The sequence below is a fragment of the Rana temporaria genome, chromosome 3 (assembly GCF_905171775.1).
Source record: "Rana temporaria chromosome 3, aRanTem1.1, whole genome shotgun sequence".
Classification (NCBI taxonomy): Eukaryota; Metazoa; Chordata; class Amphibia; order Anura; family Ranidae; genus Rana; species Rana temporaria.
Window position 1 is genome coordinate 413,533,478 of NC_053491.1, and position 60,948 is coordinate 413,594,425.

The window sequence follows — 60,948 nt, forward strand, 5'->3', positions numbered from 1 at the left end:
CATTTATACTGCGATCAGTGCTATAAATATGTACTAATTACAGTATAAATGTGACTGGCATTGAAGGGGTTAACACTAGGGGGTGAGGAAGGGGTTAAATGTATCCCTGCATTGTGTTCTAACTGTGGGGGAAGGGGGGTGACTGGGGGGGTGACCGATCTGTGTCCCTATGTACAAGGGACACAGATCGGTCTCCTCTCCAGAGACAGCACCGCTGTCTCTGTGTGAAAAGGCAATGAGAGATGATCTCATATGTTTACATATGAGATCATCTCTCATTGGCCGCACAGATCGTATCGCAAACGGCCACTCTGATTGGCCGTTCGCGGCGATCTGTAATTGGCTGTGTCCAAGGGACACAGCCAACACAGAGTTTCCCCGCTGCGCGCTCTGGAGCGCGCGCGGGGAACGCCCAAAGGGGCGGACGTCAATTGACGTCCTGTTGGATTTTGGGATCCGCGCTGTAGCCGTCATTTGACTATAGCGCGGGTCCAAGGAGGTTAAAGGGACAATGTAAAAAAAAAAAAAAATAAGAAAAAAAAAATGTTAAGTGCCCCCGTCCTCGCGCAGCAAAGAAAACGCATACGTAAGTCACGCCAGCATTTCTAAACGGTGTTCATATCACACATGTGAGGTATCGCCGTGATCGTCAGAGTGAGAGCAATAATTCTAACTTCCTCCGGAACTCTAACCGTTAATTTGTTTTAAAGCGTCGCCTATGGAGATTTTTATGTACTGTTGTTTGTCACCATTCCACAAGTGTGCTCAATTTCAAAGCATGACATGTTAGGTATCTATTTACTCAGTGTAAAATCATCTTTCACATTATATACAAAAAATTGGGCTTACTTTACTGTTTAGTTTTTTTTGCAAATCTTTTATTTAGTCAAAGGGCACACAACACTGGGGGTTATTTATTATAGGCAAATCCACTTTGCACAACAAGTGCAAACTACCAGTACAAAGTGCAGTCGCTGTAAATCTGAGGGGAAGATCTGAAATGAGGGGAAGTTCTGCTGATTTTATTATCCAAGCATGTGCAAGCTAAAATGCTGTTTTTTATTTTCCTTGCATGTCCCCCTCGGTTCTACAGCGACTGCACTTTCAAGTGCAATTTCAAGTGCACTTTGCACTTGTAGTTCAAAGTGTATTTTCCTTTAGTAAATAACCCCCAGTGTATTAAAACTGCTATACAATACATCACTACATATAGTCATGTCAAAAGAACGTACAAGGACATAATGGGGGTTATTTACTAAAGGCATATCCACTTTGCACTACAAGTGCAAACTATAAGTTAAAATAGGTAGATTCACAAAGAGTTAGGCCAGCTTATCAGTAGATAAGCCGACTTAACTCTGAATCTACGCCGGCGTTTGTTTAAGCGTATGCTCAAACAGAGATACGCTAAAACAAAGCTAAGATAGGCCGGCTTGCGCCGTTCTATCTTAGCTGGCAATGTTTCAGATGGCCGCTAGATGGCGCTTCCATTGCGGCCGGCGTAGATTATGTAAATGAGGGGATACGCTGATTCACGAACGTACGCCAGGCCTACGCCGTCGAATTACGTTGTTTCCGTAAGGCCTTAGGCGGCCTAAAGTTATTCCACCTATGAGGTGGAATAACAATGTTAAAGTATGGCCGCCGTTCCCGCTTCGAGGTTTGAAATTTTTGCGTCGTTTGCGCAAGTCGTCCGCGAATCGGAAGTTTTACGTCGTTTACGTCCACGTCGAAATCAATAGGCCCATACGGAGTACTTAGCCGCAATGCGCACTGGGAAATGTAGTCGCCCGGCGCATGCGCAGTGTCAAAAAACGTAAAAAAACGTGAGGTCAAGCCTCATTTCCATACAACACGCCCCCCTCCAAGCAATTTGAATTAGGCGCCCTTACGCCCGCTCGTTTTAGGCTACGCCGCCGTAGATTAGCAGGTAAGTAGATTGTGAATCACTACTAGCCTAACTAATTTACGGCGGTGTAGCCTAAACAGGCTAGGCTAGGCCGCCCTAAAGTTAGGCCAATGTGTGTGAATCTACCTAAAAGTGCGCTTGAAATTGCACCAAAAGTGCACTTGGAAGTAAAGTCACTGTAGATCCGAGGGGGACATGCAAGGAAAATAAAAAACAGCATTTTAGATTGCACATGATTGGATAATAAAATCAGCAGAGCTTCCCCTCATTTCAGATCTACCCCTCAGATTTACAGCGACTTCACTTCCAAGTGCAATTTCAAGTGCACTTTGCACTTGTAATGAAAAGTGGATTTGTCGTTAGTAAATAACCCCCAATGTCTATTAATCGGTAATACTCTTGGCTAAACGTAGGAAAGAGATAACCACGAAACTGATCAGGGTTAGAGTACAGCATAGCCAAGAAGTAAATTATGTAGGTAAGGTGGGTCCATGGAACCAGCCCAAATTATTTTCCAATTTTGTATAAAAGAAAAAGCATATTTTTTTTAAAATTCATGAAAGTGTCATTTTTTTCCCAAAAAATTGCGTTTGAAAGACCGCTGCGCAAATACAGTGTGACATAAAATATTGCAACGATCGCCATTTTGCTAATATATAAATATATATAGGGCCAGATTCTCGTACAGCGGCGCAATTTTGTGCGGGGGTAACGTATCCGATTTACGTTACGCCTCCGCAACTTAGACGGGCAAGTGCTGTATTCTCAAAGCACTTGCTCCGTAAGTTGCGGCGGCGTAGCGTAAATCGGCCGGCGTAAGCCTGCCTCATTCAAATTTGGAACAGGGGGGCGTGTTTTATGTAAATGTTGTGTGACCCGATGTGATTGACGTTTTTCACGAACGGCGCATGCGCCGTCCGTGGAAATCTCCCAGTGTGCATTGCTCCTAATACCCTGCAAGGACGTATTGGTTTTGACGTGTACGTAAATGACGTCCAGCCCCATTCACGGACGACTTACGCAAACAACGTAAACATTTCAAATTTCTACTCGGGAACGACGACCATACTTAACATTGGTACGCCGCAGTTATGCCTTATATAGCAGGGGCAACCTTACGCCGGGAAAAGCCTAACGTAAACGGCGTATCTGTACTGCGTCGGCCGCGCGTACGTTCGTGAATTCGCGTATCTAGCTAATTTACATATTTAGACGCGTAAATCAGCTTACACGTCCCTATCGGCCAGCGTAAAAATGCAGTTAGGCTCCGACGAAATCTATGCGTAACTGATTCTAAGAATCAGGCGCATAGATACGACGGCTCGGATTCGGACTTACGACAGCGTACATGGCGCTACGCCGTCGTAAGTCCTCTGAGAATCTGGCCCATAATGTTTGGGGGTTCTATGTAATTTTCTAGCAAAAAATATGGATTTTAACTTAAAGGCAAAAAAAAAAATCAGAAATAGGCTTTAGGCATGAAAGGGTTAAACCAGAGTATAGTGTCATTTTACGCTGGGATGTAACCCTACTCCACACTGTCCCCCAAAAGACGTTTTATCTACAGTTCCACTTAAAATAATAAAGTGCAAATAACATCTATAACCAAATCCAGCATGACCAAAATAAAAAAGAAAAGTGAAAAGCTGGGAGCAGAAGTCTGAACTAGTCCCTGGTCAATGTGAAGGTCTAGCATTCATGGACAGAGCTGCTGCATCCCAGATCCTAATCCTAGTATAGTGTAGGAAGCATGCTGAGACTTGTAGTCTCACGGAAGCAGCTGAGTGAGAATGTTGTATGTCAGGAAGTGCTGAGTGTCTCCATAGACAGACAGTCCCCTCCTCTGTACACACAGGTACTCCCTGAGCCACTCCTGTATACATGGCCCTCCTCTCCCATACACACGTCTGTTCCTCTCCCAGCTTCTCCTCCTCCTCCCAGTACACACAAGTCCTCCCATCCTCCCCATTCTCCTGTCCCTGGCATGGAGCTGGCACTGCCCCTTTCCTGTTATTTGCTGTGCTTTTCCTGTTTTGGTGAGTTTGTTTTCCTTTAAGTTTTGTATCTCTTCCCTGGATCCTGCTGTAGTCTCTTCCCGTCCTAATCTCTCTTCACCTCTGCTTTCCTGAAGCTTCAACTGCTACAAATCTCTAACTTCAGCAGTCTCTTTCCTGGAGACATCCATGATCTCTTAGTGGCCATACACGCTTTGATTGTTATCCGATCGATGTGCGATTCGATCAAAGCCATTGAATCAACAAACTATTCAATAGCTGCAATTTCCCTCCCAATCCATATAGATGGGATTCAATAAAAAGAACGATCGGACAGAGCGCAGAATTATCAATCGCGTTGCATCAATCGGCAGCACATGCTTTTGTTTATGAATTTGGATCAGGTTGTGAGATCGCCTGATGAAAACAGAGATGCGATTGATAACTTATCTTTAAACTATTGACCGACATCCGCTTTTCTGTGTGTGTCATAACGATTGAATCGGTTGTCATCTATAGAGTGATCATTTCTTTTTGGAGAGATTGATTGGAAAGTAAATTGAGTGTGTATGGCCACCGTAGGGGCTCGTTTACGCTGCAAAATCTGTGTTCAGTGTGCAGTTCTGAATCCGTGTTTACATGCATTTGTAATGCGTTTGCAGCATATTTGCAGTGCATTTGGGGTGAATTTGCATTTTATTGGCACTATTATGAACTTTTTTACAGAGTTGCATGCGTTTGCGGTGCGCGTTTTTATACTTTTCCTTGTGAAAAAATGCACATGAAAGCACCTAAATATGGTAAACTAGGATCGTTAAAATACATTCATTTTTCTTGCATATGCGTCCATAGTGCGTTTAAATGTGCGTTTGACTGCACCTAGTACAAGCCCCAGGTTTCTTGCACATGGTTCTGATGCCAGATCTTCCTGGCATAAAGTTCCTGTAAAAAAATTCAAATATGGCCCTTAGCCCAAGTTCTCACTGAGCTGCGGGAATGAAGCCTGAACTCGCACGATTTCACTTCCGCTTGTCAGTCCCGACTTTGGCCGTGATTTCAGAGACATCTGTGAGGGTTTCTGCACAGATGTCAATGTAAATCGCAGCCTGAAATCGCACAAAGTAGAACAGAAAATACTTTTTAAAAATCGGTGCAGTGCCGCAAATGCAGCGTCGCACTGATTAGGACGGAGCCATTGCCGGTGACTTGTCCTCTATGTTCTCCTAACGGGGAAGTTCCTTGGAAGTCTGCGCAGGCGCAAACTTCCCGACAGAAATCTCCGAACCTCGCCCGGCATCCAGGCTCATTCTTTAACATCCCCGTGGATTGGAGGATGTTAAAAAAAAGAGCCAGGAGGCCGAGCGAGCGGAGAGAGCCGTCCGAGCGAAGCAAGGACGTGAGGCCGACTGGCCACTTACCTCGAAATCCACGTCGCCCTGGATGCCGGCCGAGGTTCGGAGATTTCCGTCAGCAAGTTTGCGCCTGCGCAGACTTCCAAGGAACTTCCCCGTTAGCTGGAACCGTCTCAGCACATCAGATTGCGCATGCGCTGGAACTTCCAAGATAGCTGGAACCAGCACGGCAGATCCCCGGCAATTGCTGACCATTTGACATGTGATTTGACATGTCAAGTCGCATGTCAAATGGTACCAATGTGAACCAGGGCTTATAGTGCATACATTTACATGCATATAGACACATCTGTAAACATCCGTAGCGTAAACAAGCATATAAGCATGTAATTTTCTTCTAGCTCTCAAAATGCTCTTTCGCGTAAAGATATTCAACTAATATTATACTCTAATAATCAAATAGATAATCCTGGTGCCTTTTCTTGCACATTGCTGCTTTTTTATTTAAAGGGGAATTCCAGCCTTTTTATGTTTATTAAAAGTCAGCAGCTACAAAAAGTGTAGCTGCTGACTTTTATTAAACAGACACTTACCTGCTCCGTGGTCCAGCGATGCGGCCGCCCGGAGCGTCGCTCCTCTCTGCCGGCGCCTCCATTCAGACTGTGGGCACCCGGCCGTGACAGCTTTCGGTTTCACGGCCGGGCACGCACTGCACATGCCAGAGTTGCGCTGCGCTCTAGCAGTGGACAGGCGATCTCCTGAGACCTGTCATGTGTCCCAGGAGATTGCCTAGAGGGAGGGGCCGTCTGAGGCGAGAGGAGGAGTCGCCTAGGTGGTCCCTGGGCAGAAGGAGGAAGTGGGACAGGAAGTCCCACTCCTACCGAATCCCCCCCCCCAGAAAAATTACATGCCAAACGTGGCATGTAAGGGGGTGAGGAGTGCTTAAAGTGGAAGTTCCACTTTTGGGTGGAACTCAGTCCGCTTTATAGGGTGTGTGATACATACACACACACACACACGTACATGCGTATATATGCGTACGCACATAAAATACTAACCAGTAATTCAGATTTATGTTTTTTTTTTTTTTTATGGATCTGAACCTGGCTCTAGTTTATAAACTATTACGTGACTGTGAGCATGAGCTCATAAAAAACAATGGGCTGCATGCAGATCCATAAAAAGAAATGCCTGAATGCTGAAAAACATTGCGTGGACTCCATTGATCAGTTCGGGGCTCTGAATACACGTTTCACCTACCATATTGACATTTGGGTGTTTATTACAGGGATCAGTACAACTTATGTGATGCTTTGCTGCCTGGTATTAGGCCTTTTTCACACTTGCTAAAAATACTGACGCTGAACAAACGCAACTATCGAGTTGTTAGGTTTAGCGCATGTTAAAGGCGCATTAAAAAAACGCTCCCCAAATGCCGTATGCGCGTTTGATGTGCACCCCAGATACTTATTTGTTTGGCTGTTGTGAACAAGGTGCGTTCCGGTGCGTTTATGGTGCATTATAATAGACTTGAATGGAAGGAATTTGAGATGATTCAACTCCTCCACATGAAGCTTCATTTTTGAAGCACAACAATGAGTACAGCACTGTGTGATGACCATATTATCACCTGTAGACTGCTTTACTAGGACTTTGAGGAGCAATAATAATGTGCCTCAAACTCCTGATTTTAATGCCAGTGTGAACAGGGCCTTAAGGGAAAAACAAGATTTTTTCCGATCAGTACAGGCTATTTTTATTATTATAGAATACTACTACTGTATAGTATAGCCTAGTCACTTATTGTCATTTAGGTACATAATACACATCAGCATCCAGCAGGAAAAAAAAAAAAAAAACAGCCTGTATTCGAGTTGAGTATTTTTACGCAATTTACACCTAAGTATGTAATGTGTACACGTTTTTGGGCTCTTGCAACATCCTATATGCTATAGCAGACAGAAGTTTGTTTATATGCCAGCTCCCCTGTCATAACAGCTATGGCCGTGGCAGCGAAAGTGTTCAAAGGTTACTATACCTGTAGATAAGTTAACAGATTGCCTTCTTATGGGAACTCTACCCCCTTGACATTTATCGTATCGTTTAACAGTGAGAGAGCCAGACAAGGAGCTGTAAACTATGCCAGTTGGCAACCAGATTTTCTTCTCAGTTGGCAGGGTGGCATGGTACTGTGTACTGGTGGCCTTCTACATAGGCCACAGTGAAAAAGCCATCCACCTGCAGGCTTTCTTTACCCCTTAACCTATACCTTCATTTCTAGCACCTAACCCACCGTACACTATAAAGGCCACTTTGACACCAAGGGCCAGATTCACAGTCAGCGGCGTAAATATAGGCGGGCGTAGCGTATTGTAGTTACGCTACGCCGCCGCAACTTAGAGAGGCAAGTGCTGTATTCACAAAGCACTTGCGTCTAAAGTTACGGCGGCGTAGCGTAATTTTGCCGGCGTAAGCGCGCCTAAATCAAATGAGGAACAGGGGGCGTGTTTTATGTAAACTAATCATGACCCCACGTAAATGCCGCTTTTTTCGAACGCGCATGCGCGCGCATGCTCAGTATCACGTCGAATTTTCAAATTAAATTACGCCCGCTCAATGCCTAGTCGACGTGAACGTAACTTACGTCCAGCCCCATTCACGGACAACTTACGCAAACAACGTAAAACACAACGCTGTTCCGACGTCCATACCTAACATGACTCACCCCTGCTTTATGAGGGGTAACTTTACGCCGGCGTATGTCTTACGTAAACAACGTATCTTGCTACGCCGGGCGCACGTACGTTCGTGAATCGGCGTATCTAGCTCATTAGCATATTCGACGCGGAAATCTACGGAAGCGCCACCTAGCGGCCAGCGTAAATATGCACCCCAAGATACGAAGGTGTAAGAGACTTACGCCGCTCGTATCTTAGCCTAATTTATGCGTAACTGATTCTAAGAATCGGCCGCATAGATACGACGGCTCTCATTCGGACTTACGACGGCGTACATGGCGATACGCTGTCGTAAGTCCTTTGAGAATGTGGGCCCTAGTGTATTGGGGTGCATTTCAAAAAGCATGTAATTGTGCGTTATTTTACCAATTAACATGTTGAGGTAAGGTAGACCAGTCATTTTGAATTGGTTTCCAGTGCACAAAAATTTGATATACACCACAACGCACAGATACGCATAATACTTGCTGCCCAAAAAATATTAGGAGCAATAACCAAGTGATCACACCCTGCCTATGAATGACAACATCCCTATATCTTTAAGTGTGAACTTCCATATTTGAGTAATGCCGCGTACACACGATCGTTTTTCGGCATGACATTTTTTTTCCGTTTTTCAGCATGTCCAAAAAACAAAGTTTTCCAACTTCATCATTAAAAACAATGTTGCCCACACACCATCGTTTTTGAAAAATGATGAACAAAGCACGGTGACGTACAACACGTACAACAGCACTCTAAAGGGGAAGTTCTTTTCGCCTTTGGGCTGCTTTTAGCTGATTCCTTGTTAGTAAAAGACGATTCGCGCTTTTTTGTCTGTTACAGCGTGATGAATGTGCTTACTCCATTATGAACGGTAGTTTTACCTGAACGAGCGCTCCCGTCTCATAACTTGCTTCTGGGAATGCGCGGGTTTAAAACGATGTTTTTGCCCACACACAATCATTTTTAACAACACGAAAAACTACATTTTCAGAAGCCGGAAAACGACGTGAAGCCCACACACGATCATTTTAAATGACGTTTTTAAAAACGTCGTTTTTTTCATGACGAAAAACGATCGTGTGTACGCGGCATTAGACTTTAGGCATTCTACACATTCATGTGTATAAGTCTATGAAATATGTTTTATTATTATTATTATTATATAGGATTTATATAGCGCCAACAGTTTGCACAGCACTTTACAACATCAGGGAAGACAGTACAGTTACAATACAATTCAATACAGGAGGGATCAGAGGGCCCTGCTTGTTAGAGCTTACAATCTACAAGGGAGGGTCACGTGGGACAAAGGGTAGTAGCTGTGGGGGATTACACATATAAAAAATATGAAATAAAAATAAAGACAATACACAATAGTGATCAAGGCATATTGGGTATAACTCCTTTCATGCCCAATGTGTTTTTACCAAACGTAGTGTCTTTCTTAGGGGAACGAGCATCTGCAAGCTAAACAATAATGAGAAATCATCCAATAATATTTATCAGAAAACCTGATTATAATCAACAAAATGTACACTTACAGAACCAAGAGATCACAATACAGTACATATGTGGCCAAGATCATTGCGGTGTTAAAAATACCCCCAATAAGCCCAAAGAGGGTGCCTCTCTCAGCAGTGAGTTATGAATAAGCGCACCTGTTAGTGTGTAAAACTAGTCTACCTGCCTGTCTGTTTGTAACACTTGGGATGTTCGGAAATTAAAGAGTTTTGATTGATCTTGGAGTGCAGACATCTCTTTCATTGTTGGTTGTATGCGGAGGTGAGCCAGGGTGGGCACCCGTGAAATCAACATGCCTGTCTCACCAGGAGCAGCAAGTTATTTTCCTTTGGATGTTGCTATGATGTTGCCGGCAGAGAGGAGGGGAAGAGGAGCGAGGCTCCGGGTGGCCGCCCGCATCGCTGGACCGTGGGACAGGTGAGTCTCCGTTTATTAAAAGGCAGCAGCTACACTTTTTGTAGCTGCTGACTTTTAATCCAGTAAACCAGAGCTTTTTTTTCTCAGAAAATAGGTGCAGGAACTCAACCATGACTCCGTTCAGATTTCACAAACAGTAGAAGGGTCTTGAGGGGCATTAAATACCAGGATTGCATTACATACAGAGTTCAGGGGGGTTACACACAGAGTGCAGAGCTGTCACTTGTAAAAACAGAAACCAGACTTCTGTGTTTACAAGTGCTTGTGGTGAGCAGGCACCAAAGGGTCTGAGCCAGAGGTGGTGGAACTGAGTTCCCCCAAGTTCCCCCTGAAAAAAAGCCCTGCAGTAAACTAAAAAAACATGTGGAACTCTGCTTTAACTTTGTTCCCAGATTTTTTCATGGTGGGCGTCTTGGGTCTGACCCACTGGTCCTGAGTCATTATAAAAAGGACAAAGGTGCATATCCTAGTGTTCGTTCCCATTATAATCTTCACGAGTGATGCTGTTGCTGAAGTCTGTCCATTTATTGACATGCAAAGAGTTAATTAAGTTCAGTCATCTGTTCAAGTAAGAGGTCAACCCTAAGGTTGAGTTTTCTCTACAAGTGACCTCCAGCCTGTCAAAGGCATTGGTGAGCATGGCACAAATAAAGGTGCCCCATGTGCAAGACAGTGACCCATTCTAGGTGTCTAGCATAGCTCAGAAGAACCCACCCCAGGGTAGGCCTCCTATGTGACTCACACTTGGTGCCTAATAAGTAGGGGAACATGAAGGAGGTACCACCCGCTTACCCTATATGTTTAGCAACTGTGGAGGTCTCCTTGTTTATGATCACAGACTGTATGATCGCTTCTTGGCCTTTTGGCTAAGATTAAGTGTAGTATCTGTTCTTATCAGTTGCCAGAGGAAGGGCTGTGCTGCTCTCAATGGGGAGGGCTATGCAAATCCTTTGGCGTAATGGTACCTGGATGGTCTGTTTCATCAGGGGCCCTGCCGCTCCTAGGTCATGGAGGCTAGTGAATGGTCGAGTCTGAGCATGCCAGAAGGGTGCCCCTGGTGAGGATGGGTGCTGCACTGGTCTGGCTGAAGGGCTGGGTCATTCCGGCCTTCTGGCTACGATTGGTGTGGTCGCTGTTTCTGTCAGTGTCCGGTGGAGGAGCTGTCACTAGATTAGGGTGTTGCCATGCAAATCCACTGGACCATGATGGGGGCCTGGAAAGGTTAGTACCGGTGGAGGCTAGGGCTGTCGAATATAATCGATGCAGCGATGCATCGCGATTCGACCCCCGGCGATTCTGCATCGATGCGGTTGCTTTAAATAATCGATGCATGTTGATGACGTCATCGTCGCGTCCTGCCGCGCGGAGCCGAAGTTTTGCCGCCTTCCCCTGTATCACACTCGGAGTCCTGAGGAGAGGAGATGGACACGTGCAGCGCCAGCACAGCGTAGCCCTCCCCCCGAAGCCCCCCCCCCCAGAGCGCTCAGACACTTAGCTTTCCTCCGAGTCCCCAGCCGAAGTAAGCGCCGTCTTTTTCCACCTTCCGCCGACGTCATCCACAGCCGCCCTGTGTCACTTGCTTCACTGGCAGACACGTGAGAGGAGACAGAGTGACACCTGTTGTGAGTTCCGGTCCCAGTTCCCAGAGCTGTCCTCCTTGGCTTACTATTACTATGCAGCGTGCACTGCAGGCTGCCTGGTACAGGGGGAGAACGTTGCCGACTCACAACTGGCTGCTGTGGGCAGCAGCTGCAGGACTGTGGGAGAGAGACCCCGAGCGAGACAGGCTGCACTTGTCCTCTGTCCTCCTCACAGGCAACAGGAGAGGAGACCTCCAGCAGTGAGTAGCTGAGTGCAGAACTGACTCGTCGTCATCATCATCATCAGGTACACAACAGAGACACTGACTGTCACAGTAGTACTACTAGTACACTTATAACTGTAACCAAGGTATATAATATAATATATTATCATATCTTTGATGCACCATGTGGAGTGGACTGCAAAATTCAAATATGCCAAATGTATGACTGTAATAATAATTGTAAATAATAAATATTAATGATGGTGATTGGGTAAACTGAATTATTCTGTATTTCTAAACATTAAACTGAGTTTGTGACCATACCATTGCCATTTAATTAATTATGGTTTATGTAGGTCTAGCTCTAATCTATTGTCCAATGTCTTACTGATTGATCAAAACTTCATTACTTACCTTGTTTGTATGATTTAGCTCATCACTGCCCCACACATGCAATGCAGTGCATGTGTGGGGCAGTGATGAGCAAAACCATAAATCATACAAACAAGCTAAGTAATGAAGTTATGTGAATCAATCACTAAGAGAATGAATACATAAAACCATAATTAATTAAATGGCATATGTTGTTGTAGCTGTTTGTTCAATGCCAGTGTGCCACGAAGATTGGAGAAGGAGAGATAGAGATCACTTTACCAACCGTTTCACTTTCACTGAGTGACCACGGTGGCTAGCAGTACCACAGATCACAGATAAGATGAGGGTGCATTGTTTTAACACGTAGTGACGGTGCATGGGGTAGAATAATCATCTCCTGAATCATGTCTGCAGTCTCTGACCATCTCCTGTAGCAGGTCTGCAGTCTCTGACCATCTCCTGTAGCAGGTCTGCAGTCTCTGACCATCTCTTGTACCATGTCTGCAGTCTCTGACCATCTCCTGTAGCATGTCTGCAGTCTCTGACCATCTCCTGTAGCATGTCTGCAGTCTCTGACCATCTCCTGTAGCATGTCTGCAGTCTCTGACCATCTCTTGTACCATGTCTGCAGTCTCTGACCATCTCCTGTAGCATGTCTGCAGTCTCTGACCATCTCCTGTAGCATGTCTGCAGTCTCTGACCATCTCCTGTAGCATGTCTGCAGTCTCTGACCATCTCCTGTAGCATGTCTGCAGTCTCTGACCATCTCCTGTAGCATGTCTGCAGTCTCTGACCATCTCTTGTACCATGTCTGCAGTCTCTGACCATCTCCTGTAGCATGTCTGCAGTCTCTGACCATCTCCTGTAGCATGTCTGCAGTCTCTGACCATCTCCTGTAGCATGTCTGCAGTCTCTGACCATCTCCTGTAGCATGTCTGCAGTCTCTGACCATCTCCTGTAGCATGTCTGCTGTGTTTAGACTTTGCTACATGCAGGAAGTGTTATTGTGTGTTTTTTTTTTTTTTTTTAAGAACAGATAGAAAAAAAAATGGAGTACTTAATTTTTTTTTGATGAAAGCCATGCGCACTTGCGCTGCAATCGTGATGCATCGTGATGCATCGCGGAATCGAATCGAATCGAATCGTGGACTTGATAATCGTAATCGCATCGAATCGTGAGATCGGTGAAGATGCGCAGCCCTAGTGGAGGCTGTGTTTGGTGTCCACGGCTCTCCCCGAGAAAACCTAGACGGCTCACTATCTGGCAGGGATGGAGGGCTGCACTGGTCCGGCTGAGGGTCGGGCCTGAAAAGAAGCCCATGGTGTATGTGCCCCTGGAGTGGCAGTCCAGGGTGCCATAAAATCACTGTGAGTGTAAAGATTGTGGTACTCCTGCGCTGTCAAATGGACAAACGAAAAAAAAAAAACGAATGCTGCAACTTTAAATGTGAGACACACAAAATAGCCAATTAAATCAAAGTATTTTTATTGAAAAAAAAAAAGATGGTACATATAAAAATAATCATACATTGGTACATGCAAATGACAAAATTGCTACTAGTATCATTCAGCTACATTTCGCCATGGTACATACACATATAGAAAAAAAAGAATTACCGGCATCATTAGCAGACGTGAGATGTGCCATCATAGTACCTTGTGCCGCCGGGGGGCCCCCACCCCATCCCACCCCCCAAACCTCCCCACCTGAACATCAGTAAAACCCTCAGGCCCTGTACACACGACCAGTTTCCTGTGTACATTTTCATCGAGGAAACTGTCGAGGAATTCGTCGAGCCAAAAAGAGAGCAAGTTCTCTTTTTCCTCGAAGGGAGTTAAATTGGCTCGTCGAGTTCCTCGTCGGGCTGATTTCCGACGAGAAACTCAATCGTGTGTATGCTAAGGAACCCGCGCTTGCTCATAATAAAGTATGAGACGGGAGTAAAAGTAGCATTTGTAATGGAGAGAACACATTTTTAAAGACTGAAAAGACTGAAAAGTGCAAATAGTCTCTTACCAAACTTTTACTTAAAGCGGGGGTTCACCCGAAAACATTTTTTAACATTAGATTGAGGCTAATTACGGAAAGCACAATCGGGTGTTTTTTTTAAATCAATGCAGTACTTACCGTTTTAGAGATAGATGTTCTCCGCCGCTTCCGGGTATGGTCTTCGGGACTGGGCGTTCCTATTTGATTGAGAGCCTTCCGACGGTTGCATACAGCGCGTCACGAGTTGCCGAACGTCGGTGCGGCTCTATACGGCGCCTGCGCACCGACGTTCGACTACTTTCGGAAACTCGTGACGCGCTGTATGCGACGGTCAGAAGCATGTCAATCAAATAGGAACGCCCAGTCCCGCAGCACATACCCGAAAGCCGCGAAGAACATCCATCTCTAAAATGGAAAGTACTGCATTGAATAAAAAAAAAAACACCCGATTGTGCTTCCCGTAATTAGCCTCAATCTAATGTTAAAAATTGATCTTTTGGGTGAACCTCCACTTTAACACGCAAACACATGAGATTAGCAAAAGCAGCCCCAAGAGTTGTGCAAGTGGAATCAAACTTCCCCTGCCGTCTTATGTGTTGTAGTCACTGCGTTTGAGAACGAGGAGATTTTGTCTTGACTGTGTGTACGCAATGCAAGCTTGTCGAGTTCTTCGACAAGCCTAAAAAGGAACTCGACGAGGAAAATGATGTGTTTCGCCCGACGAGTAACTCGGTCGTGTGTACGAAGCCTCATATAAAAGAAGAAACCATAAGAAGAAGAAGAATAAGGAAACAGCGTTTTTTAAACATCTGGACACATTATACACATGTATCAGGGGCTTTAAGCCATTTGTACCAAACCTTCTCATACTACAAAATAGACAATTATAGAAAAACAAGCTGCGCAACTAACGTGATGACTCAAACAAAAAACCAGCAAGTATATATATATTGCAAAACTTAGTGCTGTAAATGTGTTGAAGTCACTAAAACAAATAGGTGACCCTATTTGTGTCACATATTGATAGGTCCCAGTGAAAAAGGGGTGAGCAAATCAATGTCCTATTTCCAAGGAAAGGACGCATCAGATGGTAGTTTAATAGCTGGAAATGTGCTGCTCTCCTACAGGTAAAATGGTGACATCAAACCAAAAGAAACCACAGAACAGTGATGGGATAGAAAGGAAATCCTCCACCTTCCAAATAAACTTCCTCTTACAGAAAGGGAAGATCCCATCCAGAGATCTTCTGTTGGCGTGTGGCTTTCAAACCCAGCCTAGAGATCTATGTAGCAGGATATCGTTAACCCGATGTCAAATGGATCTCCTACCGCTCACAGATGGTCAGGTATGAATGCAGCCAAGTGAGGAAGGAAAGAAGCCTGACATAGCGTAATCCAGTAAAACGTTTTAATGTATAAAATAAATAAAATCGCACTTACAATAAGAAGATATAAAATCGCATGTGAAAGTTTGTAGCCGGCCGGCTAACACAGCCCATTCTCTCCGGGAATCTGTATCTAGTGATGACGTCAGCACACCGCTTCACCCTACGTCGTTTTGTCGCAATTGACTTCGTCCTGGGGTATGCCTCCTTGGCCAGGCCTTTTGGCTGGGACCGGAGGAATTTTTGATTCCTGGCCGGAGAGCCTGGTCATTGTATTACACAATGACCACTTTTCACTCTCCTCTCAACTTCCTTCTCCCCCACTTTCTTTTATTTAAAGCGGGGGTTCACCCTTAGAGGGCACTTTTTCCCCTTAGATTCCTGCTCGTTTTCTCTAGGGGAATCGGCAATTTGTTTTAAAATATGTGCAGTACTTACCCGTTTACGAGATGCATCCTCTCCGTCGCTTCCGGGTATGGGCTGCGGGAATGGGCGTTCCTTCTTGATTGACAGTCTTCCGAGAGGCTTCCGACGGTCGCATCCATCGCGTCACGATTTTCCGAAAGAAGCCGAACGTCGGTGCGCAGGCGCAGTATAGAGCCGCACTGACGTTCGGCTTCTTTCGGCTACGAGTAACGCGATGGATGCGACCGTCTGAAGCCTGTCAATCAAGAAGGAACGCCCGCTCCCGAAGACCCATACCCGGAAGCGACGGAAGAAGATGCAGCTCGAAAACGGGTAAGTACTGCTCATATTTTAATACAAATAGCCGATTCCCCTAGACCGAACGAGCAGGAATCTAAGGGGAGAATTTTTTTTTTTTTTATAAATGGGTGAACTCCCGCTTTAAGCCTATGTTTGTCACTTTTTGTATTTTTATGTTTGTATATGATTTTGCATGTGTGACTGGTAGGGTGTAGGTCCTCGGCCTTCCCTGAAAGTCTTGGGAGGGGGTGGACATGGCCTGGCTTGGTTCGCCCTCTCTCATGGGGGTCTCCCTTCAGGGAAGCCCCACCTAGTACTTGGGTGGGTCTGTTTCGGCAGACCCTCCAGAGAAAGGGGTCCGTCTGGTTTCGGCCAGATGAACCAAGTGTAAGTACCCCAGTCCCCATCTGGAGCCTAATGCCCCGGGGGATCAGGGCAAGGTCCTCTGATTTTAGAAGATGTGTGAAGACCCGTTGCATGTTTTTGTGTTTCACTCTTTATGTGTGTGCAGTTTTTGGAGTGTGTTCACGCACCGTGGGCTTTAAAAAAAAAAATATAATTTAAAATTGACATACATATTTATATCAAGTTTCCAATCCAACGTGATCTTCAAAGATATGTTCACATTGTGTATTTTTTAAATTACATGGTTTAAACTCGCCATGGTCAAAGAGGGTATTTTTAGGCAAATGGCTCAGTTGACACTTTGTAGATGGGTGTTTGGGTATTGGGGTGTAGTGCCCTAAAAGGGGCCTTTTTTGTGCAAGGCTCCCAAATTAAGAGTGGTGGAACCTCGGGCTGAACTCCATCAATAAGAACATGGTTGATCTTATACATGCAGTGCTGTGTGAATGATGCCTAATGCACTTGAATAAAAAATATACCGTGTAAGTACATAAATGTGGTTCTCCTGCTACAGAATGTTATATATTTGATACCTTGGTTCTTTATTGTTAATTTCTAAAATCAGGGACAGCCCATATCCAATCTAATTATCATCAGATTCGATCTAAAAGGGTACATGCACAAAATCCAGAAAGCTGATAACATTTTATATTATCAGAATATCCCAATGGGAGCACCCATAGTTGTGTTTTCTATCAAATTTTTCAGCCCATATTATTTATTTTAATGGCATGCTGTTAGTGACATATTCATTATTTGTGTGACTGATCTGTTTTCCTGTTCTCTCCAATATTTATTTACAAGGCTTAAGTGGTACCACGGACATAAGCAGCTCACTGGTGACTTTGCAGAATGAATCCATGGTGGAGAGTGGAGAAACATGTCAAGGGATCATCTTCGTGTTCAGCAATGATACTGGCAGACTGGTATGGTTTCCAATGTTTTTTCGTTTTGCTGTTTTGCCATCTGTGTCCCATTAAGGAAGATTTCCCTTCATTTCCTGTCCCATGTCCAAAACAGGAAGTGATAGGAAATCCCTCCAAAATGGGTCACCAGAACTAGTGTTCCTATTGGAGGATGCCCCCTCTATTACTGTTTCGGGGACAATCCCAAGTTTAGGATTTTCTTTCACTTTTGATGACAGCGGTAAACATGATAAATTGAGAGAGTGAATCTCCCTAACAAGGGCATAGACAGCAATAAAGCCCTGACAGATGTTTAATGCCTCTCCAATACTTACAAAACTAAGAAAAAAAAGTTTTGTGTTTAGTTATATTTTAAAGTGGTTGTAAACCCACAAAAAAAACCTGCAAGACAAAGGCATAATGAGCTAGTATGCATAGCATACCCCATTCACCTTACCTTAGATTGAAGCCCCCGCAGCGGTCCTCGTACCCCCACTCCGGCCCGGCGACATCATTCCCGGAGTTACTTCTGGGTATCGTGTGTTTCGGCGCTGTAAATAGCCGGAGCCACGATGATGTCACTCCCGTACTTGCCATTGCTTCAGTGCGCATGTGCCGATGACGTCGGCACATGCAGATCTCCTAAACTGTTAAGAGATATCTGGGGTAGCTACAGGTCAGCCTTATAATAGACTGACCTGTAGCAAAAAGTGGTTGTAAAGGGTTTACAACCACTTTAAATATTAGGTAATAAACATATTCATATAGTTGACCTAAGACTGCAGTAGACACATCTGGACGATGGTCCTCTTTCAGGAGAAAAGTGTAAAAAAAGCTGAATTCTGATTGGTTGATAAGGTTAAAGCGGAGCTCCACCCTAAAGTGGAACTCCCGCTGATTGGAACCCTCCCCCCTCTGGTGTCACATTTGACACCTTTCAGGGCGGAGGGGGGTGCACCCACTTCTGGCCACAGTCTGGGACGTCACCTCCCCCCCCCCCCAGAGCACAGCGGGAGCCAATCAGCAGGCGCAGCGCAACTCGCGCATGCGCCGTAGGGAACCGCGCAGTGAAGCCAGAGTGCTTCACTTCCTGGTTCCCTCACTGAAGATGGCGGGGGGGGGGGCAGCAGAGTGATGAGCGATCGCTCGTCCTTTGCTGCAGACGGCGCTGGACTCCAGGACGGGTAAGTGTGCTAATATTAAGTCAGCAGTGCTGAAAAACACGGCTTATACTCGAGTATATACGGTACTTACATTATATGATTTGTTCCCAAACTTATCATAAAAACTGTAAAAGACCTATGGCAGTGAGCACGATATGTTACACTTTTTCACCAAAAATAATAGGCTTTTCCATCCAAATCTAGAAGGCAGATCCTATGTGTGGCCATTTATTAGAAGCCTATCCAGCTTATTTATACTGTTTTGATCTATAATTAGGAAATCCCTCTAATGAAAGATCTAATCATGGATGGATTTAGGGCAGAGGCTTGTCTTGTTTACTGTCTTAAGTGGTGAGAAGGGGAACATTCCACAGACAATTTTAGAGATTTTGTGGCCTGCTAATAAATAAAGAATGTAAACTCAAAATGATTTTCTTTAGTACCAAGTAGATGTAAAATCCTAGGACTAACCTACTAAAGCCCAAACTGCTTCTCATCAAGAATCCTGTTTGTCAGCTGCTTTAATTATTACATGTATTTCCTTTTATGTACTTTAGCGGTAAAAACTTCATTCCCAGTCATAACTTATTTTTTGTTCTGGACAAAGTGGAGAAGAGTTTCTATTTTGTTGCTGTCCTGGATTAGAATACAACAGAATAGAAAGGGATGGGAAAATACAGACAGGCAAAACACCCCCAAATAAACAAATAAAGGTTCTAATACTTGGCAACTCTGATAAAAAAAGAAAAGAAAAATAGGTTGTAGCTGTTTTTGTTCTCATTTGGTACCTTTTCCATCACTTTCTGTCTGGGTAATATCCTCTATTGCAGGGATCTTCAAACTACGGCCCTCCAGTTGTTCAGGAACTACAATTCCCATCATGCCTAGTCATGTCTGTGAATGTCAGTGCGTTACAATGCCTCATGGCAGGGCTCAACATTTCTGAGCTACTAGCCAGGCCTCAAGGCGTACTCGCCACCAGTTGCCCTGCCCAACCCCTACCATGTCCCGCCCCTAGACACGCCCTCATAAATTCTCTCATGAAATGACACTTAAATGTTTTATGCAGAATTAAGTTATAAAAATAAATATTAACAACAACTTTATCCATGCTCAAAAATGCAGCCTGCCCATGTCTACCAATGCAGCACTTGTCCCCAGTGCAGCCACGTGTCCCCAGTGCAGCCAGTGTCCCCATAGCAGCCAGTGTCCCCATAGCAGCCTACCTGTGCTGAGTGAGAGGAGAGGAGCCGCCGCTGATGCCTGGTTGTTCAAAGCGCGGGAACATAACAGCTTTCAATTCAATAGCTGTGTTCCCCACCGTGCGCCACCATATATACATATACATGGGATGGGTGATCTGTCCATCAAAGTGCCCGGACAAGGGGGAGGGGCTGTATATGGCGGCGCGTGGTGGGGAACACAGCTATTGAATTGAAAGCTGTTATGTTCCCTGCGCTTTGAAAAACCAGACGGCAGCGGCGGCTCCTCTCCTTGCTTGCCCCCCCGGCTCCCAGGCAGCTCACACTCGCCAGCCCTCAAAATGTCCCAGTGTGCATTGCTCCTAATACGCCGCAAGGATGTATTGGTTTTGACGTGAACGTAAATTACGTCCAGCCCCATTCACGGACGAGTTACGCAAACGACGTTAAAAATTCAAAATTCGACGCGGGAATGACGGCCATACTTAACATTGGTACGCCGCACTTACGCCACCATATAGCAGAGGTAACTTTACGCCGGGAAAAGCCTAACGTAAACGGTGTATCTGTACTGCGTCGGCCGGGCGTATGTTCGTGAATTTGCGTATCTAGCTGATTTACATATTTAGACGCGTAAATCAGCGTACACGCCCCTAGCGGCCAGCGTAAATATGCAGTTAAGATCCGACGGCGTCGGATCTAATGGAAATCTATGCGTAACTGATTCTATGAATCAGGCGCATAGATACGACCGGCTGGACTCGCCGTCGTATCTCCTCTGAGAATCTGGCCCATAGGCTTTTAGGACCGTTTAGAAGCTGCTGCAGTTAGGTGAGGTTCAACCTCCCCTACAACCTTTTTCTCCTGAATGCGTTCAGTAGAGGAACGATTTGACCGCTGGCAGCAAAATGTGCAAAATGTATTTTGTTTTGCGTTTTCCCATGGCCAGTGGTCAAAGTAGTTCAAGTGTACATGAAGCCTTACACATATATAAGTGACATCCTCATTGGGATCTAAGGTCAGCAATACTTACTCCCGTTTTTTGCTTATGGCACTGTGTGATTCTGTTTACATAGGAGAAACCAACTGCTATTCCTAAGGCCAATTCTTAAAGTGGAAGTTTAGTCAGAAAATTAAAACCTGCTACATCACTTCAAGCTGGCCCCTTTTGCATGTATAGTGTGAGGGGGTTAGCTTGACAGTGGGTGTGTGTGACCCCCTGGATGGGGATGCTGATGTAAACAAGCATCTCTCCCCTCTGCCTAGTGACAATGATCACCGCTTCCTGTAATCAGAAGCGGTGATCACTGTCTTGTCACACACAGCCCATCCCCCCTACAGTAAGAATCACTCACTAGGGCACACTTAACCCCATACAGCGCCAACCAGTGGTTAACCCCTTCACTGCCCGTGTAATTTTCACAGTAATCTGTGCATTTGTATAGCACTGTTCAAAATGCCAATGGTCCCAAAAATGTGTCATAAGTGTCCGATGTGTCCCTGTTTTAGAAGTTTGCCATACAAGCTTTGTCTCACCGCACAGGACAGATAGTACACTCCCCAGTCTATACACACACAGAACTGGTTCCAGGTTGGAGCACCTCCCTTAGTATGCTGGGAGTTTTTATAGAGGGTTAATGAGCCCACTTACTTCAGCTGGGCTCATTACCTCTTCCCCTGCAGGACTCCCAGCACTTCCCCCTAGTGGTATAAGTTGGCATAAAGCCTGAATCTGGGACATATATATTTCCATCCTGGATGCAACCAGGCGATTTTACCTGCCTGCTGTCACAATAGCTATGTAAACCATTAAAAATAGGTGCCTATTCTGTTTAAAAGCCAGTAATACACTGTCTCATCCAGTTCTGCACATGCTCAGTTGCTCTCTATTTTTAGGCACTGTGCTGAATTTGTAGAGGTTGATCTGCTGGCAGCCTTAAAGCATAATTAAACCCTCCTATACTTAAAGCGGAAGTAAACCCATCAATGTAACATTTTTGAAAACACAGTTAACATTCCCGACATGCTGGGAATGCTAACTTCACATTGGTTGTGCTTTCAACCAAACTGTCAAACCATCCAATGGCTGAGGTCATAACTGATCACATGTGCAGCTTCATGGCAGTTGAAGATTGAACCGAGGCCAAGATGGCAGCTTCCTTGGCTGAAAACGGTATAAGGGTTTACTTCCACTTTAAGTTTACAACCAATGAAGCTGCTTCTGTTTGATCTACAACTGCCATGGTGCTGACCAGTTACGAAACCAGCCATTTGATGGTTTGACATTTTGGTTGAGGACACAAGCAAATGTGACAGTTAGGCCCCGTACACACGACCGGATCTGTCTGCTGATATTTGTCCGCGGACCAGTTTCAGCAGACAAGTTCGGTCGTGTGTACGGCCTATCAGACCGTTTTCCGGCGGACATTTGTCCAGCCGACCGTTTTCCAGCGGACAAAAATTTCTTAGCATGCTAAGAAACCTGTCTGCTGGAAACCTGTCCGTCGGACATGTCCGGTCGTCTGTACAAACTCACTGGATATGTCCGATCGACCGCCATCCCTCGCATGCGTCAAAGTGATTCGACGCATGCGTGGAAGTATTTACCTTCCAGGGCCGCGCACGCGGCCACGTCACCGCGTATCCTGTCCGCGGGGATTTTGGTTTAATGGTGTGTACAGCCATCAGACCAAAATCCGGCAGCGGACATGTCCGATGAAAACGGTCCGGCAGACTGTTTTCATCGGACAGTCCGTCCGTGTGTACGAGGCCTAAGCAATCTTGGCATTCCAAGAATGTAACCGTTTTTTGAAACCGTTAAATCAATAGATTTAGTTCCAGTTTATGATTTACTGCAGCTTAGGGGTTCTGGGCTTCAGCAAAATGGCAACCTCCGGCAAGAAGAAACAGGGGCAATGCTTGAGGAAATTTACAGCACACACTAATTTTGGTAATATAATTAATAGAGTGGAATAGAAGTTATTTTGTGTAAGAACATTATTTTTTATCAAGTAGCTGTGGGTAAAGTTACACTTTAAGAAACTCCTGTGGATTTTATTGCAATAATGAAAACCTATAAAATAATAAAAATGTAATCTGAATCTTGATAATGCCACTCTAAGGCCCCGTACACACCATAGAATCCATCCGCAGAAAAATCCCAGCAAATGGGTTTCAGAGGATAGATCCTATGGTGTGTACACGCCAGCAAGTCTTTTTCCGCGGATATATCTCCCCTGAGATGGATTCCAGCAGATCGGATATTTGCTGACATGCACAACAAATCCATCTGCTGGAGTCCATCCCAACGGATGGATCCGCTGTCTGTACAGACTCACCGGATCCATCCGTCCGAAGGGATCCCCCGCATGCGTCGTAATGATTCGACGCATGCGTGGAATTCCTTATATGACAGCGTCGCGCACGTCGCCGCGTCATAATGGCGGCGACGGCGCGACGCGTCATCGCCAGAGGATTTAGGCGCGGATTTCAATGCGATGATGAGTACACTCCATCGCATTAAAATCTGCTGAAATCCTCGAGAGGATTTATCCGCGGAAACGGTCCGCTGGACCGTATCCGCGGATAAATCCTCCCGTGTGTATGGGGCCTGAGTTGCTTGCAGTTGCAGGACATGTGTTTTCTTGCTAGTTTCCCATGCCTTATGTAATTGGAAAGCACAGGAGTTAAGAATAGAGTTTTCACTACTCATATATGCGCACACACGCTGTTTGGATGTAAATAGAACTTTCCACCCTCTCGTTCACATTTGACAATTTCCTCTTTTACTTCAGTTTCCTCCAGATCTTATCAGTAAAATCGTTTTAACTGCCTGCTATTTTTGGTGTCTATTATGGCTATTCTTAGCTGCAACTGGTACGTGATACAAAGAAAGACCCCCTCAAACTGGGTCTGTCCTCTCCACTGTTCGGACACATAACGTGTATTACAGCTGAGCTTGGCCTTCTTCCACATGCCTGCTCCATGCACCCCTCCGCCATGTTTTGTCCAAATACAGACTCCTATATTTACTGTCAACAATGCGTCATAGAAAAACATAGTCCCTGGAGTTCTATAGTTTAGCTGAGGTTGTCGTATATTGATCTAGTTTGCTTGACTATGCTAAAATTATACGGCCACATCTATCTTCCTCAGTGCAGATGGGCTAGGGTGGATAAAAATCAATGACTTAAAAAAAAAAAAAAAAAAAAATGTTTTTTTTTATTTACATTTTTTTTTAATTGATTTTTATTACATTTATTTTAAGAAAATGCACTTTGAGTAAAAAGCTAACTAAAGATAGTTTTCTATTTAAAATACAAAAATTATTTAGTTTATTCAGCATGAAGTGGAGCTTAGTTATGTAGCATGAGGCTGTATATTCTGCAAGATTTACATTTTTGGTAAACTCATTCAATGAATCCAAGTTCTGCTAGCTGAGATAACATGGACTACATTAATGCATTTACACAATTTCACAGTAACCATGAGATAAACCAAAGTTCAGGAATATTCCTTTATCCCAGGGGTTGACAAATTTGCTGTGCAAATACGGCGTGACAGAAAGTATTGCAACGATCGCCATTTTATTCTCTAGGGTGTTAGGATAAAAAATATATATAATGTTTGGGGATTCTAATTAGAGGGAAGAATATGGCATTGAAAAATAGTGAAAAATGACATTAGAATTGCTGTTTAACTTGTAATGTTTAACTTGTAATACCAACGGCCACCAACAGATGGCGCCAGCTCACACAAAAAAAAACACTATTTCTAGTCGCCATGCGGACCGGGATTTGTCGAACCCTGCTTTATCCCATTGTTTTGCAAATCCATGTACACTACAAACTGTATGATTGAATCGGTTCTGATATCGCTGTTTTACTAACCTGACAGCTTATTATTCTAAATAGGAAACATTAATTTTGTTTACAAATATTAAAGATTCTAACTACCAGCAAGAATGAGTCCTTACATTTAAAGAGCACCTGTCATTTCAGATCCATCATGGCAGCGTTGGTTAGCGGGCATCCACTCACCTGCTGCCGCCACGTTCCTCACCTTGTTGTATCACTGCTGCATCACCAGCCGTCCCATTAAAGTGAATGGGACTGTCGGTGAGTCAACAGCGGGTCAGAGGAGGAACCGCTGCGGGACAGAGATGACAGTTGCTCTTTAAAAATTATGATTTCAATCGAGTCTTTTTACTAGTGATTTAAATCGTGAACTTGGTTGGATTTTGCTATGCAGGTATTGGCCAAACCTGTTAAAGATAGTTTGACTTAAAAAAGTCTGGTCTACATCTAATTGGCTTAGTCTTTAACCACTTCAAAACCACACGCCGTCATATGACGTCCAAAAAGGGGATCTGTTTTCCCGGGTGGACGTCATATGACGTCCTGTATTTTGTGCGTGGATATCTGAATGATGCCTGCACCATTCAGATATACTTTTCCTTCCGGCGGCGATCCTGCGCACCTTAAGAACGATTATAGCGGCGGTTCCGCCGCTTGATCGTTCTTATAGGCGGCGGGAGGGGACATCCTCCCCCTACCGCCACCATTCGGTGCTTCTCTGGGCTCTCCCGTGCCATCGGGGGCACAGAGAGATGATCGCCGTCCGCTGTATGTGAAGCATAGAGATGACTGGTGACCAGATGGTCACCAGTCATCTCTATGACCGTCGGAGGCCCGTGCGCGATGGGATGACGTCACGCCCGGGTACCCGTAAGTCAACAAACCGCAATTGCGGCTAGTAAGAATGAGATCTGTGAATTTTTTTTCACTATCTCATTCTTTCCAGCCTGGAGGAGAGATGTGGGGTCTTATTGACCCCGCATCTCTCCTTAAAGAGGACCTGTCACACACTATTCCTATTACAAGGGATGTTTACATTCCTTGTAATAGGAATAAAAGCAATCGGAAAAAAAGTGTAAAAAATAAATAAATGAATAAGTAAAAAAAAAAAAAAAAGAAAACGCCCCTGTCCCCGCCAGCTCGCGCTCAGGACCGAACGCACATGTAAGTCCCGCCCATGTATGTAAACGCCGTTCAAACCACACATGTGAGGTGTCGCTGCGTGCATTAGAGCGTGTGCAACAATTCTAGCACTAGACCTCCTCTTTAAAAATGTTAAAGCGTCACCTATGGAGATTTTTAAGTAACGAAGTTCGGCGCCATTCCATGAGTGTGTGCAATTTTAAAGCATGACATGTTAGGTATCTATTTATCGGTGTAACATCATCTTTCATATTTTACAAAAAAATTGGGCTAAATTTACTGTTTTGTTATTTTTTAATTCATGGAACCATTTTTTTTTACAAAAAAAAGGCGTTTGAAAAATTATTGCGCAAATACCGTGCAAGATAAAATGACCGCCATTTTATTCCCTAGGGTGTCTGCTAAAAAAACATATATAATGTTTGGGGGTTCTGAGTAATTTTCTAGCAAAAGAATGATGATTTGTACATGTAGGAGAGAAGTGCCAGAATAGGCCCGGTATGGAGGTGGGTTTTAAAGCCCTGTATTGAAGTGGTTAACCATGACACCTGGTATTTCAGGAATATACTTTTTTGGCCTTGTGAGGAATTACACTAATTCTTCGTACACACGGCCGAATTTTCCAAAAGTCTGATAGGCTTTTTTTCCCTCGGAAAGTCCGGCTGTGTGGAGCCTCCATCTGACTTTTTTTGTTGGAAGTCCGACGGACCTTAGATAGAGAACTTGTTCTCTTTCTTTCCATCGGACTTACAGCGGACTTTTGCACGATCAAAAGTCCAACCGTGGGCAGGGCTGGACTGGGACAAAAATTTGGCCCTGGACTTCATCCAGACTGGCCCACTTTGACAGGTCTCTCCCACGGTGGCCGGACAACTCCCGCACCCCCCCCGGCCACCCAAGCCCCCTCTCCCCCCCTTCACTAGCCATTCTACTTAGAGTAGAACGACTTCCCCACTGGTACTGGTACTCTTATAGGCAGTACCAGTGGGGAAGCTAGACATTATTTCACCCAAGGCAAAGAATCAGTTTGGTGCCCCCCCTTATGGGACCAGATTAGGCAGAAGTGAGAAACTCCCAGGCCATAGCTGTTGAGTCAGCTGTCTGTCCCCACCCCCATGCTCCTCTGTCGTCGTCCCTGCTCGTCTGGTCCTCCCCCTGCTTCTTTGTTCCCCCCAGGTGAGCGCTGTGGGCAGGGAGAGGAGGTGAGCGCTGCGGGAAGGGAGAGACAGAGGAGCGGAGGGGGGCAGCAGTCCGCTGTCACTGAAGCTGGCCCACTGAGTGATCGGCCCACCGGGAAACTCCCTGTAGTCCCAATGGCCAGTCCATCCCTGACCGTGGGTACAAGGCATTAGAGAAAGAGCGTTGTATCATTATGTGTTACTAAAAACAACTAATATGCATCTCTTAACCTATTGTGTACCTCGAGGCACATATAAATGACTATAATATTAAAGCGAACCTTCACCCCCCCTACCAACTTTATGATTTCACTTCTGCCCCCCTCTTTCAAACAATCCAGGATTCTCACTTAGGATGGCCATACATTATACAATTTTCTTGTATAATTTTCCAAAACCATATAATATGAGGTCAAACCTAAATACATTCAATTTGTATGCACTCAGGCAGGCCCTTACACTACAAAGTTGAAAATAAATCTAAAGGAAATTGAACAAGAAAAGTGTATATAGTATGGCCAGCTTTAGGCAAGAATGTTGTTCCAGTTGCCCGCCACCTCCAGAAATAAGAGGGTACTCTACAGTGCACACACCACTAGACATCCTCAGGGGCCAACTACAAGAACCCCCGACGAGACAACCGGATCCCGACTACATAAGTTAAGCAGATGATGGCGTGGGACCCAGCATGCAGATTGTAGCTAAACAACACTGAATTTGTTGGATGTGTAAGTATGTGTTTTGATGATAACACAGTGAGCAAGGTAATAGGGGATTTAAAAAACAAAATCCTCTTTAAGGTGTATTCTAATATGTTTTCTGACTGAGAAAGTAGGTTGATCAGTACCTTTTACCAGGGACTGTCTCTACAGCAGTGCCCCCAAAACTAGGGCCTGGACCCAGTTACAGTCCACAGTATGATGTAAACAGGCCCTTGTGTGTGTAAACACACAGATCCACGTCCTGTCAGAGGAGAGGAGACCGATGTGTGTTCCCAGTACAGAGGAACACACATCGGTCACCCCTTGTGTGTCCCACCCCCCTACAGTTAGAATCACTCCCTAATGAACATATGTAACCCCTTCCTCGCCCCCTAGTGATTAACCCCTTCCCTGCCAGTCACATTTACACAGTAATTAGTGCAGTTTTATAGCACTAATCGCTGTATAAATGTGACTGGTCCCAAAATTATGTCCGTCGCAATGTCACGGTCCCAATAAAAATCGCAGATCGCCTCCATTACTAGTAAAAAAAAAAAAAATGCCGTAAATCTATCCCCAATTTTATTAACGCTATAACTTTTGCGCAAACCAATCAATATATGCTTATTGCGATTTCTTTTTTACCAAAAATATGTAGAAGAATATGTATCGGCCTAAACTGAGGAAAAAAATTGTTTAAAAAAAAAAATTGTGATATTTATTAAATCAAAAAGTAAAACATATTGTATTATTTTCAAAATGTACGCTTTTCTTTTGTTTAGAGCAAAACATAAAAACCGCAGAGGTAATCAAATACCACAAAATGAAAGCTCTATTTGTGGGGAAAAAAACATAAAGATTTCATTTAGGTACAGTGTTGCATGACCGCGCAATTGTTATTCAAAGTGCGACAGCGCTGAAAACTAAAAATTGGTCTGGGCAGGAAGGAGGTGAAAATGCCCGGTATTGAAGTGGTTAAAAAGAAGCCTTAGTTTCTTTAATTTACTTACACAAAGCAAGTACATTTCCCTCATCTTTTCCTTTTGTCTTTTGCCCTTTTAGAATTTTTTTTCTTCCATTTCCGATTTTCTTCCGTTTTTTCTTACAATGTAACCTGTGGACAATGGGCTCTCTGGATCTAATACAAACTGATCTGAAAGATGCAAGCTCTTAAAAAGAGTTCTAAAAGGATAATACCCCAGATCTTTCTTACACCCCGGGTACAGATTAGAACACTTAACACTGGTGATCCAGACTTGGTCACCTTTTCATTGATGACATGCACTGTGTAGTGTATCACCAATGCACACTGCTAATTGCATTTTCCTAGAATAGCCCATAATTGACTGGACACAGCAGAACACATATCTGGTGCCTAATGTTGGAGGTGGACATTATCCAGACAGCTAGGAACTGCTATGTATGGACCCAGGGGGCAGTTGGTCTCACACATACACTGCTATTGATCGCCCAGCCATCTGCTGTGTTTGGCGCAGGAATTGCAGATAAAAGAAATCATTTCTAATCTCGTGCAGAATTACTGCCTGTGAGATAATGGTGTCCGGCTGATTACATTTATATATCGGGCTGCCATTTAGATACAGGAACTAATTGCTAAGGTATTGCCAGAGAACACGGACAGGATATTAAATAATGATAGAGAACAGAGGAAGGTGTGGATTGAAAAGAAATCAATCACTGCAAATCCTGAAATTGAATTTATGCATTTACGCCATGTGCACCTATTGTTGCTCATAATAGTAGTTTTACATCCTTGAGGAAATTAAAGAATGGGCCCACTTAAAATTAATAAATGAGTTTCAGTTAGATGTGTTACCAGATAACTGTGTTAACCATTCAAGGATCCCAGCTAGAAGATCTCTCTAGAACCCCGGAGAGCTAATTAGTCTTTCTAGAAGGAGAAATTGGGGCAGGCTCAAACTTTAAGATGCTTGTAAGTACATCTACCTGCCTTGTGATAGGCTTCTCTTTCACAGATAGTGCTTCTTTGTACTATGTGGCTTCTTTCTTCTACAACTCTGGGGGGGAAAAAACATTCCTTGCAGTGGAGCTGTGCCCACACTGCAAGAGTTAGTTGCTTGTTTATGTCTAGGTGAACAATAAAAGTTTTACTTACCCAGCAGCTAGCTTGGTCCCCACAACGCCTGCACCCCCACGCTGTACCGTTCTAGGGTCCCGATGTCACCAAGTCCAGAGCAGGCTCCGTAGACCTGCACTGGACATAAGGACTCCCAGGGAGAGCTCACTGGTGGGCCACTGCCTGCTAGGGGAACAAATGATCAGGTAAGTACTGAGTAAACTGTTTCTCCTCTTCCGTAGGCAAAACTATCTATTAACTCTTGCAGAGTGGGTGCAACCCTGCTGCCAGGCATAATTCTCTATTTGCCCAAAGTTGGGCTTTAAGGCAAACACAGGAACAAATGGGGTGCTGGATTCAGGTTTTCTTAGGGTCACTGAAATTATCACTGGTCACATTGGTTCCAGTGTGGCAATATGCCACAAAACAGTGACTCCCCGCAGGGAAAGGACCCAGAGTTGAAAATCCACACACATACAATCCCATGAGAGCGCCAAGCAAATGTCCAAGAGTCCAAGGTTTTAAATAAAAAAAAAATTTGATTGATAGCAGAAAAAAAACAACACTTTTCAGGGGCCAAACTCCCCCCCCCCCCATTCATCAGGGATATGAATTTTTAATTTGCATAAGTGGACTCAGGTAAACAAATACTAAATATGTCTGCACTGTAGTTAAAGAGGAAGTAAACCCACTTTTACAAATAAAATAAAAAACACCACCTGCAAGACAAAGGCATAATGAGCTAGTATGCATAGCATACTAGCTCATTATGTAATACTCACCTCAGATGAAAGCCCCTGCAGCTGTCCTCGTACACCGCTCGGGCAGCCGACATCTCTCCCGGGGGTTACTTCCGGGGATCGTGGCTCCGGTGCTGTGAATGGCCGGAGCCGTGATGACATCATGCTCGCGGGAGCCGGCAGTCATGGCACGGCCTCCTTAGGAACGGCACGATTGCCGTTGCTAAAGTTTGCCTGCGCCATTATCTACGGCACATGCGCCGTAGACATCGGCGCCCATGATTTTTGTAAATATCTCCTAAACCGTGGAGGTTTAGGAGATATTTCAAGCACCTACATGTAAGCCTTAATCTAGGCTTACCTGTAGGTAAAAGTGGTTGTAAAGGGTTTACTACCATACAAGTATCGGTACTCATGCAAATGCTCCGATACCTGAAAACTATACTTTCAGGCTCAGAAACTGTAGCTTTTGAATGTATTTGCAAATGTGTGCAAACTAAACCCCTGTTTTTAATGCTTACTGTTAGACAGGTCAATTTGGTTGGTTGCAGGCTGGTCGATAAGTTGAGCTTGGAAATTTCTCTGGTTTTGTTTGATATGCATTTGCCTTTAAACGCTCCTTGCTGCATAGGCCAGTTAGAGGTGGGGGCAGTGGCCATTTTTGTATTGTCAGTGGGGTTCCTCTGTTGACAGCTGAAGTATAAACAATATCATGGTAATTGGAGCTGCCAAAAAAAAGCAGCAACATTTATCAACAACATTGCTCAGCTTCTGAAATAGAGAGATAAATAGAAACATTGTTTCTTTTTATCTACAGTATCTTTCTGTTTATTAGTTTAGGGCCCTTCCATATGGACTGTCTGATCAGGCCCGCCTGTCAGTTTTTCAGGCAGACCTGATTGGACTCTCCATTCACCCCTATGGAGCGGCGGATGTCAGCGGTAACATGTTCGCTGACACCCGATGCGATACGATCCTGTCCGCCAAATCCAGACGGATAGTAGTCCTATTTTCCATCCGTCTGGCGGATCGAATCTCATTTCCCCATAGAGGAGAGCGGGACTCTGTCTGTCTCCACTCTGCACAGTGAGCGGAGACGGACCTGTCACCTGCCTGCTCAGCGGGGATCAGCATAGCGAACCCCTGCTGAGCAAGTGGAGTCCGCCAAATACAGTATATAAATTGTTCCTTTGTTTAACCCCTTACTAACCCTTACCGTATTTATCGCGGTATAACGCGCTCCCGTGTATACCGCGCACCCCTAAAGTTGGCCAGAATCCTGTGGAAAAAAAGATTTTTTCGGACTTACGGTTTGGTGTCTTGCGCGGCGTCCATCGTCGGGTCCGGCGTTCTTCTGCGGCTTCGGGTGTCCTCTTCGGCGGGTCCGGCGTCCTTCTGCGGCTTCGGGTGTCCTTCTGCGGCTTCGGGTGTCCTTCTGCGGCGGGTCCGGTGTCCTCTTCGGCGGGTCCGGTGTCCTCTTCGGCGGCGTCCTAGCGGCGTCCTCGCGTCCTCCCCGCTCGTTTCCCGCGCCAAGTTTTGAATACTGCGCCAACATATACAGAGCGCAGTACACTCGTGTATTGTCGGCAATGCTCGGCTACCCGCGCTGACGTCCTGTACGTCCAGGACGTGAGCGCGGAAGGTGCCGAGACTGCCCGACTATACCCGAGTGTACTGCGCTCGGTATATGTCCGCGCAGTATTTAAAACTCGGTGCGGGAAAGCGGGTATCGGCGTATACCGCGCACCCACGATTTTGCCCTGATTTTCAGGGCAAAAAAGTGCGCGGTATACGCCGATAAATACGGTAATTTATTCCAATCAGCCTTAATAACTCCTTATTCTCCTTCTCCATTTAATTATTATTTTCCTGCTCATTTTTTTTTTGTACACTTCTATTTTAAAAAACTATTAATAATTAAAACTTTTTTTTGTTTGATTTGTTGCATTAGGTATCGGTAATTGGTATTGACTAAAAAAAAGTATCGGCACTCATACTCGTAAAAAAAAATTGTATCAGGACAGGTTAGGTCAGTCTTAGTGAATGCAACAAAGACTTTGTAAGCACTGTTGAAATCCCTGATCAAAGAGGGCATGTGTTTGGCTTCTGAAACGCGTTGATTTTTATGCTATACTTTTATCATTAAAAGCCTTGGACTCTTAGATGTTGCTCTCTCATTGGATTGTATGTATGTGAATTCTTCATTTAAGGGACATCAGTAAGATGTTTATCCAGCAAGAGTGCGCAAAGACTTCAATGCAGAAGTTTACATGACTGCATGACTTGGGGCACAATTCTGTTTTACTTTTAAATGCTTTGCAGTGAAAGTCAGTGAATCTGCAGCATATGAAGTATAAGGAGGTTAATGCATCACAGACCACTGCTATGTACTGATTCAACGGTCAACGTATCCCTTTTTGCCAGCAGGAAATTGACACTTGTTCTAGTCTGTTGAAATTAAAGAGCAGTTATAGGCAAAGTTTTGTTTTTTGTTTCAGGGTGTTTTGCCATTTTCCTACCATTGGAAAGATTTCCCTTCACTTCCTGTCCTGTAGACACTACAGGAAGTGAGAGGATATCTATCCAAGTGGAGGAAGATTCCTTTTGAACAGATATCCCATTGAAAAATGTCCCCTTACCTGCAGTTCCAGTGAATAGATTGTAAGCTCTAACGAGCAGGGCCCTCTGATCCCTCCTGTATTAAATTGTATTGTAACTGTACTGTCTTCCCTGATGTTGTAAAGTGCTGCGCAAACTGTTGGTTCTATATGAATCCTGTATAATAATAATAATAATAATAATAATGTAAAATGTAAGATTTTCCATCTCTTTCTGTCATGTGGCAATGGTCATCAGGGCGAATCTCTTCAATGGGGACACAGACAGCAGTAAAAACCTAGAAAACCGTCCAATCCACCCAGAACCATTCTTATACACCCCCTGCTGGGGTGCTCTGCTTAACGTGATACCATGATAGAGCTCAGTTACAAGAAATGGGTAGCACGGTGGTTTAGTGGTTAGCACTGCTTCCTTGCATTACTAGAGTCCTTGGTTAAAATTGCAACTGGGACACTAACTGCATGGAGTTTGCATGTTCTCCCTGTACTTGTGTGGTATTTCGCCATACTCGAAAGACCTTCTGGTAGGCAGGGCCGATCCTAGGGTCACAGGCGCCTGGGTGCAGGAATATTTCTGGCGCCCCCACATGGGCGTGGTCATTTTACTAACCCCTCCCCTTGACAAATGTTTCTATGGCAATGACTCAACCACAGAGATGCTCCCCCACAAAGTCTTTATTACCCTGCAATCCTTACATGATCTATTAACAATAAACAAAATACAGGAAGAGAAGCAGAGTACTTTATTGGGACCTGGAGGGGGGGATCTCTGATGGACACAGAGAGGGCTTCTGTTAGAGAGTCTGTTAGAAAGAGCCCCAGACTTACTACAGACATGATACAGGAGATGGTAAGAGACCGTAGACATAGTACAGGAGAGGGTCAGAGACTCCAGACATAGTACAGGAGACGGTCAGAGACTGCAGACAGGGTAAAGGAGATGGTTAGAGACTACAGACATAGTACAGGAGATGGTCAGAGACACATCAGTTCTGGACGGACACACACCTATGCTCAGAACACTAGTTCTGGACAAACACAAACAAGGAGAGAAGGAGGGAGGGGGGAACTCTGCCACTTTGGCGCCCCCACCTCTGCAGGCGCCTGGGTGCAAAGCACCCTGTGCACCCTGCCTAGGATCGGCCCTGCTGGTAGGTTAATTGACTCTCGTTTAAACTGGCCCTGTGAGATAATGACCTTACATTGTAAGCTCCTTGAGGGCGGGAACTCATGTGCACTTCCTTTTGCTGTATTAGAATAAAAATTAGTCTAGTCTAGACTGTTTATTATTATTATTATTATTATTAATAATAATATATAGGATTTATATAGAGCCAACAGTTTAAAGAGCAAGGTGGCACTGCTATGCCAGGTCACATACCTAGCACATGATCCAACACTTCTGGGCCTGGGGTGGATATGTTTTTTAACAGAAAGTAAAACTTTTTTTTTTTCAGAATTGTTGGTCTATTTTTGTTTATAGTGAATAAAATAAAAACTGCAGAGGTAATCAAATACCACCAAAAGAAAGCTCTATTTGTGGGGAATAAAAAATTTAAAGGAAATATTATTTGGGTATAGTGTCGCACGACTGTACAACAGTCAGTTAAAGTAACGCAGTGCTATATCGCAATAAATGCCCTGGCCTGGAAGAGGGGTAAATCTTCTAGAGGTCAAGTAGATATTGAAGTTTAATGATTCTTTTTATTTATACTCAGGTGTGTGACAATCAGTGGAGTGTGGAGTCTCCGCTCGCTCATGTGGTGTGCAGAGAATCTGGATGTGGGGCACCAAACATAACATGGACACTGAAGTCTGCTCCGCGGGGCTCCTTAGAAGCTCTTCAAGGAATGCAATGCACAGGTATGCGAAGAATGGACGATTTCAATGTGCATCAGTAAAAAAGAAAAATTTCATTTGTGTTTAAAAGACATCTGTGTCCAAACCATGACCCACTAAGTATAGTTATATGTGTAAAAAGTAACAAGAGCTTATCATGTATGCTTTTTAAATTTCTGTGATTATTCCACAATCCATATTGATATGCCCTGGTTCTACCATGCTGCAGGTGAATTGTACTTTCCAGTTGGGTATAGTACTCTTAATAGTGCCCCCTTCCACTAATGGTACACACTATATTGCCAAAAGTATTGGAATGTCTGCCTTTACACGCACTTAAAGCGGAGTTCCGCCGACGTGGCGTAGATCACCTCAATCACCAAGGAGATCTATGCCCGGAAGTGGGAGCAAATACCTGTATTACACAGGTATCTGCTCCCTCCTCCCCCCTGAAAGGTGCCAAATGTGACACCGGGGGGGGGGGGGGGGGAAGAGGGGAGGATTCCAAAAAGAAGAAGTTCAATTTTTGAGTTGAACTCCGCTTTAAGCACTTAAGCATTTTTATTGGCATCCCAGTCTTAGTCCATAGGGTTTAAAATTGAATTGGCCCACCCTTTACAGCTATAACAGATTCAACAACTGGACTCAGATGTCCACAAGGTTAAGGAGTGTGTCTATGGGAATGGTTGACCATTCTTACAGAACTACATTTGTGAGGTAAGGCACTGATGTTGGATAAAAAGGCCTGGCTTGCAGTCTCAACTCTAATTCATCCCAAAGGTGTTCTATTTGGTTGAGGTCTGTGCAGTCCAGTCAAGTTCCTCCACCCCAAACTCATTCATCCATGTCTTTATGGACCTTGCTTTGTGCACTGGTCCAAATCATTTGGTGGAGGGGGGATTTATGGTGTGGGGTTTATTTTTTAGGGGTTGGGCTTGACCCCTTCGTTCTATCTCAGACTGGGATGCCATTAACCTCCCTGGCGGTATGATTCTTTCAGAAAAAACATGCTGAAAGCGGTACCATTATTTGCAAGGAAATTTGGCGTTTTATACTGTAGGCCTGGAATTCTTAGGAATAACTCACTTAAATCTGACCAAACAAGAGTCTAATAGGCATCCCGGGTATGACATTTTTTTAAAAACAAAATGATAAATTATAATATAATAAATAATTATAAATAATTATAACAAATAATAATATAATTATAACAAAAAATATTCAATAATGTAATCAAATCAAAATCACTGAAATTTGCTCAGTTGCAGAATTGTCGCTGTCATTTTTTTGTTTTTTTATGACGAATTTCCCCACAAATCGCTATCGCACAATTCTGCAAGTGATTATAATTTATTATCGCTGTTTTTTAGCTGATCTAAAACTATTTTTGACATAAAGGGACACTTTTGGTTGCTATGGACAATCTACAGTTTGCAGGGAGAAAGAAACGTTTTTATTATATAAAATGACATGCATGACACAGGACAGACCACTAGGGACAAGGGGGGTGTGTTTTTTTTACATACAGTACTGTAATCTATAAGATTACAGTACTGTATGTAAGGTGTTTGTTTACTTTTTTGAATTTGGCGCCGTTCTCCGTCCCTGTGCGTCGTAACGTCGCAGGGAACGGAGATCGGCGGCACAGGAGGACGCTGTGTGAATCGAGCGAGGACGATGCTCGCTCACACAGCGCGGTGGCATCGCTGGATCCAGGGACAAGGTAAGTAAACCAAGCCTGTGGATCTAGCGAGGCAAGCCCGAGTCTGACTCGGGGTTACCGCTCGCAGCAGGAAAATCTAACCCCAAATCAGACTCGGGAATACCGCCAGGGGGGTTAAAGTTCATGTGCGTGTAAAGAAAGGCGTTCCAATATTTTTGACAATATAGTGTATATAGCAACTTTAAAATGATATGATACCTTTAGTTGTAGGGTGGGTGATTTGGGGTTTTACTACTACAATAAAGATGAGTTCCAGGTTTAAGCTAGACCAATTTAACTATCATCATACCTGGAATTCAGCTGTAAAGCCCATGACACACTGGAATTAATTTTGGCCAATTCAGCAAGAATCAGATGAAATTGTAGCTGTATGAGCAGCTTTACAATAATAGAACTTAATAGGCATGCACGATGAGCTCCCTTGCTATATTACAAGCACATACCTCTTACGTTGTGGTCCATGGTTTGGCCACAGGTGCAGTCCAAGGAAAAGTGGAGCAAGAAAAATTAGCCATAGGTAGAAAATGAAAGATAACCCCTGACTAGTCTGTTAGGTCCCTTTATCTTTTGCTTCCATCCTGAAAATGGCCTATGCAACATGTATGTAACTAAAGACAAAAATAAATAAAACTGCATACTTTAGACCAAATACATACAGCTTAGCTCTGTGTTTTCAAAAATAAGTGTTCTGACAGTAAGTATACTTTCATGTACTTGCTGTGCTGGTTGAACAGTTGAAAGTTTTTATCTAATGTTTGACAGCTGTCATTGTGAATACAATGTATGCTCATTTTATTACAGCTACTGACCACTAGAGGGAGTCTGGTGATTTACAGTTACTGACCACTAGAGGGAGTTTGGTGATTTACAGTTACTGACCACCATGGGAGTCTGGTGATTTACAGTTTCTGACCACCAGAGGGAGTAGCGTAAAGGAAACCAGATCCTGGTTGTAAAAAAACTTGTAAAAAATGTCAGTTAGTGTCAGATTTTTCCCGTAGGCAATATTGCAGGCCCACTATAGGTTGTTGATCGCTGCCATTACTGGTACAAAAAAAATACATAAACATTTTATAAATCTATCCCATAGTTTGCAGACACTATAACTAGGCCTGCATTGGCCATAGGGCAAACCGGGCACTTGCCCAGTGGGCCGGGGCCACTAGGGCCGCCAGGCTGCAAATCCTCGCGGGGCCCAAGGGAGCTGGGCTACTCTTTGTGCCCGCACTGCTGAGCTAGCCTCTCTGCGGCTGTCGGTCAGGCTCAGCCATCGGCCGGGAGGACAGAAACATGAAGGGGGAGGAGTCAGATGAGACACCTATGGCCGCCCGTATAGGTCAGCAGTCGGTGCTGGGGGGCGTGACTAAGAAAGGGGGAGGAGCTAGAGCAGACACCTTGGACCACCAAAAGAATGCTCTATTTGTGGTAATTTCTAACCTCTAAACTGAATAAGTAATCAAAAGTTTAGAAACGTACCATCATCCAAATCTTAATGGAATAGCAGAAGGACTCAGGGAACCCCAGAGACCCTAGAGAGCCACCAAAATAAAGTGGGCGGGGAGGACTGTTGCGGTACACGGTAAATGGGTAGACTCAAAAAGAGCAGTAATCTCAAAAACAGATCAATTTATTAATATAATAACAAAAAACAAGAAATAAAAAAACATCAAACATTGACAACATCTAAAACAATGCACATAACGTGACGTCGAACAAATCACCGGAGATGCAATCCCCAGGAGAGGGTTTTTTGGGTGAAGGTTGGAGTCACGATACGGAAAATCTCAACTAGTTTTGCGATGGATATCGCTTCGTCAGGAGACAATCTAAAAGTATACAAACATCAGACATGAGTACACTGACACATAAAAAAATCCGCTGAGTGTAAAATATACACAAATTAATAACTGTGTTAAGTCGTGTACTGTTAAAAACTTTTAACTTTGAATTTCTCATGGCTGTCTTCCACAGGAAATGAGTCTAGTGTGAGTGAATGTGAGAGCCCGGGGGAATCAGTGCAGTTCTGTGCCGCAGAGAAAATTGCTGCCATATCATGCAACCAGAACGTCATAGAGCCAAGAGGTAATGAGCATGGACACTCGTCATATTACATCACCACGTCTCATATCATCCAGAGAGACTGCTCACTCTGTATATCTGATTCAAACCCATCAAGGGTCCCTCGTTTTGGTCTGATCTGTACAGTATGGGGTAGATTCAGATAGAAGTTACGCTGGCGTATCTATTGATACGCGGCGTAACTTCTAGGATGCTCCGGCGTATCTTTTTTCTGTATTCAGAAAACAAGATACGCCGGAATTTGGCTAAGATCCGACTGGCGTAAGTCTCTTACGCCGTCGTATCTTAGTTGCATATTTACGCTGGCCGCTAGGTGGCGCTTCCGTCGATTTACGCGAGGAATATGCAAATTAGGTAGATACGCCTATTCAGAAACGTACGTCTGCCCGGCGCATTTTTTTACGTCGTTTACGTTAGGCTTTTTCCGGCGTAAAGTTACCCCTGCTATATGAGGCGTTAAGTATGGACGTCGGGCCAGCGTCAAATTTTTCGCCGATTACGTCGTTTGCGCAAGTCGTTCGCGAAGAGGGCTGTGCGTAATTTACATTCACGTCCAAAGCATTGGCTTTTTGCGGGTTAATTTGGAGCATGCGCACTGGGTTACGTTCACGGACGGCGCATGCGCCGTTAGTCAAAAACTTCATTTACGCGGGGTCATGTTTTATTTACGTAAAACACGCCCACCTCTTCACAATTTGAATTAGGCGCGCTTACGCCGACAGATTTACGTTACCCGCCGTAACTTAGGGCGCAGGTTCATGGTGAATACAGAACCTGCCTCACAAAGTTACAGTGGCGTAGCGTATCTGAGATACGCTACGCCTGCACAAAGTTACGGCGGGCTATCTGAATCTAGCCCTATAGGTTTATATAAAATGCACTACTTATCTATCACTACTTATCTATCAAAAAGTGTTTCCCAGCGCTAAACCTTTTAAATCAATTTATAAATTGCTGCATTTGTAAAATCCAAAAGCCAATATAAAGGAATAGTGGTAAAAAAAGCACTTGTGGGTTTAACCAATCTTTTTTGTGTGCAATTTTTCTTTAAGGGGGCGTGACCGGGGGTGTGTCCTGAGCCTACATTCTTTTGCTAATAGGTGTCCCCTATTCCCATTTCAGAAAGTTGGGAGGTATGCACTACCATGCATTGTTCTGCACTGTAACGCAGGTGCATTGTTTTGCTGTGGTTGAGTGGCATTCAAAATTAATGGCAATTCAATGCAGAGGTTTGAAGCCAGGCTAAAATGACCTTGAAATGAAACTCTACCTTCAGAATAGCTTGCTTTAAGATGGTGATCAGATAATCTGCTACAGATACCTTTCATGCGTCATTCTGAAAAAAGGAGACCAACTGACTCTCATGAATCAAGAACATTGCTGTGACCAAGCATCTTATTTCACACTTGCCACCAGTATACAGGACACTATTGATGGTTGGAAAATAAAATGGGTTTCCAGCCTAAAGTGGCTGTAAACCTCAGACATGAAATGTGAACATCACCTCTGACAATTTTTCCTGACACCAAGAGAAAAATGGTGACAGGGGAGGGAGCTTGAGCAGATTGACAGCATTAGCTCTGTTTCTGTGTGGTGTGTGAAGGGATGTGTGTCCCTTCTCTCCAAACAGCTCTCGGAACTCTCCTATCTGAACTCTGCAGAGTGTAATTTCAACTCTCTTCCCATTTTTCTGACAGCTCAGACAAGCTTTATAAATTCTGGACTTTGAATGGCAGTATAGAAAGAATGTAGATAAACAGGGCCATTTTATTGTTTTTCGGGTTCTAAAAAAATGACGTTTTTAAGGGTCTAGAAAAAAACAAAGGGCTAGATTCAGGTAGCTATTACAGCGGCGTATATCCAGATACGCCGCCGTAATTTCAAATCTGCGCCGGCGTATCGTTACGCTGATTCTCAAAGGCAGATACGCTCAAAAAATAGGCTTCCTCCGCCGACGTAACTTGAATGCGGCGGCATATAATTGTGTGCAATATTACGTTGGCCGCTAGGGGTGCTTCCGTTGTTTTCGGCGGAGAATATGCAAATTACCTAGATATGCCGATTCACAAACGTACGTACGGCCGGCGCAATTTGTTTACGTTAGGCTTTTTCGGCGTAAGGTTGTTCCTGCTATTAGGAGGCGCAGCCAATGTTAAGTATGGACGTCGTTCCCACTTCGAAATTTTAATTTTTTACGTTGTTTGCGTAAGTCGTTTGCAAATAGGGCTGGACGTAATTTACGTTCACGTCGAAAACCAATACGTTGTTGCGGCGTACTTGGGAGCAATGCACACTGGCATATGTACACGGACGGCGCATGCGCCGTTTGGAAAACACGTCAATCACGTCAGCTCACCACACATTAGCATAAAACACGCCCCCCCTTCCACATTTGAATTACGCGGGCTTACGCCGGCCCCATTTACGCTACGCCGCTGTAAGTTAGGAGGCAAGTGCTTTGTGAATACAGCACTTGCCTCTCAAACTTACGGCAGCGCAGCGTAAATACGATACGCTGCACCGCCGTACGAATGGGCGCAGCTACGTGATTCTAGCCCAAAGTTTTTTTCAACCCGATCATTAAAACGACGTTGCCTACACACGATCGTGAAAAAAAAAATGCTCTAGCAAAGCGCAGTGACATACAACACGTACAACGGCACTGTAAAGGGGAAGTTTCATTCGGATGAGGCCACCCTTGGGGCTGCTTTAGCTGATTTTGTGTTAGTAAAAGACGATTTGCACTTTTCTGTCGGTTACAGCGTGATGAATGTGCTTACTCCATTACAAACGATCGTTTTTAATGACATAAAAAAAACGTAATTTTTTAGAACCCAAAAAACGGTCGTGTGTACGCGGCATAAGAGTTTTGTTATAGTTGTTAATTTTTCTTGTTATAGTTGTTCTATGGATGTGTTTTCCCTGTTGAGTTATACCATATACAGTATATATATATATATATATATATATATATATATATATATATATATATATATATACACACATATATACACACACAGTATCTCACAAAAGTGAGTACACCCCTCACATTTTTGTTAATATTTTATTATATGTTTTCATGTGACAACATTGAACAAATGACACTTTGCTACAATGTAAAGTAGTGATTGTACAGCTTGTATAACAGTGTATGTTTGCTGTCCCCTCAAAATGACTCGACACACAGCCGTTAATGTCTAAACCGCTGGCAACAAAAGTGAGTACACCCCTAAGTGAATATATTCAAATTGGGTCTAAAGTGTCAATATTTTGTGTGGCCACCATTATTTTCCAGCATTGCCTTAACCCTCTTGGGCATGGAGTTCACCAGAGCTTCACAGGTAGCCACTGGAGTCCTTTTCCACTCCTGCATGATGACATCACGGAGCTGGTGGATGTTAGAGACCTTGCGTTCCTTCACCTTACAATTGAGGATGCTCTACAGATGCTCAATAGGGTTTAGGGTCGGAATACATGCTTGGCCAGTCCATCGCCTTTACCCTCAGCTTCTTTAGCAAGACAGTGGTCATCTTGGAGGTGTGTTTGGGGTCATTATCATGTTGGAATACTGCCCTGCGGCTCAGTTTCCGAAGGGAGGGGATCATGCTTCAGTATGTCCAGTACATGTTGATATTCTTGGTTCTCTCAATGAACTGTAACTCCCCAGTGCTGACAGCACTCATGCAACACCAGATCATGACACTCCCACCACCATGCTTGACTGTAGGCAAGACACACATGCCTTTGTACTCCTCACCTGGTTGCCACAACACACGCTTGACACCATCTGAACCAAATAAGTTTATCTTGATCTCATCAGACCACAGGACATGGTTCCAGTAATCCATGTTCTTAGTCTGCTTTTCTTTAGCAAACTGTTTGCGGGCTTTCTTGTTCATCATCTTTAGAAGAGGCTTCCTTCTGGGACGACAGCCATGCAGACCCATTTGATGCAGTGTGCCGCGTATGGTCGGAGTACTGACAGGCTGACCTCCCACCCCTTCAACCTCTGCAGCAATGCTGGCAGCACTCATACGTCTATTTCCCAAAGACAACCTCTGGAAATGACGCTGAGCACATGCACTCAACTTCTTTGGTCGACCATGGCGAGGCTTGTTCTGAGTGGAACCTGTCCTGGTAAACCGCTGTGTGGTCTTGGCTGCAGCTCAGTTTCAGGGTCTTGGCAAACTTCTTATAGCCTAGGCTTCCTGTGACCAGTATGAGAGAGTGAGAGCGATAACACCAAATTTAACACACCTGCTCCCCATTCACACCTGACACCTTGTAACACTAACGAGTTACATGACACCGGGGAGTGAAAATGGCTAATTGGGTCCAATTTTTGACATTTTCACTTAGGGGTGTACTCACTTTTGTTGCCAGTGGTTTAGACATTAATGGCTGGGTGTTGAGTTATTTTGAGGGGACAGCAAATTTACACTGTTATACAAGCTGTACACTCACTACTTTACATTGTAGCAAAGTGTCATTTGTTCAGTGTTGTCACATGAAAAGATAGAATAAAATATGTACAAAAATGTGAGGGGTGTACTCACTTTTGTGAGTATACACAGACACACATGAACTATACAGACTAAGAATGGGACGCCATTTACTTTTTCAATGCAAAAGCGGAAGAAAAATGGATCAGTGTGAAAGCAGCCTAAATAGAAAACATTTCAAATATTTAAAAAAAAGGCATGGAAGTATAATATTTTGTCTATATCTAGTATGAAAATATTTCTGCTGCTGGGGTGCCAATAATTGAATTTGCGATATTATATCTCTAGATAACAGATCATGGAGACTGTCCAGGGGCCGTTCTTCCTGTGATGGGCACATTGAGCTATTTGCAGAGGACAGATGGAGTCCTGTGTGTCTTGCAAGCATCAAGGAAATTGATGCTGCCTTCTTCTGTGAACAAGTAAGCGCCTCTAACACAGAAATCTTATTTTTCTTAGCAGATCTTCAAACAACAAAGAAATAAATAATAATCAGCCAGTGAATTCAGCCACCCAGCAGACAGCTGTACTGAAAGTTATGTAGTCTAATGAGCTACCTTCACTCTGTTCCTTTCTATAGCATCAGTCTTAGGGTTGCAGTCTTAAAGGGGATATAAACCCTCATGTTTATTCACCTTAATGCATCCTATGGGGTCCTATCCTTCTGGGGTCCCCCGCTGGGGGACCCCAGAAGTTGATGATCAGGGCCACTCTGTGCAAAACAAGCTGCACAGTGGAGGTAAGTATGACATGTTTGTTATTTAAAAAAAATAAAAAACTAGGGTTTACATCTCCTTTAAAGTGGTTGTAAACCCTCTGCGGGAAGTTACACCTACAGGTAAGCCCAGATTAAAGCTTACCTGTAGGTGTTTGCAATATCTCCTAAACCTACACGATTTAGGAGATATTTGCCAAAAGAAATACACTGTTGTCTACGGCACATGTGCGCCGACAGGCGCACTGAGAATGCCGGTTTTCTCAATGGCTAATGCCGGCTCCCGCGTGCATGTCTTCGCCGCTCCGGCCAATCACAGCGCCGGAGCAGCGATACCCGGAAGTAACTTTCCAGAGAGATGTCTGCGGACGGAGGGGGGAGACGAGGACGGCTTTGGGGGGCTTTGATCTAAGGCAAGTAATTCATAATGAGCTAGTATGCTAGTCATACTAGCTCATTATGCCTTTGTCTTGCAGTTTTTTTGGGGGGGGGTTTACAACCGCTTTAAAGAAGTTGTAAATGCAGAAGTTTTTTTTATGTAAATGCATTCTATGCATTAAGATAAAAAACCTTCTGTGTGTAGAAGCCTCCCCTGCACCCCCCTTTACCTACCTGAGCTTCTTCTCTCTCCAGCGATGTCAACGATCCCCTCAGCCATCCAGGACACTTCTCCTGATTGGCTGAGACAGAGCAGTGGCGCCATTGGCTCCCGCGGCTGTCAATCAATGTCAGTCAGCCAATCAAGGGAGAGAGGGGGCAAGGCCATGTCGGGGCTCCGTGTCTGAATGGATACACAAAGTTCTGACTTGGCTTAGGTGCCCCCTGTAGCAAGCTGCTGGCTGAGGGGCACTCAAAGGAGGGAGGGACTAGGAGCAGCAAAGAAGGAACTGAGAAGAGGAGGATCCAGGCTGCTCTGTGCAAAACCAACTGCACAGAGAAGGTAAGTTATTTTATTTTTATTTTTTTAAAACAAGCCTTTACAATTACTTTAAGACTGGGGAGTAGCTCAGAAGCAGGGGACACACATGCCTGCATTTTATATTTAGGCCCCCTTCACACCAGTCCAGTGTATTGCGGGTGCGGTACTATATGCACGCCTCTGCTGACAATTAATCCTCAATCAGTGCACATTGAGGATACACCACTGACCTTAGCTGGGGGCTGGATAAAATCTTGTAGCGGGCTGGATGTGGCCCATGAGCTGTAGTTTATAGACCTCTGATTTAAAAGAATGGGGAGAATCAAAAGCGTCTGCCAGGTTGTTATTGCTCTCAGCGTCTTCCTTTTTGCAGTGACACCTGCACTCTCTTTTTTCTGGTTAGAGGCTGCTTTCGCACTGTGGGGCTTTGCCGGTAAAAAAAGTCCTGCCAGCTGCATCTTTGAGGCGTGGTAGGAGCGATGAATATACAGCTCCCACAGTGCGCCTGCCAATTGAAATCAATTGGGCAGCGGCTGTTTTGCGGGTGGGTTTAACCCTTTTTCGGCCGCTAGTGGAGGTTAAAACCGCAATGCTAGCAGGCAAAAATCACGGCAAAAACTACGGTAAAGCGCTGCTAAAAATAGTGGTACTTTAGTGCCGACACACCCAGCGCTTCAGTGTGAAAGTAGCCTTAATGTTACTAGGATAGGAAATGAGGGTGAATCTCCCAAGTGAGGGCACAAGCACCAAATAAAACAGACTTTCTCACTCTTACCCACTAAAAGAAAAATCTGGATTTGAGGGGTTTACCTTGAACAAGGTAAAAAATACAGACAATGGTTTGCTGGAGCAATAAACAAGTCAGTCTGTGAATTCCATCAGTCACTAGTATTAAAATGAACCCCTTTGTAGTGCCATAACAATAGCCATATGAGCCGGTGTGGGTGCTTTTGGGCTGGGAGTAGAGGGGGGAAGAAGGCTCTCTTCCCCTGACAATGTCTACCTATCGATGAAACGCGTTGGGCTGCCATTGGCTTGTGACATTAGCTTGTAAAATCAAGTCTGCTAAGGGATCAGAGGCTGCTTTTTCTCATTACAATCCTGTCTTCCCATTATGTGAGTGCAATACTTATGAATAAATACACGGGCCAGATACACGTACCTCGGCGCATATAAGCCCGGCGTAGCGTATCTCAGATACACTACACCGCCGCAACTTACAGCGTATTCTCCGTATCCACAACGAATTTGCACCGTAAGTTACGGCAGCGTAGTGTAACTGTGTCGGCGTAAGGGCGCGCAATTCAAATGGATAAGATGTGGGCGTGTTTTATGGTAATTCATCTTGACCCCACGTAAATGACGTTTTTTTTTAACGGCGCATGCGCCGTCCATGGGGGTATCCCAGTGCGCATGCTCGAAATCACGCCGCAAATAGTCAATGCGCCGGGCGGAAGTACGTTTGTGGATCGCCGTATCTAGCTCATTTGCATACTCTACGCGGAAATCAACGGAAGCGCTACCTAGCGGCCAGCGTAAATATGCACCTAAGATCCGACGGCGTACTAAGACGTACGCCAGTCGGATCGAGCCCACATTCTGTCGTATCTTGTTTTGTGGATACAAAACAAAGATACGACGAGGCATCGTAGAAATTACGCGGTGTATCAATGGATACGCCGGCGTAATTTCTTTGTAGATCTGGGCCACTGGGTTTATGCGGTTTTACACTATGGCTTTTGGTCTTTGTTTTCTTCATTTCCTTTGCGGTTTTTGATTGACAGTGATCAGCCAGGAGGGGTTTGGAGGCCTTGGTTACCACCATCCTTGTTACAGAGCACTATTTTTGATCTCCTATTATCTAGAGATCCCATGTAGCTGGTAAGAGTACAGTGGTGGCGGAATCCTTAGGGATTAACACGAGATTGGAGTGTGTCACTTTCAGAGCGGCGGATAGTTTTATTTGCACTTGCACGCTTAATGTTTGTTTATGTGATCACAGTTATTCAGTCACTGTCGATGTATGTTTACTAATTTTATCATGATATATTTAAAGGGACAGCGCACCAATTTTTATGTTTTAGTTGTGAAAAAGTTCAGCTTTCTTGACTTTGGGGTACCAGTGGACTTAGATCTTGCCACCAGTGCTGGGACATTCCAGCGACTGTCTTCCTTCCCTGGCTTTTTCATGTGCAGCATTTTAGCAATATTTTATAAGGCTTTGACGTGATCGGCATCAAGTTGCATCATTTTCTGTCTTGTCTCACTGTACAGATGGGGTGTACACCTCACCAGCCCCTCTTCTCACTGCTTGGCAAGGTAAAGTCACCCGTGCCTCCTGTGATGATACAGTGTCCAGAGAACAAGACTGCACTCCGGGAATGTGACCATCAAGTTGTTGATATGTGTGTTTCTGGTCTGACCACCTACCTGCAGTGTAACCGCTCCAGGTGAGCTTTGTCTATCATTTTGTATCATTCATTTCTTAGGCTCAGTAAATACGGACAGCCTTAAATAATAGGAATCTCTTATGCAGATTGCTTTATGTGCTATTTCTTTGGCAGGAGGAGGCATAAAGTGCATGTAAACTCCAGTTCTACAGCTTTCGTAAACTTATATTTTTGTATTGCAACGTTTCTTACTTGGAGCATCTACAGCACTTCCTGTTGCAGGCTGACAACATGAAGTCACTTCCGCAATTAGCAGCAGCGTTGTCAACAACTGCTAATTGAAGAGCACTGGATTTCTGTTGTCAGCCTGAAAAGGGAAGTGTTGTTACTGGCTGGATCTCCAGATAAATGGATTTAAAACAGATTCACAAAGTACAGTTTTCATGAGACATGATGTGAAATATAAGCATTCCCACCACTCCCACCAGCAACTAAGCTGGAGCATCAGAATGACCACCTGTTTAAAGGTAAGTCAATATGCACTTCATAATCTCCTCTCCATGGAATCAAACTTTCTTCCCTGTATTCATTATAGATGTACAGTATATCCCACTGACAGCTCAGCACATTCTTTTACCAGCATACAGACTATTGTTTCATTTTTTATTTTGATTGATCTATACGTTTTACCTATTGCACATTGTCCACTACCTATCAATATCTCTTTATTACTTGAATATATGTGCAGCACATATTTAAAGTGTTACTAAACCCAGGAGCCTGTATTCACTATATTTGGTCTCCCACAGTACAAAGAACATGGAAATGGAATTTTTTTAGTAAATATAAACTGCTAAATACCTTTTCTTATCAGCAATTTGAGCCGTTTTGGGACTTCTAGTCTGGTTAAAGCTTGTAGGAGGGGTTTTCATTTCCCCCTGATTGTCCTATGAGGATGCAGGACCCCTGACCCTCTGTCTGGACAGTGCTGATTGGCTCTGTGCTAATCACATGCACTCTCCTAAGAAAAAAAACAAAACACTCAAGCAACACACACCAAAATTTGCATTTGCAGCTTGTCCCCTAGCTCTGTACTATCAGGACATATATTGGGGACAGTGGAGGGGTGGAGTAAAGGAGACAGGATTAAATATCCTTTTTACACAATGTAGAGAATTAAAGGGGAGTTCCATTGGAAGTGGAACTTCCGCTTATATGACCCCCCCCCCCTCCGGTGCCCCACATTTGGCACCTTTCAGGGAGAAGGGAGCAGCAGCTCAGTCCGCCACCTCCCTCCCCTTCAGCCGCACATGTGTAGTAGGGACCTAGCCTTGAAGCCAAAAGGCTACACTGCCGGGTTCCCTTACCTGCAATGGCGGCGGAAGCACCCAACCAGCCGATGGAAACATTGCTGGACTCAAGGACAGGTAAGTGTCCTAATGTTAAAAGTCAGCAGCTACAATATGTGTAGCTGCTGACTTTTAGTTTTTAAAGGGGCGGGTGGAACTCCGCTTTAACCCCTTATATTATATTACTTTTGCCTTTTTAGATTTAATACCGCTTTAGCTTCATAAATGTAAAGCTTTAAAATGGTTGTAAACACTTTACAACCACTTTTACCTACAGGTAAGCCTAGATTAAGGCTTACCTATGTGCTCTAAATATCTCCTAATACCGATACCCGGAAGGAAGATGGACGCTTCTTGGAACAGGGGACAGCGGTGACACTGCAGCCTTCGGTTTCAGGTAAGTGACACATAATTGGCTACTATGCGATGCATAGTAGCCTATTATGCTTTACCGTATCAAGGAAACAAAGAGGAAATAAAACCTATCAGGGTTTACTTCCTATTTAACTCAGCAACCAGCTATTGGAATTCACAATTCACAAAGTACTTCCTCCCAAAACTGCGCTGAGTTTCCTAGGCGTAAGTCGACGTAAGTGGAAGTGGGCTTGAGCCATGCTAATGAGGCGTGACCCCATGCAAATGATGGGCCGAGCGCCAGACAGATACGTATCGCCAACTGCGCATTCGCCGCCCCGTGGACGCATCCCAGTGCGCATGCTCACAAATACGTCGGAACAACTGCCTAAGATACGCCGGATCACTGCCTACGGCGTGAACGTAACCTACGCCCAGCCATATTCACGTACAACGTAAACTATGTAAAATACGCCTGCTTGTGTTCCCTGGTGCAGCCCTTTGCATGGATGCTGCTGAGTTACACCTCCTTTATAGGGCATAACTTTATGCCGTACGTACAACTTACGCGCACCAGTCGTAGCCTGCGTCGGGCGCAAGTACGATCGTGAATCGGCGTATCTCCCTCATTTGCATATTTGAATAGAAAATCACTGGGAGCGCCACATACGTCCAGCGTAAATATGCGCCCACTCTATGCCGGCGTAGGCAAGTTACGTCGGTGGAATGAAGCCTGTTTTTAGGTGTATCTTAGTTTTGTGGGCACGGCGCACAGATACGATGGTGCATATTTGCACTTACGCGGCGTATCTCTAGATACGTCGACGCAAGTGCTTTGTGAATCCGGGCCTTTGTCTTTAAAGTGTATATTATGTGTGCTTCTTACATAGACAAGGTTTATGGAATATGTAATGGAAACCACTGACATTGAGTCACGCCACATGTGTGTGTTTATATATAGAATAAATTAAGATTCACATAAATAGGTTGCACTCTGAAATTATTATTTTTTAACATGGAGGGGTCCATTCCCTACCCCAACCTCTTGAACCCTATAAAGCAACAGCGAGACCCTATGCCACAATTGCTATAACCTCAATTTACTGAGCTACAGCAATCAATATTTGCCATTATGAATGCTATTCTCAGAAATGAATGATGGAAAAAAAGATAATTAAAGCAAATAACAGCTTGTTATTGCTTATTGAATTGACTCTTATGTATAGCTATTGATTTATCTCACACAGGCAAATTTTATGTTATCTATATCAATTATAACTGTAAGCACCCTAGGACTTCACATGGAAAGCGCTGGCCGTTAGCGCTAAATCGGCACTCATTTGCTCTGCTTTTTGGCCGCTAGCGGGGTGCTTTTAACACCTAAAAAAGGGTTAAAAACATTTAAAGCGCTTTTCAGGAGCTTTGAAGGCGATTCCCCATTCATTCCAATGGGCAGGGCGTTCTGGGATTGCTAAATACAGAGCTCCCAACCCACCCAAAGATGCTGTTTGCTGGACTTTTTGGAATGTCCTGCAAGCGCACCGCCCGAGTGTGAAAAGTCGCACTGGCATGAATGGGAGGCGGTTTTCAGGCACTTAGTAGAGGCTTTTTCCAGCGCTAAAGCACTTGAAATCCACCCCAGTGTGAAAGAGGTAATTTTTATCAAATCTGCTCCCAAATTACAAAATGAATTGTAGTATGTCTTTGTACTTGGTAAGTAGTTGTAAACCCTTAGGCCCCGTACACACGGTCGGACAAAATGAAAACGGTCTGTCTGACCATTCTCATCGGTTTTGTCCGACCGTGTGTACAAGGCCTCACATATACCTGATGAAGTAGTGGGCCTCCATATGAATGAATGAATGAAAACTTATATAGCGCAACACATGCGAACTTAATCGCCTCTGATGAAGTAGTGGGCCTCCATTGACCTGATGAAGTAGTGGGCCTCCATTGCCTGATGAAGTAGTGGGCCTCCATTGACCTGATGAAGTAGTGGGCCTCCAATGACCTGATGAAGTAGTGGGCCTCCATATACCTGATGAAGTAGTGGGCCTCCATATACCTGATGAAGTAGTGGGCCTCCATATACCTGATGAAGTAGTGGGCCTCCATATACCTGATGAAGTAGTGGGCCTCCATATCCCTGATGAAGTAGTGGGCCTCCATATACCTGATGAAGTAGTGGGCCTCCATATCCCTGATGAAGTAGTGGGTCTCCATATCCCTGATGAAGTAGTGGGCCTCCATATACCTGATGAAGTAGTGGGCCTCCATATACCTGATGAAGTAGTGGGCCTCAGGTGATACACAGAGATTAAACAACTCATCCTACATAAGAGAGCTGTGAGAGTTGATTGGAGGGAAGGGACAAACCCACCTGCACACAAGAACATAGCTGAGACTGGCAATCATCTCTCCTCCCTGTCAGTTTTTTTCTCTTGGTGTCAGGAAAACTTGTCAGAATGAATTCATGCTGATAGCAGAGAAAAGAGGCAGCAGAGAAAAATGACACTTATGCCTCGTACACACGGTCGGACTTTTGACCATGCAAAAGTCTGCCGTGAGTCCGTTGGAAGTGCGACGGAAAGATAGAGATAGAGAACAGGACTTCCGACCAAAAAAGTCAGATGAAGGCTACACACGGCCGGACTTTCTGGAGAAAATAAGTGCACGCTATAGAGGGATATGCTTTGTTCATATTTCATGTCTGAGGTTTACAACCACTTGAAGGACCAGGTTAATTGTGACACTTTTTTTTGTTTACAAATTAAAACTTTTCTTTGCTAGAAAATTACTTAGCACCCCCACACATTACTAATTGTATTTTTTAGCAGAGGCTCTAGAGCAGGAGTAGGCAACCTGTGGCATTCCAGTTGTTGCAGAAATACAATTGTAACTGCCAACCTTGCAATGCCTCATGGGAAATGTAGTTCCACAACAGCTAGAGCGCCAAAGGCTGCCTACCCCTGCCCTAGAGAATAAAATGGCGGTCATTGCAAATTTTTTTTGTCACACTGTATTTATTTGCACAGCAGTTTTTCATACTACTTTTTTTGTAGTTTTGGAAAAAATACACTTTATCAGATTAACCACTTAACCCCCGGACCATATTGCTGCCCAAAGACCAGAGCACTTTTTGCGATTCGGCACTAACTGACAATTGCGCGGTCGTGCGACGTGGCTCCCAAACAAAATTGGCGTCCTTTTTTCCCCACAAATAGAGCTTTCTTTTGGTGGTATTTGATCACCTCTGCGGTTTTTAGTTTTTGCGCTGTAAACAAAAATAGAGCGACAATTTTGAAAAAAATTATATTTTTTACTTTTTGCTATAATAAATATCCCCCAAAAATATATAAAAAAATCATTTTTTTCCCTCAGTTTAGGCCGATACTTATTGTTCTACATATTTTTCGTAAAAAAAAAAAATCGCAATAAACGTTTATTGATTGGTTTGCGCAAAAGTTATAGCGTTTACAAAATAGGGGGTATTTTTATGGCATTTGTATTATTATTTTTTTTTACTAGTAATGGCGGCGATCAGCGATTTTTTTTTCGGTACTGCGACATTTTAGCGGACACTTCGGACACTTTTGACACATTTTTGGGACCATTGGCATTTTTATAGCGATCAGTGCTATAAAAATGCATTGGATTACTATAAAAATGCCACTGGCAGTGAAGGGGTTAACACTAGGGGGCGGGGAAGGGGTTAAGTATGTTCCCTGGGTGTGTTCTAACTGAAGGGGGGTGGCCTCACTAGGGGAAATCACTGATCTTCTGTTCATACATTGTATGAAAAGAGGATCAGCATTTCCTCCCTGACAGGACCGGGAGCTGTGTGTTTACACACACAGCTCCCGGTCCCCGCTCTGTAACGAGCGATCGCTTGTGCCCGGCGGCAATCGCGCCTGCCGGGCACGCGCACGGGAGTCGGGGGGCCTGCCGACGTTATATTACGGGCTCTCGCGCAGGGGAGCCGACTTGCCGCCGTAAAACGATGGTGGGCGGTCGGCAAGCAGTTAAAAAAAAAAACACTGGGCCAGATTCACAGACAAATACGTTGCGCAGCGGCGGCGTAATGTATCCCATTTACGTTACACTGCCGCAAGTTTACAGCGTAAGTGCCTGATTCACAAAGCACTTACCTGAAAACTTGCGGCGGTGTAACGTAAATCCGCTCGACCCAAGCCCGCCTAATTCAAATGGGGCGGGCACCATTTAAATTAGGCGCGTTCCCGCGCCGAACGTACTGCGCATGCTCCGTCCGTCAAATTACCCGACGTGCATTGCGCTAAATGACGTCATTGGTTTCAACGTTAACGTAAATAGCGTCCAGCGCCATTCACGGACGACTTACGCAAACTACGTGAATTTTAAAATTTTGACGCGGGAACAACGGCCATACTTAACATTGGCTAGGCCACCTAGAGGGCAGCCTTAGTTTTACGCGGCGTATCTCGACGGAAACGACGTAAATTTAGAGCGACGGTAACGCGTACGTTCGTGAATCGCCATAACTAGTCATTTGCATATTCTACGCCGACCGCAATGGAATCGCCACCTAGCGGCCGGCCTAGAATTGCATCCTAAGATCCGACGGTGTAAGTCAATTACACCTGTTGGATCTTAGGGCTATCTATGCGTAACTGATTCTATGAATCAGCCGCATAGATACGACGGGCGGATCACAGAGATATGACGGCGTATCAGGAGATACGCCGTCGTATCTCTTTTGTGAATCTGGCCCTTTATATATAACTTAATTTAGTTGGTAAAATATGAAAGATGGTGTTACGCCGAGTGAATAGATACCTAACTTGTCATGCTTTAACATTGCGCACACCCGTGGTATGACGACAAACTACGTTACGTAAAAATCTCCATAAGCGACGCTTAAAAAATAAAGAAAAAGGTTTGGGAACAACTGCGCTAGGGTGAAAGATTGGGATTAATAAGCAGCAATTAGATTGTGTATAAGCAAAGTAAATAACGGAAAAAGGAATAATTGCGCTATACCCAAACGTGCACTTGTGTTTAAACTAATGACCAAGTGAATGTGCTAAACCACTGTATCTGTGTTTACGGGTGGAGTGAGTGACGTGTGGACGCCATCCCCTTCATTACTCCAACGAGTGGCTTTTTGTTCCTGATACGTCCGGCCGGCGTTACAGGCCAATTGCTGGTTTTTTTCAACTGAATTGTGAGTTGTATGTACATAGTTTTACTATTGTTTTTAATAAATCACCCGGATTTTATGCCATGTGGAGCTCTGTCTTGTCTTCTATGTCCATCGTTGAGCACGGATTGGTTCTAGTGCAAGTGGAGGACTCACTACTGCCTTAAAATCTTTGGTTGAGAGATATGTTGATAGTGGTCCGGCAGGACCCAGATTTCTGGTAAGCAGCTGCATGATTGGTGGAGGATTCACGTTTGGTGCTTAATTACAACAATCCTGGAATCTTCACGGGTGTCTTCATTTGCCATATGGACTTACCACTTATCTTCTAAAATTTATTTTTGGACTTTATGGACTTCATATCACTATATGTTTTGTTATTTCTTTCAACAATCATTGTGGTTATGGTTTACAATTATTTATGTTACTGATCACTTGGTTCATATACATTATTGCTAGCAGAGAGGCTATTTGGCCCCCTGACTCCACTGAATTTGTGTACCAAACACAGATACAGTGGTTTAGCACATTCACTTGGTCATTAATTTAAACACAAGTGCACGTTTGGGTATAGCGCAATTATTCCTTTTTCCGACGCTTAAAAAATGTTTACAGGTTACCAGTTTAGAGTTACAGAGGATGTCTAGTGGTAAAATTATTGCTCTCGCTCTGATGTTCGTGGCATTATCTCACATGTGTGGTGCAAACACCGCTTATATGTGGGCATGACCTACGTATGCGTTCAACACTGCACGCAAGCATGGGGATGCGTTAAACATTTTTTCAAATCATTATTTATTTTATTACTTTTACTTTTTACACATTTTTTTTTTTAGCACTTTTAATGCCGTCACAAGAAATGTAAACATATCTTGTGACAACAATCAGGGTCCTCTTTAAAGCGGAGGTTCACCCATACCTTACACATTTTCCCCTTCGCTTCATGCTCGTTTTGTCTAGGGGAATCGGCTATTTGTTTTAAAATATGATCCGTACTTACCCGTTTACGAGATGCATCCTCTCCGCCACTTCCGGGTATGGGCTGCGGGAATGGGCGTTCCTTCTTGATTGACAGTCTTCCGAGAGGATTCCGACGGTCGCATCCATCGCGTCACGATTTTCCGAAAGAAGCCGAACGTCGGTGCGCAGGTGCAGTATAGACCCGCACCGACGTTCGGCTTCTTTCGGCTACGAGTGACGCGATGGATGCGACCGTCGGAAGCCTCTCGGAAGACTGTCAATCAAGAAGGAACGCCCGCTCCCGAAGACCCATACCCGGAAGCGACGGAAGAAGATGCATCTCGAAAACGGGTAAGTACGGATCATATTTTAATACAAATAGCCGATTCCCCTAGACCGAACGAGCAGGAAGCTAAGGGAAAAAAAAAAGGAATTGGTTGAACTCCCGCTTTAAGGAGAGATCTGGGCTCAATAAGACTCTACATCTCTCCTCTACAATGGAAAGCATTAGATCAAAAAAGACATTGATCTAGTGCTTTAAAAACAAAACAAAAAAACAATGACATTGTTCACTTTGGACAGGAAAGTGATGTCATGATGTCGCTCCGGTCCTCCTAGGCCATAGAGATGAGTGAAGGCCATCTTTCCTCTGTTTATCTCTGTGGCCAGCTGTCGTATATGCCCCCTCTCACACATGTGCACTGCAGTGTTGCCAACTGTCAGTATTTTTGTTGGAAGCCAGTAAAAAAAAGGGCAATTTTCTTCTGCCAGTAAAAGTAAAGGGTTACCAGTAAAAAATATGGCTGTGACGCTCGGCTGAGCTGACTGAGACCATCCGAGTGCCTACTACAGTGTGTTGGGGCGGCTCTGGCGGAGGCGATGCCTTAGCATGTCGTGTGATGTCATGGTGCAAAGGAGCCAAGCCGTAGCGGCCAGAGCCTGGTGTCCGGGTCTACAGTATGGGAGCAAGGCAGGCTGGGACCAGGACCGTCTGTGCTGTTTAAACTAGAGTGGACTGGAGGGACCACTTGGCTTGGAGAGAGACTGTCACTGGGACGAGTCGTGTTGGGGAGGTCTCATCATCATCTGTCGTGCTGCACACTGCTGCCAGTGTCACTGTGAGAGTCAATTTTATGTGTGTGTGCCACCCATTCTAATTTTCTGTCCCTGAGCTTACTAACTATATCGAAAATAAAATAAGTAATATGTTTTTTGCCTTATTATCTACCTTAAATCATATTGCTTATTGCGTATTGTATTTGTTTGTAGCCTAAATAATATGCACTTAAAACTGTAATTTTGTAACTTTTGGAAATGCCAGTAAAAACTTGGCTGTTCCAGTAAGTTTTGAGTGTTGTGTCAGTAAATTTCAATCTGGTAGGTTGGCAACACTGGTGCCCTGCAATTTTCATTCAGATCAATAGAGAATTTTTACTCCGAACAATGGGTGCATGCATGGAACCCAGTGAAGAAGATGAGGCTTTAAGGAGTTTGCACAGTGAAGATCTCGTTGGAATGGAGACAGGTGAACATAAGACGTGCGTAGAGTGCTGGGGGCAGGCCAAAACAATCCAATAAGTAAAATCACAGTTTAAACACTTGACTTGAGTCTAATTGTAAACCTGTCTTTGTAAAATCTGATTTGCCACAAATGGATACAGAAATGTAATTTTCACCCCCCTCTTTAGGGGGTTCAAGGTATAGTCATATGACCTTTGTCTTGGGTTGATCATATAAATTTGGAGTTGCAATCTCACATTATCTCTGTGTCTTTCAGAATGGAGGAGTCTTGGCTTGTCTGGCTCACCATATGCCTAGCTGCTGTAATGATCATCGTGTTCTGTTGGGTTCGTGTGGTCAAGTCTACAAAGTGCTGCGCTCAGTGTTTACACAAGAACATAACGTCCCTATTCTGTAAGAAAGCACAAGCTCGACGGGAGTTGCATTCACGCAGGAATAATTATCACAGGGAGCCCATTAATGTTACTGTGCAGGAAGCGCATAGCCCCCCGTCTTCTCCTGGAATCATTCAAGATCCAAGCGGTACGTATCTTCAGGCTGCTTGGGGTGTGTGAACATCAAACTTTACTATACAATTCAATCTCAAAACAGACCACAATGGATACAAAATGAGCACAAGATTTACCCCCCTTCACGACCAGGCAATTTTTGCAATACGGCACTGCGTGGCATTTTTTTCCCACAAATAGAGCTTTCTTTTGGTGGTTTTTGATTACCTCTGCGTTATTTTTTTTGCGTTATAAACAAAAAAAAAAGACAGACAATTTTGAAAAAAAATAAATATTATTTTATTTTTCAGTATAAATTCTATTCAATCATTAAAAAAAAATCTAATTCCATCATAAATTTAGGCCAATATGTATTCTGCTACATACTTTTAGGAAATAGGTAAAAAATATAATTTTAAACACACCCTGTCCCGCCAAACTTACATGAATAGGGCCCGCATATGAAAACGGTGTTCAAACCACACATGTGAGGTATCCCCGCGATCGTTAGCATGAGAGCAATAATTCTAGCTCTAGACATCCTCTGTTACTCAAAACATGCAACCTGTAGAATTTTTTAAACAACGCATATGGAGATTTTTAAGGGTAAATGTTTGTCGCCTTTCTACAAGCAGCACAACTTTGAAGTGTGACATGTTGGGTATCAATTTACTTGGCCTAACGTCATCTTTCACAATATAAAAGAAAGTGGGCGAACTTTGCAGTTGTCATATTTTTTTATGAAAAAAAGTAAATTTTTCCCAAACAAGGGCGCTTGTAAGACCACTGCGCAAATACAGTGTGACAAAAAGTATTGTAACGACTGCCATTTTATTCTTTAGGGTATTAGAAAATATATATATATATATATATATATATATATATATTTATTTATTTATTTATTTTCTAGTAAACAACAAGTTTGAAAAATCGGCCCATTCTAAAGCCTCATACTCACGATCGGACTTCCATCTGACTTTTCCGTGGATTTTTGTGAGAAGGGGCGTTGGCCGTGAACTTGCTATGCATACACATGGCAGAACATTTTCAGCCAACATTCACCAAACCACGTGTTTTTTCAGCTCTTTACCGCCGCCCTTTGGGCAACTTCTGTTGTCTGATGTTTATCATTGGTTTGGAGAATGCGTGTTTATACTTTGGATTTTAGTCCGATGGTCCGACGGAACATGTTTGTTGTTGGAAAGTTTGAGAGCATGCACAGCAAACATTTGTCCGTGGAAATTCTGACAAAAATTCATTGTCAGAAAGTCCGATTGTGTGTATGGGTCTTTAAAGTGGTTAAAAACAGAAAAAGCTGAATTCTGAGTCCTTGCAGAGTCATTTAAATAATGTATTCCGTGTGTATAATTTGCTGTTGTCATTTTTTCTTTTGCCAAGGAAGTAACAAGAGTTGTTTATGTTTGCTTTACAGAAGTCAATGCCTTGCTGGCTCCTCATGGCTTCCGTCTGAACAACACCATCACCCCTCCACCTAGTTATATGCATGCTTTGAAGGTCCTGTCCCGGCCTCTGGAGAGCACTCAGACTCCGCCCCCAAGCTACCTGGAAGCTCTGAAGATTCTTTCCCGGCCAATCTTGGTCCATGTAAATGCAGATGACTGCATCGAGGACAAGGAGGACCTGACAGTCCTAACACACAAAGATAAGGAAGAGAAATCATAGGACAGTTTTTTCAGTGTAAAAACGCTATTTATAAAATCCAGAAACTTTACACCCTTGAACTCTTCCTGCTCTTGAATTTTGTATAGTTTGCGATTCTGTATTGATCGGTCCCTGGAATGTGGACTGTTGAAGCCACATTGCAATCTGTCAAGACCAACTATGATCAGAAAATAAGCCGACAACAGCTACAAGCCTCTGTCTTTAGAGGACTCCTCAACCTGAAATAAATGTTTCCTTTTACAAAATTATACAAAGAAGATTGTAATCATTTTTCACAGAATAGATTAAGCCACCAAATTGCATTCCCTGCTGTGTATGTTTACCCTCATTATTGATTACTAATCTGCAACATACAGTGCATCCAGAAAGTATTCACAGCGCTTCACCTTTTCCACATTTTGTTATGTTACAGCCTCATTCCAAAATTGATTAAATTAAAGGGGTTGTAAAGGTTCATTTTTTATTTTCTAAATAGGTTCCTTTAAGCTAGTGCATTCCCTTCTAAATGTTTTTTTTTTCTTTGTCTGAATTTCTCACTTTCTGTTCTTCCTCAGTAAGCTGTTCTGGCTGACTGACCCCCAGCCAGAATGGCTTGGATGATGGGGGCAAGTTTACTGAGGAGAAACAGGAAGTGAGAAATTCAAACAAAGAAAAAAAACATTTAGAAGGGAAATCGAAGGAAAAGGTAAGTGAACCAACAATGCACTATCTTAAAAGGAACCTATTTAGAAAATAAAAAAAACTAACCTTTACAACCCCTTTAATTATTTTCCTCAAAATTCTACAAACAATACCTCATAATGACAATGTGAAAAAAGTTTGTTTGAAATCTTTGCAAATTTATTAAAAATAAAAACACAGAAAAAAAATCCCATGTACATAAGTATTCACAGCCTTTGCTCAATACTTTGTTGAAGCCCCTTTGGCATCAATTACAGCCTCAAGTCTTTTTGAGTATGATGCTACAAGCTTGGGACACCAATTTTTTCTATTCCTCTTTGTATGACCTCTCAAGCTTCATCAGGTTGGATGGGGAGCGTCGGTGTATAGCCATTTCAGATCACTCCAGCGATGTTCAATCGGGTTCAAGTCTGGGCTCTGGCTGGGCCACTCAACATTCACAGGAGTCCCGTAGCCAGTTATCTTGTTATCTTGGCTGTGTGCTTAGGGTTGTTGTTCTGTTGGAAGATGAACCTTCGCCCCAGTCTGAGGTCCAGAGCACTCTGGAGCAGGTTTTCATCAAGGATGTCCTTGTACATTTCTACATTCATCTTTCCCTTGATCCTCACTAGTCTTCCAGTTCCTGCCACTGATAAACACCCCAACAGCATGATTCTGCCACCACCATGCTTCACTGTAGGGATGGTATAGACCAGGTGATGAATGGTGCCTGGTTTCCTCCAGACATGACGCTTGCCATTCAGGCCAAAGAGTCCAATATTTGTTTCATCAGACAAGAGAATTTTGTTTCTCATGGTCCGAGAGTCCTTCAGGTGCCTTTTGGAAAACTCCAGCGGGCCATCATGTGCCTTTTACTGAGAAGTGGCTTCCTTCTGGCCACTCTACAATACAGGCCTCTGATTGGTGGAGTGCTGCTGGAGCTCTGTCAGAGTGATCAGCAGATTGCAGTTCTCTCACTCTGGCTGATGATCGGAGGGTGACGGTGGACATTGTGTCCGCAGTACCTGCTGATCGGCTCCCACTGCACTTCCTCCTACGCAGAAATGCAGCATCACATGATCCTGCACACAGCTGCCACCCTGTAGCAGTAAAACTGCTATAGGGTGGTCGCTAAGTGATTCATGTACTTTTTTTGCAGAAATAAAAAATATTTTTTATCTTACACACCCTATTGTGAAAACCTCTATTTGGGGATTTTTAAGGCAATAAAAAACATTTATAGAAAAATGTATTGGAGTTTCAACATATTGTAGGTAAATACAAATATTAAATATTGACGAGTAGCGGTAATCCTTTACTTGTCACAATTTGGTATGTTATAAGTAGGGTTGTCCCGATACCGATACTAGTATCGGGACCGATACCAAGCATTTCCCTGAGTAA

General features: G+C 44.0%; 1 protein-coding gene and 1 pseudogene across 1 annotated transcript; both read left to right on the forward strand.

Annotated features, from left to right (window-relative positions):
* Positions 1 to 3,780: 3,780 nt before the first annotated feature.
* On the forward strand, positions 3,781 to 59,132 carry LOC120933087 (scavenger receptor cysteine-rich type 1 protein M130-like). Its single transcript, XM_040346086.1, has 8 exons — positions 3,781 to 3,945; positions 17,384 to 17,505; positions 34,902 to 35,046; positions 38,717 to 38,827; positions 43,615 to 43,748; positions 47,235 to 47,410; positions 56,970 to 57,235; positions 58,634 to 59,132. Exons 1-8 carry the CDS (start codon positions 3,894 to 3,896, stop codon positions 58,882 to 58,884), a joined length of 1,257 nt encoding a protein of 418 aa, XP_040202020.1. The 5' UTR covers positions 3,781 to 3,893; the 3' UTR covers positions 58,885 to 59,132.
* Positions 10,763 to 10,868, forward strand: LOC120933949 (annotated as a pseudogene).
* Positions 59,133 to 60,948: the final 1,816 nt, after the last annotated feature.

Coding starts and splice junctions, on each gene's coding strand:
- LOC120933087 (XM_040346086.1), top strand. CDS start 3,894: ATGGAGCTGGCACTGCCCCTTTCCTGTTATTTGCTGTGCTTTTCCTGT. Junction 35,047..38,716: donor TCAAGGAATGCAATGCACAG/GTATGCGAAGAA, acceptor TGTCTTCCACAG/GAAATGAGTCTAGTGTGAGT. Junction 47,411..56,969: donor CTGCAGTGTAACCGCTCCAG/GTGAGCTTTGTC, acceptor TGTGTCTTTCAG/AATGGAGGAGTCTTGGCTTG.